Below are 71,503 nucleotides of genomic sequence, written 5' to 3' on the forward strand. Positions count from 1 at the left end.
GAACCCTGCTTAATGCCATCTCCAACCCTGCTTAATGACCCTGTATTTATTCACAATTCCCCCTTCGTAAATTACAAGCAGATCGCATTTCCCATTACAAGTATGTTAAATTCGATTTACTTACTAAACAAATGTGAATTAGGGGCCTATTCAATTCATCAACACTAAAATAACGTTTTTAAGGACATTTTCCTTAAATACCGTTATTTTAGTATTCATGAAGTATCTTAACACAGGAGACATCACTGATATCTCCTGGTTAAGTCTCCCTGCGTTAATTTCCACACTCCCCATACATTAGTACATTAGTACAGGGATGTGGAAATGATGGTATTCATCAAATTCCGAAAATTATGTATTTTCGGAATTTGATGGAGTTACTATTCGCCACTGTGAGGTGCTTTCAGCTGGTGAGGTCTCCCGAAGTCTCCCTCCGGCGCTCTGGTCCGTCCTCTGGCTCCGGTGGCTGCTTCGACACTGTGGGCCTGATTCAGACCCGCTCGCGAGCGCTATGCACTCGCAAGTGGGTCGATGGTGGCCCAGTGCGCATGCGCACGACGGAGCCGGCTCCGTCATGCGCATGCGTGAGACCTGGATAGCGGCGGGCAAACCGTCGCTCCGGGTCTCGCTCCAAAGGGGGCGTGCTGTCGATGTTGAGTGACAGCACGCCCCCTTTGGTGGGCGGGCCGGGGGATTGGCTGCCCAAACGGAGGCGTTCCCATGTGAACGCCTACGTTTGGGGGCGGCCCCACTGACATCACGAGTGATGTCAGTGGGAGAGATTTCGGCTCTGTTAGAGCCAAAATCTTTCTGGGGCTTGTGGCAACGAGACCCTACCACAAGACCATTGCGACCATCTTCCTAGCCGCTCGCTATAGCTGTGGGTGGTCACCCACAGCTATGCGAGCGGCCAGGAGGCCGTTCTAAAAAAAAAAAGACCAGCCCTGATTCAGAACGAGCGCTCTGTCAGAGCGTCCGGCTCTGAATCAGGGCCAGTGTTCTCCCAGCAGAAGCGGGCAGGTTAATGCGGGGACAGGGGGGGGGGGGGGGGGAGGTATGCGGAGGGCGGACGGGGGAAGGAGGGGTGAGGGGGACACCAAAATGACCGCAGCTATAGGCAGTGCTGCGCATGCGCTGGTTTTACGAATGTAACAGCACATGCGCAGCACAGATTACAGATGCGGTAAGTTAGTGTAGAAAGGGAAAAGTATCTATTTCCCGAAAAGTTGTCATCGCAAAAATGTCAGCTTTTCGGAATAGATAGTTATGGAGAGGAGGAATGATGAATTCCTCTAATAATTAGGTAGAACTCCATGCGAGTTCTAAACCTAATTACCTCCAGAGAATTTTAAGGTATGATGAATAGGCCCCTTAAAGAGCATGGAGTAGATTTTTATGAAAACTGCTCCAAAAGCCCTTTAATACAATTCAGTGAAGCGAAAATAAAGTGAAAAGGGTGTGAGAACACCCGTTTTCACATGATTTTAGTAAAAAAATAATAATTGATAAATAGAACCGTAAGTGAACAGGGACCATCATAGTACATGTATGTATAGCAGTATTCCTATGTAATATGTGAAAGTTTTAATGTGCGCAGTGAACATGATAAATTTATACTACATCAATACTTTAACCGATAGAATTAAAATGTTCAGTATTACAGTAATTTGGGAATATCCGGTCTTCTTTTAATTGGTTATCAGAGGCAGCATCCTAAAGGCTCTCTTTGACTTGGAAGTATAATTAGATCATTATTGTAGTTGTCGCTAAGGTAACAGGTCATCACAACAAAAAGAAAAATGGATTAGAGGTCCTTACACCTTTGGGTCTTAAAATGCCTAGCTTTTTAAGAGCCTCTAAGGAGGGTCAGGGGAGATATAAAAGCCTGGCTTCCACTGTTCTCTGGTTCTTCTCTCTGAGCTCTAAGCTGAGGATGAGCTATCCAGACTTGAAGGTTCCGGCCTCTACCTCTTCGGATATCACCACGCTGAGGAACCTGGGCCAGACCATCTTGCAGCGCACCTCGGCCCACGGCATCCCCAGCATCTTCCGCTCCCACCACTGGTTTCGCCGTCTAGTATGGCTGTCCTTCGTGAGTTTTGCCCTGTGCTGCGCTCTCTGGCAGTGCACGGAGATGGTCATGACCTACTACAATTACCCCTCACACGAGAAGATCATGCTTATCTCTAGCTCCAAGCTCAAGTTCCCAGCGGTCACCATCTGCAATTTGAACAGCGTCAAACTCTCGTCCATAAAGAACAGCTTCGCTATGGTTGCTTCACTGCAGGTGTGAACCCCTGGAATCTCTACTCCCAGTGTCCTCGGCCTTACGTAAGAGTATCCGCGTGCCCCTCTGCCACGTGAACGATCTTGGGCGTGTTGCACTCATGGGAAAATGCATGTGTTGCCACCTTTATGATTGTGTTACGTCTTGTTTTTTACTAATGGTTGTTACTGATGGTCCCATTGGTTCTGGTTAAAATATGTATCTGGCTGTTTGCAGTTGGGGACGTTTGGGTTTTTGCAGGATTGTTTTACCTAAGGAGACTGTTTTCGGGAGTAAAAGCAGAAGTAGCCGCTTATTGGAATTATAAGATGGGATAGCTCGGTGCACAAGACTTCAAAAGGATTCTCTTATAGCAAAACATATAATACGACTCTTCTGTGGTCTGATAGCCAATAGCATGTAATTCTCAGAAAGTACTACTGTAGGTTTGCGATTAATTTTTTATTATCGAGATCCCGAGATCCTAGTGTAATATTTTGTGGCCTTATCTCTGGTTCACGTGCGTGCAAGCGTCCTGGACACAGACGGTTGTGCAATGCGCTGCTTCTGCTGTAGTCTCTTGTCGCATGGCTCAGTCACCTCCTCTGTCAGGTGGCATGGCCCATCTTCTGTCACCTCTTTAAATGTTGCTATGGGCAACTTCTCCACTCTTTATTAGCAACCAATCAGCTTCTAGCTAGCACGTATCAAGTACATTCTCCAAAATGATAGGTAGGTGCTGATTGGTTGGTATGGGCAACGTCCACTTGTCCACTCGTTATTAGGCTTGGTACATCTCCCCCTTGTCACGGAGTGCTTCTCCTGATGCTTCTCGGCTTGCATTATGCTTGTCACTTTTTACAGGGTGAAGATATACTGTAGATACTGAATGATTTGTCACAAACACAGCCATTGTTAATAGGATTATTATTTACACGCTGCTGCTATCTGTGGTTTAGTCATTTCATGCTGATTCTGCAGGACTCGGGTCTAGAACTGATTCACCGGAGAAATCGTTCCCATGCTAATGTATCATCGGAGTACCCAGATGAGAGTGTGCAGTATGCCAGCGCCTTCAACAAATTTGCCTCCGAGTTTAACCAGCTGGCGGACGAGCAGAAAATCGATATGGGCCACCAGCTAGAAGACATGCTGATCTTCTGCAACTTCCATGGACAGGAATGCAACTCAAGGTAGATAACGGTGGCTGCAGCGCCACTAACGCAATCTCTCCCATAATCTCTTTAACTGCAACCCTAGCATCAAGGGTATAGCTGTAATGGGTGCAAAGCGTGCCACCTGGGCAGTGTCGGACTGGAACATGAAGAGCCCACCAGGGAAATGTAGTGGAAGGGGCCCATGGTTAAGGGGTGTGGCCAGCCACCACAAATGCTTGGTTAACCAATAAGCAAATCTTGGTGTAGTATCTATAGAAAGGAACCAATCACCCATGATCGGTGGTACTACTCCACCAGGTAACTGACCATCTAATAGAGTAACAATGTATGATTTGAGGTCTGGAACCTGTCACCTAGAGGAGTGGGTGGGCCCTCAGGCAGTGAGGCCCACCGGGGATTTCCCCTGTACCCCCGTGGGCCAGTCCAACCTTGCCCCTGGGTCACGTGGGGACCGCATCACACATCCTGCACCCCAGGGCAACGTCAGGCTGTGCCAATGCCTTCAAAAATATGGTGCAGACGCCATTTTGAAAAAATTGTTGTGTGTGCACCATAATTTTCAATGGCTGGCACCGGGTCAAGGGTCCTTGCTATCTTCTGCTCATGTGGCTGCGCCAATTGTCCAGTGGAGGGGCTCACACAGAAAATTTGCACATAGGCCCTTTCATTTGATTTAAAAGCCACTGCCCAGGATACAGATACAAATCAACACTTCATTTATTGTGTAGAGTTTTTGATGAGCATTTGCATTAATTATAGTATAAGCTGACTATAGGCAATGTGGCCGTATGGGAAGGAGGGATATCTGTTTAGCCTCGAGCAGTAAATAGTAACATAGGGCCTGATTAAGCTGACTATAGGCAATGTGGGCATATGGGGAAGGAGGGATATCTGTTTAGCCTTGAGCAGTAAATAGTAACATAGGGCCTGATTAAGCTGACTATAGGCAATGTGGCCATATGAGGAAGGAGGGATGTCCGTTTAGCCTCGAGCAGTAAATAGTAACATAGGGCCTGATTAAGCTGACTATAGGCAATGTGGCCGTATGGGAAGGAGGGATATCTGTTTAGCCTGCAGCAGTAAATAATAACATAGGGCCCGATTCATTGATGTACAGTAAAGCCACCACAGCCGTGATCCTGTACACAGCTGCTGGGCGAAAATATGCAAATGTCGCAGGCGCCGAGGATTGTATTGAGACGTCTGCCGGCGACTTTGCAAATCCAACTCTAATAACATGGAAATTCCAGGTTGTGTATATACTTGTAGTTATAGAAGTTTGCTGTGCATACTCCACTAACAGCATCGTTACGTTGTGCTTAATTGCAGGTCCCTCTAGTAATTAAGGGATTACACTAAAATGACTGAAACGAGCGTCTCCCAGCATGTTCCTTTCTCATGATCATTAGAACATACTGTATCTCAGACAACATAAGACGTTAAGGGGGAGATTAGACAAACATTCTGAAGAGGACAAGTAGAGGCGTTGCCTATAGCAACCAATCAGTAGGGATTGATTCAGAGATGCATCAAGGTACATTACTGTAGTCAGCAACTTTTTACTTGGTGCGATTGACAATCAAGGTGCCGGGAGGTAATGGGGGGGGGTGGCAAAGAACGCCAGTGTGTCACGACTATTTTGGGGGCGTCTCGCCCTGCATGCGCAAGGAATATGGCTCTGGCATTTTAATTCCCGTGGCCATTCCGCAGGACCATAGACTCACTCAGGATCTGCGACCGATGCTGCGACATTTTACGCAGATGCTGGGGTTTGCAAAGCCGCAGGTGGGCGTCTCATTACATCACCTGGCTGCTGCGACATTTGCGTATTTTCACATCGCAGCCGCATTAACGTACAGCTCTGAATCAGGCCAATAGCATATCATTTACCCAGTACAATCTATACGGTATGCAGTCGGGATGCCGACGGTCTAAATGCTGACCGTCGGCATCCCGACTGTCTAATCCTGGCTAGGGTCTAATGACAGGCATCGAAATCCCGATGCCTGTCATTTTACCTACACCGGGAGCCCGACACCTGGCATCCTGATCGAAGGTAAGCCGGGCGCGGACAGCCACAGGGGGGGAGGGTTAGGTTATGGGCTCCCGGGGGGGACTTAGGGTTAGGCACCCCCCCACGGGAGGGTTAGGTTTAGGTTAGCGGAAGGGGGGGCTGGGGCCGGGGGTAGGTTAGGGTTAGGCACCACCCCGGGAGACTTAGGTTTAGGCTGCGGGGAAGGGTGGGTTAGGCACTTGGGGGGGAGGTTAGGGTTAAGCACCCCTAAGGGAGGGTTAGGGGGGGGATAGGTTAGTCAATAAGAAAATACTTACCTATCGGGATTAGAACCGCCAGTCTTCCAGCGGATTCCGGCAGTAAGGATGATGGCGCGGGGATTCTGACAGGTGTCGGGTTTCCGGCGCCGGCATTCTAAGCGCAGGAATCCCCGCAGTCGAGATTAAGACTACATCCCATCATACATGATGAGACATTAAAGAGGAGATGTATTGAGCCTCGGAGAGCGATAAATTTGGAGAAGTTGTACAAAGCAACCAAATGGCTGCTGTAATTTATCTAGCACAGACTGTGAAATGACAGGAGCTGATTGGTTGCTCCACTTTATCTCTCTCTAAGGGTTTATACATCTCCCCCCTAAGTCATATAGCACTCCTTGGTTAAATGTTCTGCAGATACTTCTTCTTCATCATTCCGGTTCCTCAGCCTCTGTCTGTTCTGTTTCCAGTTTCTTCTCTGGTTTCATTAACTATAAGTTCGGCAACTGTTACACCTTCAACTCCCAGAAGCCCACTGACATCCGAGGGAATCCCATTCCCACACAGCTACTCAACATAACCAAAGCTGGGTTCATGTACGGTGAGTACGGAGCGGATCATCGCCGTCATGTGATGTGATTCTGGGATAAGCTGTTCAGGGAATTTGAGGGTGGAGGGGAGCGGTTAAATGTTCTAAATGTAACATCGAGGTGCAGAAATAAATAATGAAATCATGAGCGGTCATCAGCATCAACTTCCTCCCTGGGTCAAGCTGTTTTAAAGCAGCAATCAATTTAAGGGCTAAACCAAGCTGGTTTAGCCTTAAAAATGATTGCAACTTTAAAAATACTGGGAGGCTCGAATAAATCCGCGCAGCGGCTGAGGATTGCAACCTATACATGAATACCGACTGCTTCTGCATGTAGCCCACAAATGCTGGACAGCTTTACTTTTACACTGCAAATTAAGTAAGTTTGGACACCCCCTCCCACATCTATATCTCTCTTCACTATGGATGTCCATCAAGGACTGTCTATCGATGTTTCAATTGGTGATTACCATCAATGGTACAAGACCATCTAAATGGTACCATCGATGATTTGCATCCCTTGATGGCCACCTCTGCTGGGGGGTACAGCTGGCTGCGGGCAAATCAGCATCAGGGTGGATGCTTAGCAGGTGGCCGGGGAGCAGGGCAAAGGTCAGTGCCACCAGGAAGAAGAAAAAACTATCGGGTCCCAGTCTGCCATCGATGGGCAAGAACCATCGGTCATCGGCAGTTAACCATCGATGGTTGTTAAATATTATTGATGGTTAATGGCCATCCCTACTCTGCACACTTTGCATCTGACTCCCCTGCAGTGCAACATGCTTTTACCAAGGTGCAAAGGGCCTGATTCAGCAAGGAAAACACAGGAAAGAACGCACGCACTTGGCCGATGTTTCTGTACTGCACATGCGTATGCATCGCACTGCGCGTGCGCAAACTAGCCAGTGTGATCGGGTAAGCGTACGTAGACTACATGCAATGTGTACGCAGACCCTGTCTGATATTGATTGACAGGAAGTGCCGTTTGTGGGTGGTGACGGGGGGGTGGTCGGGCGAATGCAGGCGTGCCTATGCGTTGGGACGCCATTTTGGGGGCGTCCATAATTAAGCCAGTACGGCAACGCATGCAATGATGAGACTCCGTGCACACAGGAAGTTGCCAAGATCCTGCGCGAGGTCTGGTCCAACCACTATTATACAAATGTGGTCGATGGTTCTCAATCTTACCGATGTTTACGCTATCTTGCATACTGATCAGGCTTTGAGTAAAGGGAGATGGGCGGTTTAATATGGGGCTGGGCGTCTGCCTCTTGTGCTGCGGTCTCCGTGTGTGTGCATTGATTAGCATATTCTCGCAGCGGCTGGGTGCGCGCGTCTGCTAGCGTGCGTTCCTTGCTGAATCAGGCCCAAAGTTACTTGCTCTTATATTTTGCTTTATACCCAACTCTGAGGGCATCATTATTTATCATCGAGTTTTATTATACATAAAATCATCGCATATGATAAATGATGCTCCAGCCAATCAGCTCCCAACTGTCATCTGTTTGAACAGTTACAGTTAGGAGCTGATTGGCTGGAGCACCATTTACCATAAGCAACGTGTTCTATCACTCGCTGTGAATGATAACACTCGTTGACAAATAAAGCCCTGAATCAGCAATGTTTATAAATATAATATATAATATATATAATATAATATATATAGTGTATATAATAAATATATTTGTAGCACATGCGTACTGCGCCAATATTACAAATGAAATATTTCCCGCAGCTGACAGCTTGGATGTTTTATTTATCGGAATACTGTATTAATCAGTCCATGTGCCCGGCAGGTCTGCACCTCGAGCTGTTCATCCAGCAGATTGAATATGTGCGAGACATGTCCCACGCCGCTGGCATACGTCTGCTCATCCATGATCAGGTGCAAATGCCGTTCCCGGAGGACGAGGGTGTGAATGTCCCGCCAGGAGCGGAAACCGATATCGGCATGATGAAGGTAACAGTACTGATTAAGTAACTGTCCCTTCCGCAATGCATCTGATGTTGTTTACAGCATCCAGAACTCCTGTTACCTGTTCATGGGGCAGCTAAGAAATGAGTTTGTGTACTATAGGTTTTATTCCAATCGACTTTGTTTTTGCTATTTTGCGTTCACCAACCACCTATTATGCACAGTAATAATAAATGATACATTGATGTTGGGCAAAGATGCAATGGGCATTTGGGGTCTCATTCAGACCCGCTCGCGAGCGCTGTACGCTCGCAAGCGGGTCGATGGTGCCCAAGTGCGCATGCGCGAGACCCGGCGAGCGACGGGGAAGCCGTCGCTCCAGGTCTCGCACCAAAGGGGGCGTGCTGTCGATGGTGAGTGACAGCACGCCCCCTTTGGTGGGCGTGCTGGGGGCGTGGCAGCCCAGACGGAGGCGTTCCCATGGGAACGCCTACTGTCTGGGTCCGGCCCCACTGACATCACTAGTGGTGTCAGTGGGAGTGATTTTGGCTCTGATAGAGGCAAAAGCACTCCAGGGCTTGCGGCAATGAGACCCTACCGCAAGGGTCTCGTCGCAAGCCCGATGGTCGCGATGGTCTTGACCATCGCGACCACCATCATGGACGCTATGCGAGCGTCCAGGAGGACGCACAAAAAAACCCCCAAAAAACGCCCTGATTCAGAGCAGGTGCTCGTTCAGAGCGTCCGGCTCTGAATCAGGCTCTTGGAGTGCTAATGCCTGATATTGGGTGTATTCACAGACAACACCAAGTGCACCACCAACATTGAGTCAACATATAGGCTTCTATGACTTCCTCTGTCATCTATTTGCTGGTGGTAGTCCACCTCTCCCCTCCGAACTTCACTACTGTAATTACAGCCTTCCTGGCGGCCAAATACAGTAGGGATCAGCGATGCCTATCTCCTTATTCAACTGGCTCGAAAACTTAGAATGGGGATGGACCAAACATTCTGTAAACTGAGGAAAGTGGCTCCTATTCTATTTTTACGGGGAGATTTATCAATCCTTCCAAAGAGGACAAGTAGAGCTGCTCCAATCAAATTGAAGCTATCATTTTATAGAATGTACTAGATAAATGGTAGCTAGTATCTGATCGGTTGCAATTGACAACTCCCCGATTTGTCCTATGAATAATGGCCCTCATTCAGAGCCGCTCGTTAGCGGCAGTACGCTCGTTCCGAGCGATGTTTGCACATCTGCGCATGCGTACGGTTTTTAGTACGCATGCGCGAACCAGTCAGTGCGGCCGAAAATCGTTGGTACGCAATATAGCGAGTGCCTGCTATTTTGAGTGACAGAATGAGGCGTATGTGGGTGGTAACAGGGGAAGGTGCTTGAAAATGGGGAGTGGAGATCCGAACGCAGGCGTGCTTAAAGGTCAAAACGGGCGTATTATGGGTGTGCATATTTAAAACAGCAGCGTCATTGACCACGTCACTGGGTTATTTTATAGCCAGAACTGCTCGCAAATTTGTGGTAGCAAACACCAACCACAAGAATAGCGAGCAGTTCATACGCTGGTCGATGTACTCGATTAATCTAATAAATAGCGGACATGACGTAGGATGCGAGCGGCCAGGGGGCGTTTTTAACAAATAAACGAGCGTATGTTTTGCTCGCTCGTTCAGACTTAGAGGTGTGAACAGACTGCAATGTGCGTACGGATCATTTGAATAGCCACCCCTTGTTTTTAAACGAGCGACCACAAATAGCGAACGGCTCTGAATGAGGGCCAATGTTTGAAACATCTCCCCTTTAGTCTTGAATGGAAAACAACCGTTTTTGTAGTATAATTACAGCTGGTTATGAGAGAGATCACAAACTTCCTTGAAAAAATGTTAAACAGTCCTTTAAGTCGAAATCACGGTCCCCGTCACAGAGCACGGATCATGTATAATAACCGACTCACCTGTGCACATTTCTGTAATACATTGCAGCCATCTTGTGAATGGTCTATGCAACATTGAGAGGTGGAGACATCTCTTCAGCACATTAGGAATGGGAAGTATCAACCTCAGGGCCAGATTAAGGCTTGTGGGGGCCCCAGGGCAATTAAGTTGCGGGGGCCCCCTTCAAGCCACACAGAGCCGAGCCCAGCCATGCCCCCAGTAGCAGTCTGCCCCAGCAGTGCCCCCAGTAGCAGTCCCCCCTAGTAGTCCCCCCAGCAGTGCCCCTAGTTGTGCCCCCAGCAGTGCCGCTAGTGGTAGTCCGTCCACCGTCCCTCCCCCCCCCCGGCCAGACACACACAGGAAAAAAACAAAACCACCACTTACCTTAATCCCCGCTCCGTCACCTGCTCCTCCGTCCGGCATCTTCCCGGGCCGGCCCGCTCTGCATGATGGGAGAGACGTCTCCCATCAGCCACTGTGGGAGCCGGAAGACGGAGGCTCCGGCAGTGGGCGCAGCAGCCGATGAGAGTCTGACTGACTCTCATTGGCTACTAAAACAAACACACAGCTGCCGGCACCGGCGGCTGTGTGTTTGTACTGTGTAGTGTAGTGCGGACGGCACTTATGTGCCGTCAACACTACCGCCCTGCCCCAAGCCCAAGCTGATGCAGCAGCACTGACTGTGCTGCTGCATGCAGCAGAATAGCCGCAGCTGCAGAGCGCCCTCCTCCCGGGAACAGGTGCCTCTGTGTGTGGGGGCCCAGGGACGACCGCCCCTGTCGCCCCCCCCCCTTAATCAGGCCCTGATCAACCTTAAAAATGTAGCCTAGACTCCAAAAACTGATGTTTTCAGGGGTTTGCAGCAAACCCCATATGCATAGAAGTGCTCTACAGTGGGGTTGCTATGTGTTGGTATGCGGCAAGCTCTGGAAAGTAAAACTTTCTGGAGCTTGTTTCTGAGAGGCAACGTAGTCTATAGATGGTGTTGCTAATAGAAACCTAGGGGCTTCTTAACGCATAGTTTCCCTGAGAGGGACACCTTCTCCTCCCAGGAAAACCTGGAGCTCCTCACAGCACAAAGGACAGCTCTTTTTGGAAGAGCTTTTCGTGTTTTTATTAATCGCGTTAACAGTCATTTTTGGCATTACCATAACCATAGGGAACACCAATACTATGGCACTACATACCTGAATGTCAGAAATGATATTTCAGGTCCAATCAAATAAAGGCACTTAACTAATGTAAGGTTACGTCACATTTGATAGAAGTTCAATTTTCCCTGGGTTGACACTAACCACTATCACTGGCCATCTATCTAGGGGAAGCAATCGGGAAGCCGACTGCCTAAATACCGGCAGCCGGCTTCCCGACTGTCTTATCCCGGCATGGTTGAAATGCCGGGCGCCTAGATGTAGACGCCCGCATTTCCCCGATGCCGGGAGACCGGCGCCCGGCATCACGATCTTAGTGATGCTGGGCGCCGCGAGCGGACAGCCGCGGGGGGGTAGGTTAGGTTTAGGGCTCGCGGGGGGGACTTAGGGTTAGGCACCCCCCCGGGAGGGTTAGGCACCCCCGGGGGAGACTTAGGGTTAGGCACCCCCCCGGGGGACTTAGGTTTAGGCAGCGGGGAAGGGGGTGGTTAGGGTTAGGCACTTAGAGGGGGGATTAGGGTTAGGCACTTGGGGGGGAAGTTAGGGTTAGGCACCCCTAAGGAGGGTTAGGGTTAGGGGGGTTAGGTTAGGTTAGCAGATACTTACCTAGCCACGATCGGGATTTCCAGCGCTGTCAGGCTTCCGCTGCTTCGCAATCTGCTCCTGTCGGGCTGCCGCTGACGGGTATATCATACCCATTCTCTATCTAGTGAGGTACAGTACATCTCCAGTAGGCTACAAGGATAGGCGTTGCTTGCAGGCTGCCCATCAATGCTCTCCATCTAGTGAGGTACAGTACAGTACAGTACAGTACAAGGATAGACGTTGCTTGCAGGCTGCCCATCAATGCTCTCCATCTAGTGAGGTACAGTACAGTACAGTACAAGGATAGGCGTTGCTTGCAGGCTGCCCATCAATGCTCTCCATCTAGTGAGATACAGTACAGTACAGTACAGTACAAGGATAGGCGTTGCTTGCAGGCTGCCCATCAATGCTCTCCATCTAGTGAGATACAGTACAGTACAGTACAAGGATAGGCGTTGCTTGCAGGCTGCCCATCAATGCTCTCCATCTAGTGAGGTACAGTACAGTACAATACAGTACAAAGATAGGCGTTGCTTGCAGGCTGCCCATCAATGCTCTTCATCTAGTGAGGTACAGTACAGTACAGTACAGTACAATGAAAGGCGTTGCTTGCAGGCTGCCCATCAATGCTCTCCATCTAGTGAGGTACAGTACAGTACAGTACAAGGATAGGCGTTGCTTGCAGGCTGCCCATCAATGTTCTCCATCTAGTGAGGTACAGTACAGTACAATACAGTACAAGGATAGGCGTTGCTTGCAGGCTGCCCATCAATGCTCTCCATCTAGTGAAGTACAGTACAGTACAATACAGTACAAGGATAGGCGTTGCTTGCAGGCTGCCCATCAATGCTCTTCATCTAGTGAGGTACAGTACAGTACAATGAAAGGCGTTGCTTGCAGGCTGCCCATCAATGCTCTACATCTAGTGAGGTACAGTACAGTACAGTACAAGGATAGGCGTTGCTTGCAGGCTGCCCATCAATGTTCTCCATCTAGTGAGGTACAGTACAGTACAATACAGTACAAGGATAGGCGTTGCTTGCAGGCTGCCCATCAATGTTCTCCATCTAGTGAGGTACAGTACAGTACAGTACAGTACAAGGATAGACGTTGCTTGCAGGCTGCCCATCAATGCTCTCCATCTAGTGAGGTACAGTACAGTACAATACAGTACAAGGATAGACGTTGCTTGCAGGCTGCCCATCAATGCTCTTGCTTCACCTCAGGCAGGTGATGGTAGATTGGCTCCAGTGCCCTCATTGTGGTGGTGATTGAACGGGGCTTAGACACACCCCACGAAGGATATCATATTTCCAGGCAATGTTCCTATCTCATGTAATGTACAGGACAGGTAACCCCCATGGAGCCAGCAGAGATGCAGGGTAATTCACTGCATTTTATTTTTCCTATGTTAACTTAGGGCCTGATTCACTACAGAATGCAACTGCGAATGCAATAGCGATTACGCATGGACGATAGTATGCTAATCCATTGCGATCGCTATCCCGTTGCAGAACTACATAAGGACGCCCATTTTACTTAGCACACATCTGTAATGTTTAGCAAGACTGTGAAACCATCGGTACAATCACGTACCATCGGAGCCTCACGCACACTTGCACAAGCTCTGACCCTACTCACACACACACCATCAGGCCTCAGGCTCCGGAGGCCATTGCAGTGTATAATTTATGCATGCCCCTGTAACGGCGTTCAAACGCACTGGCACACCTGCGTTCAGTCAACCACCGACATTACCATCCACAAACGGTACTTCCTGTCAATCACTGCGATGGATCTGCGTAGTCACTGCAATCGCAGTCCCGATCACAATAGCGAGTTCGCTCACGCACACTGCGATGCATACGCATGCGCAGTATACAACAATTGTCCGATTGCGGGCGTATTAGTAAGTGCGTTCCTTGCTGATTCAAGCCCTCAATACTAGAATGAGAGATGTGTTTTTTTTACTTTTCACCACTAGATGGAAACCTAACAATAAATGAATATCTATAGTAATTTATAAAATATTTTGAAAAAATATATACCGTCACCATTTTTATTACCTCACAGCCGCCACTAAAAAAGTTCTTTAGGGGGCGTGGCCAGTACCAGTACCCTTATTTACCAGTGCCCGGTGTCACAAGTTAAATGTCATTGCGGCGCATTGCAATTAATTATTTTCTTTTCAATATAATTAATTAGAGCCATGCTTGCCGACATTTGGCTCCCTCCTTCCCGGAGGGAGCTGTCTGGCTTACAGGGCTGGGGGCGTGACGCGGCCCAAGGGGGGCAGGGCCCGACACATGATGCGGCGTTTGGGGCGGAGCATGGGGGCGTGACAGCGTGATTGCATCATCGTGGCTCCGCCCCCTCTTCACAATGCCGTGATTAATGGTATTGTGCAGCCGGGGGCAGAGCCACGATGAAGCGATTCAGCGAGAATCGCGTCACCGGCCCCCCTGCTGCCGGGGTTTTTACTTAAAAGCGCGGGGGGGGTGCGGACACATCGCCGGGGCCGTGAGGATTGCCTGCCTTCCCGGGAGGTCGGGAGCGGCACCCGATTTTCGGGAGGCTCCTGACCAAATCGGAAGGGTAGGCAAGTATGGTTCTAGCCATACTTACCAACTCTCCCTGATTGTCAGGGAGACTCCCTGAAATAGGAGCAATCTCCCTGACTCCCTGAAGAGCCTAGTAATCTCCCTGATTGCACCTTACCCCCATTATGTAGATGTTAAATAAAATAAAAAAACTGAGATATATTATTATTATTATCATTATTATTACATTTTATTTATAGGGCGCCACAAGTGGTCCGCAGCGCGATGTACATACATCAACAGTAGGACAGTACAGGGTGCACAGAACATTACATTACAATACAGTAACCAAAACATAAACAGAGCACAAGTAACAATTAGCAACACAATTACCCATACACAATACAGGAATGATAATGTTTGTCCATGAAAGATGACGTTTTGCCTCTTTCCGAGTCCCGATTTTTGGCGGGAAAAATCCGAATTTGGCGGGAAAATCCGAACTAATCCGAACCCGCTTATCTCTAATATATATATATATATATATATATATATATACATACTTACCTACTTTGCTGGGCAGCTTTCCGGGAGCAGCAGGAGGGGACCTGCTGCTCTCCTCTTCGGGGGACGGGGCCAGACGATAGACGGCATTAGGCCCCGCCCCCTTTACAGAAACCCCCCGTGATTCGCGGGTCCGTGAGGAGGGGGCGGGGCTAAATGACGCGATTTGCTTAATTTAGCCCCACCCCTTCCCGACGGACCCGATAATTTCAGGTAAAATCTCCCCATCCTGCCCACTTCACTAGGAAGTGGGCGGGATGCGGGAGATATGCCTACTCTTCCGGGATCGCGGGGGGTTACTCGAAAAATCGGGAGCCTCCCGCGATTCCCGGGAGAGTAGGCATGTATGTATATATATATATACAGTATATAATATGCGCAGTATGAAAACATGCATCGTATGTTCCATAAAACTGACTTGTGTTCAACTGCGCAGTCGGGTGATGCAATGACATATTTTCTTGTAGGTCCACATTGACAGGCTAAAATCACCGTATATGAGTGAGTGCACTGAAGGCGAAAACATCAAGAATTTCTATAACGATATGTATGGTGCCGGGTATACAAGAGAGGTGAGTTCAATGTCGCACTGGGGCAAGGAGGGCCTACCAGGGAATGTAGTGGTAGGGGCCCAAGCGTAAGGGGTGTGGCCAGTCACCAGAGGGGGTGTGGCCAGCCACCACAGAGGGACTTGGGCATGCAAAGAACAGGGCTCTTTTATAAAGGAGGGGACAGGGGTGTGTCAGGACCACCCACTGTGATTGGCAGGAGGGATAATCTTGTTGTAGTTTCCATAGAAACAAACTATCTATCATTTACCTAGTACATTTTATAAAATGGTAGGTACAATCTAATTGGATGCTATGGGAAACTTCTCCACCGCCTATGGCTATACTGTGTTGTGTGATTTTCTCAGGCCTGTAAGCGGACGTGTGCCCAACAGAACATCATGGAGAACTGTGGCTGCAGTCATTGGGAATTTGCTTTTCCGAAGGAGACGGAGTATCCCAAGTGTAACCTCAGCAGCACACAAGTCCGTGAGTCTCTTCCACTGAATGCGTTCACTTGTTAGTTTGGCTAATGCCAGCAACGTTCTTCTAGCATGATCTGAAAGAGTATTTGGGGGAGATGTATCAAACCTTGGAGAGAGCTAAAGTACCAGCCAATCAACTCCTCACTGTCATGTTACGGGCTGTGTTTGAAAAATGACAGTTAGGAGCTGATTGGCTGGTACTTTATCTTACTCCAAGGATTGATACATCTCCCCCTATTAAGGTGCCCATACATCAGCGAGTGTTTTTCGCAATCCGGCGATGCGATGGGAAATGCCGGCGCTTCTGGGTGGACATGCTGACTTCCCACCATCGATGTTATGAGATCCGTCGCCGGATCGCAGACATTTACCATGTTAAATGTCGGCGATTTGATGATCGCGCTAATTTTTTGATCACGATCGTCAAATCGGCAAAATCCAACATGTTGGATTTCTGCGATCCCGCGATGCGGGGTTGCAGCATCGCGGGATCGCGGCAATCCATCGCAGATGGATGGGGTCCATTAGAGTTTGGTTCTCAGACGTTCCTGGCACAGGATTTCTGTGGGACAATTAGAATAACTTATGTTGTATTTTGTTGACAATACAATTTTGTTTTTGCCCTTATCATTATCTCTATGTGCTTTCAGGTGAGTGCGTGAAGCTGTACGAATATAAATTTGCTCATGATGAGTTAAACTGTCTCTGCCCCTTACAGTGCAAGTAAGTCTGTACCCTCTGCCAATGCCAAATAACAAGGGAAATATATGCGCATGCTTCACACTTCTAGCAAGCCTAATAGCAAAACTGTGGCAGGGCATGCTGGTATGTGTAGTTCCACAACAGCAGGAGGGCCGCGGCATGTTGAATATCCCTGCAGTAGGGTTTTACCATAGTATGCTCGATTGTGTTTTTATACAAATCAGGTAAGAAGCTGTGAAAGGCTATTGGCGCCATGGGCGCCGAGAGGGGAGGGGCGGATACAGTTTGCCCGGGCTTGCTAAAAGGGCCCAGCGGGGCCTGGGTCCGGCGTCTCCCCCCCCCTCCTTCACAGCAGCTCAGCACACAGCTTGTGCTGGGCTGCTGTGTGAGTCCATTCGCGGCTGCTGCAGCAGCCGGAGCAGTCTCCTATGGCCCTGTGGGGGAGCGATCACACTGATCGCGCCCCCCCCCTTGCTTAGCAACGGGCTGTGGGGCTTACAGCGCCCCCCTCCGAGGCGCTGAAAAAGTGGTGTTTATTTTTTTTCAAGGGGGCGTGGCCACGCCTCCCGCGATTAGGCCACACAACCTCCTTTACCCGGGCCCGGCCAGGCTCTCAACGGCCCTGATTGGCACTGCGTTAGTCAGAGCTGCTGAGATGAGGCAGCAATTGGGGGAGTGGGTGGGACATGTATGAGATCACATTCTGAACAGTTTTTGACTACCGGCTAATATTAGATACACTTTTCTAGAGAGTGTGGGTCTGATTCAGAGCCGGACGCTATTTGCGCTCGCAAAGGGGGTGGCTATTTAAATTAACCGTTCGCTCTTTGCGGTCTGTTCACGCCTCTATGTCTGAACGAGCGAACAAAACATGCGGTCGTTATTTTGAAAAAAACGCCCCCTGGCCGCTCGCATCATACGTCATGTCCGCTATTTATTGGATTAATCGAGTACATCGAACAGCGTATGAACTGCTCGCTATTGTTGTGGTTGCATTTTCCAACCGCAATCATGCGAGCAGTTCTGACTATAAAACAACCAAGTGACGTGGTCGATGACGCTGCTTTATTAATTATGCACACCCTTAAAACGCCCGTTTTGACCTTTAGGCACGCCTGCGTTCTGATCTCCACTCCCCGTTTTCAAGCACCTTCCCGTTACCACCCACAAACGCCTCATCCTGTCACTCAAATTAGCAGGCATTCGCTATTTCGGCCGCACTGACTGGTTCGCGCATGCGTATTACAACCCGTACGCATGCGCAGTTGTGCGAACATCGCTGGGAACGAACGAGCGGCCGCTTACGAGCGGCTCTGAATGAAGCCCAGTATCTACTGTATGTAATGAAACAAGATATTCTGGGTATAATTAACACAAATGTTTTGTTTTGGGCTATTAAATGGATTAAGTGCCTGATTCTGAGACGCACCTAAAAACGAATGCAGCAGCGGCTATTAGCGGTCCCCCACTGAAAAAAAAAAAGTTGTGGCTCATTGCCAGGGCTGGCTGCTGTGAGATGAGGAAGCTCTGATGTAGCCACAGAGCACATGACACAGAACTAGAATTTCCATGTGGTCAGCTGACTTCAGCAGACAGAACTATTTAGTCTACGTTGCTCTGCAAGTCACATGACGGAACAGAGAGAGGAGGACAGAGCTGCGCACTGCTGCCTGGATTACATTTACACAGTAATAAACATATATTTATCAGTATATGGGGGAAGAGAGCACATAGGGCCTGATTCAGAGGTGGAGGCAGATGCCGCAGTGTTTGCATCATTTGGCGGCTGCCCGTCTGCGACTTTCTGCAAATGCTGTTACAAAGCCGTCCCTGGTGTACAGCCGTGCGCATGAATGTGCAAGGACTGATATATGCCCACTATGAACATCTTCAGACTCTGTAATACCGCTTGGTGCATCTAGGCGCCACCACGGGTTGCACCATGGAAACCAGTCCTACGGTAGGCGCAGATGCTCTGTCAGAGTACGGCCTCCTATGTAAGCAGTTAAGCCTCTGTGTAGACAACCAGTTCAGTGACACTGCCATAACACCCATAAGACGGGCCATCGCTGTTCGTCTGTGAATCCACCTCTCAGTCACCGCCCAGAAACACCCGGCACATTTCTAAGACATTACTGATACCCTGCCTCTCAACTGCAACTTGCCTTTGTGTGTACACTTTGTGTAATGCAGGCGACGAAGGAGTTTTTAGGGATCTTTGTACATGCGCAGTAGCAAAATAGTCACTCAACTTCGTGACTATCTGCATTGCGGGCGACTCTGAATGAGGCCCATAGTGTACTGGCCAAGAGGTCTTACTAAAATGTGCGCAATAGATGTGCACACTAAGGGCCTGATTCAGAGCCACTCGTAAGCGGCAGCTCGTTCGCTCCGAGCGATGTTTGCCCAACTGCGTATGCGTACGGATCGTTATACGCATGCGCGAACCAGTCAGTGCAGCCGAAATTCATGTGCTCGCAAAATAGCGAATGCCTGATAATTTGAGTGACAGGATGAGGCGTATGTGGGTGGTAACAGGGGAAGGTGCTTGAAAACGGGGAGTGGAGATCCGATCGCAGGCGTGCTTAAAGGTCAAAACGGGCGTTTTATGGGTGTGTATATTTAAAACAGCAGCGTCATTGACCACGTCACTGGGTTTTTTTTAAGCCAGAACTGCTCTCAAAATTGTGGTAGCAAAAACCAACCACAAGAATAGCGAGCAGCTCATACCCTGTTCGATGTACTCGATTAATCTAATAAATAGCGGACATGACTTAGGATGCGAGCAGCCGGGGGGCGTAGTTTCCCAAAAAACAACTGCAAGTGCTGTTCGCTCGTTCAGACCTAGAGGCGTGAATAGACCGCAAACAGCGAACGGTTCATTTGAATAGCCACCCCTATTTTCAGGACGAGCGAGCGCTAATTGCGTCCGGCTCTGAATCAGGCCCTAAATCCCTTGGTTTTGCACAGGTGCACTTGGCGTGTTGGGCTAGGTGCATGCCTACTCCCTGCGTCACGAAAACTAGAAGAACGTTTAGATTTTGTGGCGGGAACGCGGTCAGGAAGGTTCTCTGCAACACAGATTTTGGACCTGTCCGAAATCGTCTATTTAGACTGGTGTACACCAACTCCTAGCCCAAGTTACTAGCGTCACGCTCAGTGGCATCACAAGGGGTGACACCAAGGTGCTGGCTCCCCCTCAGTGACAGGAGCCGGGTGCTGCACTGTAGCATTAAGTGCAGCACTCTGCTCCTGTCACAGTGAGGGAGCCGGCATTCCGCACCCCCCACCACCTCAGTGATGACACCCATGGGCTGGGGTTCGAGGCGCGAGGTCATGCCCTGTTAGCGAGGCCACGCCCCCTATTCGGCATGGCATCCCTCCCCGTACTGGGTGTTTTAGTGGGGAGTGACGCCACTGGTCACGCTCCTCACCCCTCCCACTTACTGCTTATCACCTGGACAACCTCCAGGGTAACTGAAAACTTATCTGGCATATTGTCAATGCAGTGCGATGTCAAATTGCGCTCAACTGCAAGTCTACCATCCCGCCATCTCTGTCATCCATAAAGGAAGCTCTATGGACGGTTCACTTACAGATTGAACATTTAACTGGTGTAGTAGATAATAAAGCATATAACTTCTCAATCTTGTCACCCTGGCTGACATATCACAATGCCCCTATTCCCATGTCTCTTGGTTTATGATAAATTACCCCCACTTAGCTAGTTCTGTCTCTCTCACTAGTTCTCTTGTGCGTGCCTCTGCTGCAGACCCCCTATAATACATCCAATGGGGCAAGGGTCCCAGGGTCATATATAATTATACTTACCTCTCCGCAGTCTCCAGAGTTAAGCTCTGCAGCACCGGACTGGCGCTGAAGAGCAGCAAAAATCACAGAGTAAATGGAGGCGGCCATTTTCCCAGTGACTTCCGCATGCGCATTATACATGTCTCCGGGAATAAGGCTCTAGTGCCATTTTCCCGGAGACCTGCACATGTGCAGTAGATGCTGGCACCAAGCCAGAATCTACTGCACCGCGGCACCGCTAGAGAGAGGAGGGGGTCCGCCCTGAGTCTGCACACTGGCCCCCTCCTCTCTTAAAACGCCCCTGCAATGGGGGCTTACATTCTACAGGTGTTCGCAATATTTGTTTGATAAATATTATTTAAATTAAAGAAAAACACAGAGGCCTGGTGCTTTTTATATGGTGACGGAACATCGCTGTATCTACTGATACCCTTATAATCTGCATTAGGAGCACATTGTCCCATGTATAATGATGAAATATACCTGTTCTTCTTCCCACAGAGAGGAGATTTATGAACTAACCGTGTCGGGATCTCAGTGGCCGTCCACCGCTTTTATTGTAAGTCAGCCATAGTACTCACAGCGGGTAATATCCCGCACCATGTGCGTAACTACCATAGGTGGAAGAGGTGCAGCTGCTATGGGGCCCAGAGCTGAGGGGGACCCGTCTTCCTTGTCAAAGTTACATGTGTTCAATACATTTTTCACCGGGATGCGGTTAATATACCGACACCCGGGATGCTGGCTGCCAGGATCCCAGCGCCGGATTCCCGATCATCGTAGGAACACCAGCCACGGAATCCCGACATGGCTGGAGATGCCGACGCCAGAATCTCGACAGCCGGCATCCCGAACGTAAGTATAGCGGGGTCAGGTAGGTGTTAGCCGCGGGGGAAGAGAGTTAGGATTAGGTGCCCTGAGGGGATTTAGGCTTAGGCTGTGGGAGGCGGGAGGTTAGGCTCCAGACAGGGGGGTTAGGTTTAGGCACCACCGGGGGGAGGTTAGGATTAGGCACTAAGGTGGGAGGGTTAGGTTTAGGTACTTATCGGGAGGGTTAGGGTGCTTGGTGGGGAGGGTTAGTATCAGGGTACAGGCAACGAGGGTTAGGGGGTAAATAGGACAGGGGAACACTATTAAAGTGGGCGGGGTGTGGTGACGCTATTCGCGCTGAATTGTGGCATTGTATAGCAGGGGATGGGTCTACCTCCAAACATCATTCACAGACATCTTACAACGGACCTCCATACATCGCTCACTGACATAATACCACGGACCTCCAAACATCGCTCACTGACATCATACCACGGACCTCCAAACATTGCTCACTGACATCATACCACGGACCTCCAAACATCGCTCACTGACATCATACCACGGACCTCCAAACATCGCTCACTGACATCATACCACGGACCTCCAAACATCGCTCACTGACATCATACCACGGACCTCCAAAACATCGCTCACTGACATCATATCACGGACCTCCAAACATCGCTCACTGACATCATACCACGGACCTCCAAACATCGCTCACAGACATCTTACTATGGACCTCCAAACATCACTCACTGAAACTTATATTTTCCATTTAGGAGAACTTCTCCAAAGAGCTGAAAGAGTGGGGAGGGCAGATGCGAGACATTGCGGATAATCCAGCACTTATCAGGTAATGTCCTTCATACAGTAACTCATCTAAATGACGTGTTTGAGCTTAGAAATAGAGACAGGGCCCAAAATGGATAAGGCTCCGATCTCCTTGTCAAGAGCGATTCCAGCAAATCAAAACCAGGTTTGCCTTAAAGCTAATTGCCACTTTAAATGTAGCGGCTATATTGCCAGATTCGCCCCTGGACCAATAAATCGGAGCCTAATCCATTTGGGCCAGGGGCCTGATTTTAGGGCTAAACGTTTTTTGGGGGATTTTTTTGCACACGAGCAATAATGCGTCCATTAAGTTACGTTTTTATGACCATCTTGTGAGCTGCAGGTATATTACAGATTCATGAAAGGCAAAATCTCTATTGGGTGTGGTAGACTTGTGTTTCCATACCTCTACCATGGGAGTATGTATAATGGTGTGCAGTGCACAAGGGCCCCTAGGTCCAGGGGGGGCCCAGACCCCAAACCTTGCACCCATGTTCAATCCTTACCTCTCCAGAGTCACATGTCAGCTGCGCTGCACAAATAACCAAGAAAACGGCGCGGTGGCCATTTTACCAGCGATTTGTACATGCATAGTAGAAAAATCACGGTGGTCCCGGAGACCTACGCAGCGCCAGAGTCTACTCACTTGCGCCACCCGCTAACGTGGAGGGGGCCTGGACGGAAACTACACACGGGACGCAGGGTGCATTTTTATGTCACGCAAATGGACCTTCACCCAATTCTGAATCAGGCCCAAGGTGTCTGCGAATTTAGGACAGATTTGTACGTAGAACAGAGTAAGTTACAGAGCAGATGGCTTGAAGTTGGTAGAGGTATGCAAGTCTAGGCCGATCCATTTTAACTTCCAATACAAAAAAAAAGAAGCAAAAAAAAGAAAAAAGCATGTCTGATCTCACTTCAATCCGTATTTCCGCAGGGATAACTTTGTGAAGGTCGTGGTGTATTTCAAACAGCTAAATTTTGAGCTGATAGAAGAGGAGCCATCAATGACGGTGAGGATTTGGCAGTTCCCTCCTAGCACAATATACTGAGAGGCCTTCGTATGAAGAGTGGGCACTAGCTTCATTCATTTGCAATCATAAAATAAAAATAGTCTGAATTCTTGGAAATAGCTAAACAATGAAATCACTAGCCAATGATTATTTGTATGGGGAAAAATAAAAATATCCGCTCTAATGCTGGGTACACACTGGCCGATATACTGGCCGATCAATTGATTGACCAATATATCGGGTGCCTGTCGGCCAGTGTGTACCAGCGATATGTCTGTGAATGACGTCGTTCACAGACATATCGTGTCGGCTCTGCTGCACAGCCGATGGCAGATATATTGGTGCATCGTGCTGCGTGTACGGGCGGTCATGAGCAACCATCAGCTGCAGATATATCTGTCAGGTATGAACCGTACATTGGGCCTGATTCAGAGCCGCTCGTAAGCGGCCGCTCGTTCGCTCCGAGCGATGTTCGCACATCTGCGCATGCGTATGGGTTGTAATACGCATGCGCGAACCGGTCAGTGCGGTCGGAAATCGTGTGCTTGCAAAATAGCGAATGCCTGCTAATTTGAGTCACAGGATGAGGCGTTTGTGGGTGGTAACAGGGGAAGGTGCTTGAAAACGGGGAGTGGAGATCCGAACGCAGGCGTGCCAAACGGTCAAAACGGGCGTTTTAAGGGTGTGCATAATTAACAAAGCAGCGTCATCGGCCACGTCACTTGGTTGTCTTTTAGTCTGAACTGCTCGCAAGATTGCGGTAGGAAAATGCTACCACAAGAATAGCGAGCAGTTCATACGCCGTTCGATGTACTCGATTAATCTAATAAATAGCGGAGATGACGTATGATGCGAGCGGCCAGGGGGCGTTTTTTTCAAAATAGCAAGCGCATGTTTCGTTCGCTCATTCAGACATAGAGGCGTCAACAGACCGCAAAGAGCGAGCGCTTAATTTAAATATCCGGCCCCTTTTTCAGAACGACCATCCGCAAATAGCGTCCGGCTCTGAATCAGGCCCATACTGTATAGGCGTTTAAACCAGACATTCATTGTGCCTATTAAATACAATTGAGTTCCATGGCCGCGTATAACAATAAGTATGTGCACTATGCTGCAGGGAAATTTTCGGAACACACGGCTAACACTCTGTTAAATGCAAAGAACATTTTGGGCTCAATCCAATTAGCGCGAAGGGGGTGAGTTGCTGTTGCAATGGCGTAGATCTCACCTAGGAAACGCACATTTTTGTGCACAGCGTAAACAATAAATCCGTGAGACCAGTGGTACCGTAAGTGCGCTATACAGCCGCACTTACTCGCGCCGGAAGGGGACTCGCGGCTAATTAGATTGAGCCCTTTGTTGTAGCTTTTAACGGGCGTTTTAGCACACAAATGCTCATCATGCAGTTTTGCAGATACAAAGGGGGAGATTTGCAAATAGCAACCAATCAGCAACTAGCTTCCATTTGCAAATAGCAACCAATCATCAACTAGCTATCATTTTATACAATGTACTAGTTAAATGATAGCTACAATCTGATTGGTTGCCATGGCAACACTGCAACTTGCCTTCTTTAGAAGGTTGGATAAATCTCCCCATAAGAGAGGAAGTCAGTTCTCCGCCTATGTGTGTCGCCAAATTGCTTATTGTGCGTTCTGCTCGGGCCCAGAGCTGGATCGGTCCCCGTGAAGCTGCCATTTGACTGTTAGCCGTGTATCCATCTCTGAATCAGACTCTCTATACGATGAGATTGACGATTTCCACTCCCAGGCTACTTATAATAACTCGTATTGCGCAATTGCGGAAACAATTGCTACGATTTTACAGACTGTGCGTTTTTCATCCCTTTCCCTATAGGAAATTAACCTGATATCTAACATGGGCGGCCTGGTCGGCCTCTGGGTCGGCTTTTCCGTGTGCACCTTGGCCGAGTTCTTCGAGTTGTTCCTGGACGTCCTTCTCCTGTTTATTCGGAGGTGCTTCAGGACAGTGAACAAAGAGGGCTACTCCAACCCTTATGTGCAGAACCAGAGCCCCATCTACCTCCAGGCGACAACCAAGCTGTGAACGGCAGAAGAACGGGGGGTTGGAGACCTACTAGATGGGACCAGCAAGGCATAGATACGACTGCATTAATCTGTGCTCTTTCTAACCAATAACAAGATACAGCGGCATGCATGTAATCTACAGGACAAAATCAAATAGTGACTTTAGTCACCCTGTTGTCCGTAGGAGGACACTAAAATTAAAGCTATGTCCCTGGCCAGTTCCATACTGAACCTGCTCAGAAACCTACATGAATAATCACGTTGGATATTGACATCTCTGCCCCATTACTACGCATGGTATGACAATGACCTCACCCACTCTGGGACATATGACAAGTATCGCATGCTGCATGCCATGTCATACAAACCACACCTATTACTGGGCATGTATCTTGCATCCTACATTACACCCTTTGTTATACAGACCATATGGATGGACAGCATTCTCACAAGGGTAGCTCCAGCTCCCTAGAGGGCAGAATGTAGGTAACTTTCATCCCCGTTGTCTGCCTCATTTTTATAATCGAGGCTAATTTCTCAAGTGAGGGGACACAGGAAAGGTCATTTATGAAAGTGCAGAATGTGCTCCTCCCACAGCGTTTGTAACTATATTATTTCCATGTATGCGCCAGTTTGTGGACCAAGATGGCGGCACCTGCAGAAAATAAAAGTACAACTTCTCGTGGCCACATCATTCCATCCTGGCTATGAATGATGCACATTAATGCTCCAACTTACCAGGATAAGATTATTAAAATGAGAGGGGGGGAAGTTCTTTTCCTTTCTGCAAAAGGACTTCTATTTTACTGGTAATCAAGTGTCTCGGTAATTGGGGGTCATCCTATTCAATAATATGTATTCTGTTATCCCATACTGCCTTTTACTACATCCCTCAGGGAGATCCTGGAGGAAAGGTCCTGCGGGCAGGTGTGAGAGGGAACGGGGATACAATAGGCAATGCCGAGGGGGGAGGGCTACACTCCCAGGAGTACTGGGGAACTCACTGAAATTCAGAGGTGTGGTATGTTATGTCTACAGTCAGTCAGAATGTCGACACCAGAATGTTGACATGTCTGAATGTCGACGGTCAAAACGTTGATGTGGATGTTATGTCAACGTGTAAATGTCAACAGTCATATTTTTTTCCACTATTTTAGCCTAACCCTAAATGTGGTACTAAAATGCGACAGTCGACATGCACAATGTCGATATAATGAACATGTCGATATTATGTCCATGTCTGGATAGCGAAATTCAGCAGTCTCCTGGCTATGCAAGGAGAGAAGGAAAGTATGCTCTTCTCTACTCTGCTGGAACGTCCGGGAGATTTCCGGTTTTTGGGGACAGTATTTTTTAGGTCATCATAGCATGTTTAATACTCTCTGGAAATGCACATTAAACAATTAAATGAACTCCTGTGTGTACAATGTCTGGGGGTGTCTTTTTATAACAGCAGCAGTAGCAGCAGCAGCACGCTCTATAGATCAACAAAGACAACACATACATTTTAGCGAAACCACCTCTTCCACCTGTCCAAGGCTTGTGCTCTCATGGACGGTAAATCCAGGGAGATCTGTCTCAGCGGTAATCACAGATCGACATCGACACTGGCTTCATGTTATGGCCCGTACACACGGGACGTTCAGACAACGAAATCGTCTGATCATCCTGCATGTGCTAGATGTTCAATATCGAACATCCAGTACATGCAACAACCACCAAACTACTATAACGACCCGCGTTCAACGATCGCGGGTCCCTATAGTAAACAGGCTAACCTGGTCGATAGCGACCATCTGTGCCCGTGCATCGTTGGTTGTTGGAGGGGGCTAAAAAAAAAGGACGGTATAAACGATCAAACGATATCGTTTCTATCGTCCTTTTTATCTGACCGTGTGTATGCACCATTAGAACGAAGTTACATGGGGAACATGCCACCACAAAATGCACTTTATAAACCAAGTCTTGCAATCTGAAAGAGTCACAGTGACACGATAGCCCCTCTCTGCCTATTCACCAGACTGGGATGTATATTTAATTATTTCTAATTGTGTTACCGGATCTGGCTTTTTCTGTGTACTTTATCTTTTTGTGTCTATCTTTGTGTAATGTAACATTTGTTTAATGCTGCACAAATTGCAAATCAATAGAAATTAAGTAATGTACAAATATGTACGTATCAATGACAACCACAGTCGTCTAATGTATATTATATGTATAATAAAACGCTAGTTCAGTGAGCCAGTGCAGTCCGGGGCTGCACTGGTTACACTGTGACTGGAGCTGGATTCCTGTTGGAAGCCCCACCTGCCAGTCATGCACAGGACAAGCAGCCCCATAGCAACCAATCAGATTCTACTTAACATTTATCTAGCACCTTCTAGAAGATAATAGCTAGAATTTGAATGGTTGCTATGGGCAACATCTCAACTTCTAAAAACCTGCCCTTTAGTAAATATACCCGCTACTGCTTAATTCTCTTCTGTGTAATTGAAATTTAGACGTTATTCTATATAAACATCAGACATGACCCTCAAATATCTGTTTCCGCAGCACATACCGTCAACACCCCCTCCCCAACTTAGAAACATAGGTCTTCTCAGCAGCCAATGTCCGAATTCAAACACTTTGGGCAGATGTTGTTGATCTTGGCGCAGCCCCACTCAGCACATTCTGTACCCCAGAGCCAGATAAACAGAGATCCCTGTATTCAGTATAAAGTAACAGCCAAAACAGAACTAAATGACCAAACCTGCATTTCCACCTCAGTTATATTTTAAAAACAAGCTCAAGAAAAAAATAAGTTACAGCTGTTTTTCACACTGCACAAACAAATGTTTAATATTCTGACGAAAAATACATTTATTGAGGAAATGAACGCCAAACGCATATTATGCCTGGCAACTGGTACAACAATGCGAAAATGGCATGTAAATGTAAAGTTGTGTTGATAAAATGATCAAAATGACTTCTAAAACTAATCAGATACATCAAACTAAGGGCCTGATTCAGAGCCGGACGCTATGTGCGCTCGCTCGTTCAGAAAAAGGGGCCGGATATTTAAATAGAGCGCTCGCTCTTTGCGGTCTGTTGACGCCTCTATGTCTGAACGAGCGAACGAAACATGCGCTCGCTATTTTTTAAAAAACGCCCCCTGGCCGCTTGCATCCTACGTCATCTCCGCTATTTATTAGATTAATCGAGTACATCGAAAGGCATCTGAACTGCTCGCAGTGCTTGTGGTAGCATTTTCCTACTGCAATCATGCGAGCAGTTCAGGCTAAAAGACAACCAAGTGACGTGGTCGATGACGCTGCTTTGTTAATTATGCACACCCTTAAAACGCCCGTTTTGACCATTTGGCACACCTGCGTTCGGATCTCCACTCCCCGTTTTCACCCACAAACGCCTCATCCTGTCACTCAAATTAGCAGGCATTCGCTATTTTGCGAGCACACAATTTCCGACCGCAATGACTGGTTCGCGCATGCGTATTACAACCCATACGCAGTTGTGCGAACATCGCTCGGAACGGCACTAGCGGCCACTTACGAGCGGCTCTGAATCAGGCCCTAAGTACAGTTGAGTTGTCAGTTTAAATGAATAGTAAGGGAATATACAAATAAATGTTATTTTTTTTTATTTTTTTTTTTTATATTTCACCTTGATAGATGGTGCTAACTCCATCCAGAATTAAGATTAACCTTGGATGCCTGAGGAATAAATAATTAAAACATTTCCACAGCATTGAAAGCTTCAACAGATTTGTCCTTTTATTAGCGCATAGCGGCAGCGGGGGCACGCTGAGCCCCCGGCCTCTGGCAAGCCGGGCCTAGGACTTTGTAACGACTCAATGCCCACTGGGGACGCCTTTAAGCGCCATCATCACTTGATTTTGCCTATAAGCAGAGATGCCTGGATCATAACGTGCTATGTTCTAGGGGCCTCTGACAAGGTGAGGCCCTGGGTACGTGTAACATACTAGGCCTGGTTTTGAGTCGGCCGCATTCGGAATGCGGATGGATTTCAACACAGAAGACTGCTAATGCGACTTTAATAACGTCTCAATGAATACGCGTCTCCCAGCTCTATTCTGTGCACAAGGCATGCCGCCATCATTACTACCCCAGGCTGGGTGTAAAAGATTCGTAATCACGAGTCTTGTGGCTCTAGAGGTGGGGCAGCGGCGCAGTCCAAAATTCAAATAGGGGAGCCACACCAACTGCCAGTGAGTCCCGGCCGGCAATATTTGGTAGCGTTTGGAAGAGCAGTTGGTGTGGCTCCCCTATTTAAATTTTGGACTGTGCTGCAGGCTCACCCCTGGAGACGTCACTGGTTGGGACTCACTGGCATTTGGTATGGCCGCCCTATTTGAATTTTGGACTGAGCTGCAGCCCCAATGATCACGACTCATGATAGGATTGGTGTTCCTGGGTAGTGAATGGAGGGAGGGGGGGAGTTAAACAGACGTACGGAGGTGGTTAGTCTTGTGAGCGTGTCGCTGAAGCATATTTGCCTACCCTCCCGATTCGGCCGGGAGCTCTCCCGCCCCCCCCGGAAAGGAAGGTAAGCCTCCCGGCAGCCGCTGGCCCCTCTCGCGGAATAGCGCATTTTGGCACCGCCCCCTGCTTCACAATGCTGGTAATTTCGGCATTGTGTAGCGGGGCAGAGCCAAAATGAGGCGATCACGTGGCAACGCCCCCGCTCCACCCACAAATGCCGACCATGTCCCCGTTATTTGCAGATCTGGCTTCCCCCTCCCGGAAGGGGAGGCCAGAAAGTCGGCATCTCTGCGCTGAAGTGATTGTGTACACAGACACTTAAGGGTGGATTAAATTAGGTGCGATAAGTGCCGTTTTCGCAAAAAATTATGGCATCCGCAATATCGTTTTTGCACCGGCGATAATGGAATAGTGAGAAACAGTCAAAAAGTTTTCACCATCTCAGACTGGATTTTTGCCTAAAAATGTGGGGATTTCTTTCAGAACACTTTGAACCCCCCCCCCCCCCCAATGATAAAGTACCCCAAAAGCTTTTCGGAATTTGACGAAAACTAAAAACTTTGGGTGAAAAAAAAAAAAAAAATCTGGAACGGGTTTAACGTATTGGGTCTGGTATTTCGGGGGGCTATATGGATACGTCGAATGTTTTAAACATTGCACGTGGTTGCAGCAGGCCTTTTTGTAATGGTTTTTAAAAGTGCGCTTTTACAACACAAAAATATACTAGCGCCCATTTTATCGTACCCCCAATTTATGTGGAACAGTAATTTCCTGGAAAAAAATAAAAACAATTTCTATCATTTTTAAAGTTTTTCGTATATGCAAATTACCGATACACCGACGCAATTTAAATACCGTAAATACTTTTATTTCGGCCAATAGTACACTTCTAAATTAATTTTCGTCAGCCATTTTTGTTTGCTTGTCTTGACTTTTTCGTCTATTTTTTTTTTATCTCACCTACCTATTTTCGCCTGTTTTTTTTGGGGGGGGGGCGAAAACGGGAGCACGCGAAAATCAGCAGATTTTACCGCCGTTAATTGAATATGGTCCTTAGTCGCTGTTGATGGTCTATAGCAGTGCACCACTAACACTGCATGTTTTCCACATCTCCTATTTGGTGCACAGATATATTACTGGCTGACACATTTTAAAAGATCCACAGGTGGTGCTAATCATTTCATTTGTGATACTGAGAAGAACATGCAGCACTAGTAATATTCTATTATATTACTATTTCTATTGTGGTCATGGTTTGTGCTGGGGAGGGGGGTTTCCAGGCAGATGGAAACCCCCCCTGCGTTTTCCTATGCAGCAATAAACAATCACACAATCTCCCTTTCTCTGCCCGGCGTGCGGCTCCTGCCGGCTCAGTCACTGCTGCCTCATGCTCACAGTGTGAGCTAGACTAGCCAGGTCAGCAATTTATAAGGTGAAACCGCATCACGTGACTGACCCCCCCCCCCCCGGCTCCGCCCCCTGCCAGTCACGCGCCGGCCTGTCCCCGCCCTTACCCCCTCCCGCAGCAGCACTGTCTACAATACATGGTACCCGGACTTCTTGTCGCCATAGTTACCCGGGAGTGGAGCCGGAGCGTCCCGCCGTGGTAACTCTGATCTCCCCGGTCTCCATAGTAACGTTCAGGTGCCTGCGCGGTCCTAGCGCCGGTCGTGTGCTACTATCAGCGACTCGCTCCCCACGATGGAGGATCCCGGCCGGGAGATGCGGCGGCGCATGCAGGAAGCCGGCCAGGGGCATCTGCTGCGGTTCCTGGAGGAGCTGAGCCTCCTGGAGAGGGATGATCTGCTCCGGGAGCTGCAGCTGCTGGATCCTCGGGAACTCCGGGAGCACTGCCGCCGGGCGGAGGAGGCTTATGCCCGGGAGAGCAGCTCCCCGCAGCGCCTGGATGATCAGATGCGCCCGGTGCCTGCCGAGTTCCTGGGAAGCACTAGGAAGAGTCACCCCGAACAGCTGATCTCCTGGGAGGAGGAAGGTGAGAGCTCTGCATGTTGTTATAGTATAGGACAGGTGTATAATATAGTGTGCCCCATAATACCATGTAACAGAGTGTACCCCCTACCCACACTCAGTGTACCCCCTATCCACACTCACAGTGTGACCTGCACTCAGTGTACCCCACACTCACAGGGTCCCCCCTACCAACACTCACAGCGTAACCTACACTCAGTGTTTCCCATACTCCCGATGTACCCCACACTCGGTGTACCCTGTAATACCCTGTAACAATGTACCCCACACTCACAGGGTAACTCACACTCCCAATGTACCCCACACTTTCAATGTACCCCCTGATCTACACAGTATACCCCACTTTCACAGTGTACCCCACACTCAGTGTACCCCTGATCCACACAGTATAACCCACACTGTGTACCCCCTGATCCACACAGCGTACCCCACACTTGCAGTGACCCTGAGCCACAGTGTGCCCACACTCACAGTGTATGAGACACTCACAGTGCACCCCACTTACACTGTACCCCACATTCATTTACTGTAGCTGTAAACAACCCACATTTGAAGTGAACTTTTCGCCCACAGTGTACCCCAATAACCAAGTGTGACCCTGATCCACAGAGTGTTCTCCTGTAACTTATAATACACAACAAACTGGTATCCGCGTAGTATGTGCCATTTTGCTACCAACTCTGCCTGAGCCCCAGTGTGCACAATGTAAAGGGGGGTATCCACTTAGCGATTTTACCAAGCGATTGCACGATAACGATGTTGTTATTGTGCAATCACTTGCAAATCGCGCATGCATTGGTCATGTATTGGTTGGAAACAACCAGCGATGCATGTGCTCGCTGGTTGTTTCCGATATCTATCATCGCCCGTACATGCTGGTCAACCTGACGATCCTGTCAGGTTCAGCATGTGCGGGGATGATGGATGTGCCTAGACCAGTGGTCGGGGAACAGGGGTAAATTAGCCCACATGGGTTAAAAATGAAATTCCTGGGGGTAATGGACGGACAGCCGGGCATGCATATGAATCATTGTATAATATAGAATGATTCTTATGTATGCCCGGCTGTGCCAGAGGGAGGCTCTAAGCCGGACGCCCGCTGAGATGTTATTACCAGCGGGCGCCCGGCTCCTTCCCTGCAGCGGCGCGTTAGCCGGAGGCTGGAGTTCTCTTCTGAACTCCAGCTTCCGGCTCTCTCCATGCGCACTATGGGAGAGACGTCATGATGTCTCTCCCATAGTTCTGAGGAGCAGCCGGGCGGCCAGGACGGCGGCGGATGCAGGAGCGGGGATTAAGGTAAGTGTTTTGTTTTTTTGTTTTTTTTATATGGGGGCACTACTACAGGGGCATTGTATGGGGGCACTACTACTGGGGTATTATATGGGGGCACTACTACTGGGGTATTATATGGGGGCATTATATGGGGGCACTACTACAGGGGCAGTATATGGGGGCATTACTACAGGGGCATTATATGGGGGCACTACTACAGGGACATTATATGGGGCACTACTATATGATTTCCTTCCTTTCAAATCAAGGGGGTAACGTCGGCGTATCTAAATATATTTTGGGGTAAAAGGTAAAAAAGTACCCTGACCCCTGGCCTAGACTGAACGAGTGAACGTTCAGTTTAGGCACATCACTAGACATGGAAACGACAGCACGATTACAATGTCGTAATCGTGCTGTCGTTTCCATGTCTACTAGTGGATACGCAGCTTAACTACATGTAACAGACATTGTAATAGGCTGCATATAGTTGACATAGGGGTCTATTTACTAAGCAGTGTTAGGAGACAGAGTGAAAAGTGATAAGGTGCCAGCCAATCAGCTCCCAACTGTCATCTCACAGGCCGTGTTTGAAAAATGACAGTTGGGAGCTGATTGGCTGGCACCTTATCACTTTCTTATCACTTTTCACTCTGTCTCCTACCAATGCTTAGTAAATAGACCCCATAATAACTATGTCCATGTAACAATTCTGTGTAATAACTCTGTATTGTTCACAGAATTCACTCCATATTACAGATATATTAGTGGGTTTAAATCTTTTTCTGCAATGTTCAGCTGTTATCATGTTTCCTTCCTGTAATTGTGTTCTGTGACTTTTTACATTAAGACACGTTAGTGTAGAGTGGGCTATATAGAAATACAAGGGAACAACTGGCGGCTGTTGAATGAAATATGAATGACAACAATATAATGCATTTATAGAGTTTTCAATGAGACGTAGCTCCAGCTTGCTATAGAGCTAATTGAATTGTGCGGCTGTAATACCATTCTGTTTATTCAAGTTGTATATAGATTAACATATTACAATTTTGACACTTGTTTATTATAATGAAATATACAGTATGCAAGAACGCAAACACTGTTACTACTTAATGAGTTAAGTTGTATAAGCAAAATTAACATTGGCAACAAGGAAAATTGATTATTCAGATATTACTAAAATAGCAAAATAGGGAATAATTCATCAATATCGGTAAAATGACAGCGATATCAATTCTTTTATGTTCCAGGATTCCGCGTCATCTCACAGAACAAGGTGGCTGTATTGCTGTTAGCAGGAGGTCAAGGTACTCGGCTGGGAGTGACGTACCCCAAGGGAATGTATAGTGTTGGTCTGCCCAGCGGTAAAACATTGTACCAGATCCAGGCGGAGCGGATCCTCCGGCTGCAGCAGTTGGCTGGCGAGAAACATTGTACAAAGTGCACTGTGCCATGGTGAGTGCTACATCATAACAGGCGATGGGTTCTAGTGGTCTCTGCTATAGGCAAGCCAGTGAGCGCTGCATCGTAATAGGTGATGGGTTCTAGTGGTCTCTGCTATAGGCAAGCCAGTGAGAGCTGCATCGTAATAGGTGATGGGTTCTAGTGGTCTCTGATATAGGCAGGTCAGTGAGAGCTGCAGTGTAACATGCTACGGGTCCTAGTGGTCTCTGATATAGGCAGGTCAGTGAGAGCTGCAGTGTAACATGCTACGGGTCCTAGTGGTCTCTGATATAGGCAGGTCAGTGAGAGCTGCAGTATAACATGCTACGGGTCCTAGTGGTCTCTGATATAGGCAGGTCAGTGAGAGCTACAGTGTAACATGCTACTGGTCCTAGTGGTCTCTGATATAGGCAGGTCAGTGAGAGCTACAGTGTAACATGCTACGGGTCCTAGTGGTCTCTAATATAGGCAGGTCAGTGAGAGCTACAGTCTAACATGCTATGGGTCCTAGTGGTCTCTGATATAGGCAGGTCAGTGAGAGCTGCAGTGTAACATGCTACGGGTCCTAGTGGTCTCTGATATAGGCAGGTTAGTGAGAGCTGCAGTGTAACATGCTACGGGTCCTAGTGGTCTCTGATATAGGCAGGTCAGTGAGAGCTACAGTGTAACATGCTACGGGTCCTAGTGGTCTCTGATATAGGCAGGTCAGTGAGAGCTGCAGTGTAACATGCTACGGGTCCTAGTGGTCTCTGATATAGGCAGGTCGGTGAGAGCTGCAGTGTAACATGCTACGGGTCCTAGTGGTCTCTGATATAGGCAGGTCAGTGAGAGCTGCATCACAAGTGACAGGAAAATGTAGAACTAAATGAGAACAATAGCCAGTCCATGCACGGGCATCCGGTTTACGTTGCCTTTTGTCTGTCTAGGTACATAATGACCAGCGAGTTCACACTGAACCCCACTCAGCAGTTTTTTGAGGAACACAACTATTTCGGCGTTGATCACTCAGACGTAGTCATGTTTGAGCAGAGGATGCTGCCTGCAGTTGGTTTTGATGGAAAGGCCATTTTGGAGCGCAAGAACAAAGTAGCGATGGCTCCAGGTATTTGTGCTTATGACGTAGATTGGGTCGCTCCTGCGGGGGAAATTAGCCAGTATTACCCGTTCTGGTCTGATGTCATGATTGAGCCTAAGCAGGGATGATATTTGGCAAATAGTATTACTATGGTCATTGCTCCATAGCTCCCAGGATCAGATATAAGGCTCTGAAGATTTGTATTCTTTCCAGATGGCAATGGAGGACTGTATAGAGCTCTCGCTGAGAACCGTATATTGGAGGACATGGAGGCACGAGGCATCTCTTATGTACATGTGTACTGTGTCGACAATATACTGGTGAAGATGGCTGATCCTGTCTTTGTGGGGTTCTGTGTGTCCAAAGGCGCTGATTGCGGAGCTAAGGTTGGTGGAGTATCGTAGACTATTTATCTATCCATTTCTCAGTAGCGCAGACTATAGCGCAGGGGTAGATACAGGGCCTGATTTAGAGGGTGGGCGCTAATGCCTCCGCGGCTGCGTTTTTTTTTTTGCGGAGTTGCAGCGGCCGTAAAATGCAACTTACGCTGTTCTTCTTCTGGTTGTCAAGGTGGTAGAGAAGGCATACCCAGCCGAACCTGTCGGGGTGGTGTGCCAAGTAGATGGTATCTACCAGGTGGTGGAATATAGTGAGATCAGCCCAGACACTGCCGAGAAACGTAACCATGACGGCAGCCTGACGTACAATGCCGGCAACATCTGCAATCACTTCTTCACCCTAGACTTCCTGAGGAACGTGGCCAGGTCAGTGAACCGCCGGTCTAGCAGTGAAAGTTCCCCTGTAATTGTAGAAGTGTCACATGGTGCTGTTACTACAGTATTACAGAAATGTATACCCTGACACCACAACCAAAGTGCTGTACATGTGCTCATCGGGGCTGATTCTGGTCACACGGAAAGTGGCTGTAGATGGCGGCAACCGCGGAAGCCGCTAATGCGAGTATTCGTACAACTAATGCTGGGGTTCGCGCGCCTGCAAGTGGAAGCCCCTGCCGCGCACTGATTTTACACCGACCGCTGCCACCATCATCATTATCAGTATCTGCACTTGCACCAGCCCCTATGCTAGGTGCAAGAGATCCATCAGAAGCAGGCCTCCCTTCCCGGTACACACGACCCGAAATTGCATGGAGCATTAGATACACGCCCACGACACACTCACACGTCAGGGCGGTGTGCTCGCATTGTCACCGCCTAGTTCCTGCCATGAAACGACCAATTTCACTGACTGACAGATCCACCAAAATTCCGTCCAACTCGGATTAGGACGGACATGCGCAAAAATGCGTAAATTTGCATCGCCATTTACGTCCTTGCACAGAGACCCGTCTGACCCAGAATCAGCCCCGTCGTGTGCTATGGTAGTGTCGATGTAAAATAGTTCACAGGACGCCACCAGCTGGTATGCGCCACTAAGTTTATTTCTTTCTCCCCCTTAGGACATTTGAGCCACGTCTGGGTTACCACGTAGCCATAAAGAAAGTTCCGTATGTGGACGAACAAGGAAACTTGGTGAAACCGGAGCGACCAAATGGAATAAAATTAGAAAAGTTCGTGTTTGATGTCTTCCAGTTCACCAAGTGAGTGACCCTCTCTTTCCCTGAGTGTACAACGTGCCTGTAAGGCTGGAAGCACGTGGGCAGATCCAGCCAGGCAGTCTGAGCATCAAGCAATCAGCACGGATCGGTGGCTTTGTCCACGTTTGGCAGACAGCAGAAGTGACAGGTGGTCTCAGTAGTTTGTAGTTCAGTAAGTAAATCACATCCGGCATATCGGGCCTGATTCAGAGAAGAACGCAGCTGCTATGCAAATGTCGCAGACACCGGGAGATGTATTGAGACGCTCACCGTTGGCTTTTCAAATCCAATCAAATACAGTCCTGAGTGAGCCTATGGTCCCGCGAATGGCCGCGGGAACTGAGGCGCCAGATTCTTTGCGTCCGGAGTCACAGGATGAGACGCCACCGAAATGGTTGCTGCACGCTGCTGTTCGTTGCAGCCACTCCCCGTTACCTCCCTCCAAACGCTCCCTGACTGCCAATCACACTGCAAATAAATAGTCGCGGAGATCGACTACCTAAAGGTCCTTGATGCATGTTGGACACTTGGACATATGCGCGGTTTACTGATAATCATTCAATCAACTCTGAATGAGGCCCATAGGCATTTATGTAATAGCCTGCGAGTTGAAGGCACAGGTGCAGTTCTGGCACGTTTAGCCTGTGGATTTAAAGCGGCAATCATTTAAAAGGCAAAACCAACCTGTTTTTTATTTTGAATTATTGCCGCTTTAAATATATTGGCTACCTCCCTGGAATGGCCTGCAACCTTACATAAGGGCCATAGATTGTGTATATAGATCAATAGAGTGCCGATTATAGATCAATAGAATCAATAGAGTCCTGATCAGAATTTAATCAAGTCAGCAAGTCCTCCAGGTTAATTCTGCTCAGTTCACCAACATCTCATTCATACAATACATACAGGGGGAGATGTATCAAAGCTTAGAGAGAGATAAAGTACCAACCAAGCAGCTTCTAGCTGTCATTTTTGAAACACAACCTGTAAAGTGACAGTTAGATGGATGGTATTTTATCTCTCCTCTAGGCTTAGTACATCTCCCCACAGCATTTTGAATACTCCCATACCAGGTACCTATGAGCCGTGCGGAGCTATGCACAGACAGGTTGTGAACCTGAATCCTCACCACTATCCCGTCACTTAGCCCTTCCCCTTTTGTTGTGGATGAAACGAGACCATTCTGTTTTGTGTCTCAGAAACTTTGTGGCCTTCGAAGTTGTAAGGGAAGAAGAGTTCTCCCCCTTGAAAAACGCGGACACGGCCGAGAAAGACACCCCGACTACAGCAACACGCGCACTCCTATGGCAGCACTATCGATGGGCACGGAGAGCCGGTGCCAAGTTCACAGATGCCAGCGGCCGTGAGATAGCAGAAAACTCGGGGTTAGTATTTAACGAAACGCGTAGGGTATCAGAACCTGTCTGAATGCAGAAGCGATATTGCGTGTCACATGTCCGCAGCCCCTCTGATCGATGTATCTCTGTTAATCGCTATTTGCAGTGTTCCAGAAGCGGCAGACCCGCCAGCGGTGTGCGAGATCTCCCCATTAATCTCGTATTTTGGAGAGGTGAGTATTGCCTCCTATTGTATATTCCTTTTATATGAGAGCTAAGCATTCCTTCATTCAAGAGGAGTTATCGGGGCTGGATGAGTGGTCCCTGATTATCCTTTTCCCCAATTTTACACCCTTCATGGTCTGATTAACGTTCAGTCACCTCATTGGGCATTTTGTGTTATACAAGAACGGGACTGAAATACTGACGCAGACCCATCACCCGCCATTCCTTGTACTCCCAGTGAATGACTGACTGTTGAATGCTGTAGGTATGATGTAATGTGTGTGAGAGTGATCATTTAGAAACGTGGGTGTTTTATCATGAAAAGCAGGGATTAAAGGTTGTTAGGACTGAACTCCCATTAGCTGCCCATTCCCTCTGCGGAAGTCTAGGGTTACATTACCGTGCACTATGTGGCCTATTTCCCACAAATTGCGCAATTCACTTGTTAAAGCCTATTCACGGCAATAATGTGTGGTGCGACCTGGGTGGAAGTACATTCAAAAAGGGGTGAAATTAACCTGACCCCTGAAAAAGTGCCAAATAAGATTGATAACAGTTAAGAAGGCTAATAGTGGCCATCAGCAAAGTGTTTGAGGTTCTTAAAAGGTGTCATACACGGAAAATGATGGTAAGCAATTACATTTCACCAAATTAAATCATCTAGATTGTTTTGGGGGGATGGGTATGAAATCCTGGCTGTCGGGATGCTGCTGGTCAGAATACCGACAGCCAGAACCCTGACACGTATAGAGAACAGCGGTGAGTATTTTTCAAACCCTAACTTCCCCCCCACCCCAGTGCCTAAGCCTAACCTCCCCCTCCCTGATCCCTAATCCTAACACCCCCTCCCCGGTGCCTAAACCTAACCTCACCCCTAGTGCCTAAACCTAACCTCCCATCCCCGCACCCTAATCCTAACACCCCCTCCCCGGTGCCTAAACCTAACCTCACCCCCAGTCCCTAAACCTAACCTCTCATCCCCGTACCCTAATTCTAACACTCCCTACCTGGTGCCTAACCCTAACCCCGCTACCTAACTCTAACTTCCCCCTAACACCCCGATACTTACCTTTGGGATGCCGGCGGTCGGGATACTAATGCCGGGATCCCGACCTGTCAGGATTTTGGCGCCGGTATTCAGACCGTCAGCATCCTGCAAGCCGGGATGCCGACTACATCCCGTTTTGAGGTACTCAAAAATGTCTGTAATGTGTTTTATGTTTGAAACACTAAGGGCCTCATTCAGACCCGCTCGCAAGTGGGTCGATGGTGGGGCACTGCGCACGCGTGGCGTGTGCAATGCGTGTGCGCAAGCCCCGGAGAGAGTTGATCGACAGCTCGCCCCGTTTTGTAGGCGGTGGTGGGTGGCTGGACAAACGGAGGTGTTCCTGAAGGAACGCCTGCCGTTTGTGGGCGGCCCTACTGACATCACTCGTGATGTCAGTAGTGAGCTTCCTGTTCTATTAGAGCAGGAAGCTCACTGGGGCTTGCGGCAGACGAGACCCTACCACATTGGTCTCGTCGCAAGCCCGATGGTCATGACCATCACCTGGCCGCTCGCAAAAGCTGTAGGTGGTCACCCACAGCTTAGCAAGCGGCCAGGAGGCTGGCTAAAAAAAAACAAAAAAAAAACGGCCGCCCTCATTCAGAGTGAGTGCTCGCTCTTTGCGAGCGGCTCTGGATGAGGTCCAAAGTCCCATGTACAAGTTCAAAAACTAATTTTCCATCCCTCACAATTCAACCTTTTTTTTTAACAGAAAATTACCTGTAAAATGGCGTCTGTATTGACCAGATTATGCAATTTAAATGCCTTTATTCATTTGGGGAGGGGGGATTGGGGGTTTGTAAAATAGTTCTATAACAAGTCCTAACATTTTTACCTTAAAATAAAGATTTTTTCACCTACTCAGGTGCTGCAAACTAAAAGCTGCGTTAACTCCCATTGACGACCGTGTTAACTCAACAAAGCTTTCGCAGCCACACTAAGCAATTCACGGCAAAGTCAGGGCTAATTGAATTTGATCCTTAAACTGTTTGTATTATTATCAATCCCCTGCCTTCCCTTTAATTACACTTTTCTGTGTCTCCCTTACCCCTGCGATGCCGCCATTTGCGGAATAGAGCAGGGTCCCAGCCAGGACCTCTGGCGCACACCTTCCGTAACCTTCAGGTCCTTCCACAGCAGCGGATGTAAATGGGAGAATTTGAAGAAACAAAATGGCTTTCTGCGTTCATGAACTTTTGCATCTGTATTATTAAATAACAGTTTATCAGTTCCTCCCACAAATAGATCATTTATTGCTGGCTGAGTTGTACTTAAATGGTGACGTCTCCCATATTCCCTCTATAAACCTCTCCATGAGATATGAGCGCAGAGTAGGGGGCGTACATTATGGAAGTGTCGGCTTGCTCTTTAATCAGAGTGACCTCGTACAAGTCTGTTTCTTGTTATAGGCTACTCTTATAAAGGAGACTGAAAAACTTTTATCTCCCAACTTGCAGGGCCTCAATGTGCATCTGAGTAATCAGGACATCTCGTCCCCCTTCCAACTGGACGGCCGTAGACTGTTGGGGAAGTGAAGGCTTGAAGAGGAGACCTGCTGCTATCTCCGTGCGAATCTCCCGCTTATAAAACAGTGATTTCAGGGTTGACAACCAAAACATGTGCCTTAAAGTCCAAGTCTGGGACCATTTGCACAAGACTGTACATTTCTAAAGTGCTGCCTTGTTCATGAGACATTCTGCACTTGGTGTTATAAATGGGATTATGCACACCCTACTCTATATTATATGGGTATTAGAAGTTACTGAGGCTGTAGGCCTAGTGCTTCTATACAGGTTACACCAACTGAGTAGGCGGTGTGTTATTTCTTATAATAAGACTTGATGACATCAGACCTCATCAGTTCTAAGCAATGACATCAGAGCTCACTTTTTATACAAATCTTATTTGGATGAGTTTATACCTATATTAATTATTTGTGTATTATAAAGGAATAATTTAAAAATAGAAGGTGTGACTGCTCTATGTCCGGCACTGCAGATAAGCACTACATGCCACCTCACTAAATAAATACTATACCTAGTGTCTTATTTACACACGGGCCTAATTCTGAGGTAAAGAAAAACAAGCAAGTAAGTTTACACCTGGACAAACCACGATGCAATGCAAGGGGTGCAAATACATTTATTATTTTGCATGTGGGGTAAATACTGGCTGCTTTTACATGTAGCCCACAAATGCTGGACAACTTTATTGTTACACTGTCTGCAATTTAAGTTTTGACACACCCCTCCCAAATCTAAATCTCTCTGCACAGCTTACATCTGCTCCACCTGCAGTCCAGCATGGTGTGACCAAGGTACAAAGTTCGTTTTTGTTATTACTGTACTCCTAACTCAGAATCGGGCACACAGTGTTTAGATATTCACTTAATTACTTCTGCTGTTTTAGAGTTTCTTGCTGTGTGACAGCCATTTTGTTTATCTATCTGTGCGACACAGTGAACTAATGAGCAGATACCTGAAGGCAGGGGCAAATTAATAGAGGAGGGGGAGCAGACTACTCGGTGCTGGCCCCCTCCTCTCTGTGGTGCACTGTGCTAGAGTATACTGCTCATGTGCAGGTCTCAGTCAACCTGGTGCTCGTTCTATGGTGCCAGGGTCATCTCTACTGTGCATGTGCAAATCTCCGGAAAATGGCCGCCTCTCCATTTTCCCGGTGATTTGCGCTGCTGCTGTAGCTCCATTGTGAGACCTCGGAGTGGTCTGGGCTTGCCTGCCCACAGGGGCTGGTGTGTACCGCACATCCTCCACCCATCGTAGATACGCCAACGCCTGAAGGAGAGATAATCTCCTCTCCTTTGATGCATTCTCATTTGTCAGTCATTGTATGGCCAATATGTAAATATTACATGCCTTTATAATTTCTCAGCACACTTCTTAAGGTGTAGCTTTGAATAATATAACATTTTAACTATCTGTAATGTATCCAGTCAGCGCTCCATAGGCACTTAAAGGAGATTGCATTATTAAAATGCATCTTACGCCTATATAAAGTGGAAGCGGCCATTTTGTGTGTAAAACCACAAGTTACAGGAATGCAGCTGATCAATCCACTAGGACAGGAATGGCCAACCTGTGGCTCTCCAGCTGTTGTAAAACTACAAGTCCCAGCATGCACTGCTTCAGTTTTGCTATTAGGGAATGTTAAAACTGTCAGGGCATGCTGGGATGTGTAGTTTCATAACAGCTGGAGAGCCACAGGTTGGCCAGGCCTGCACTAGGAGGTAGTGAGATCACTGAGGTACTTTATCTGCTTACCAAATACCATGTGTGTCTATGCTGGGCTCACTTCAAGAAAAATAGGAGACGTTCTATTCCAATATTTATAGTGTGCTGCCACTGACAGCAAATATAAAGAATAGAGCTTATTATATCCTTATAGGAGACTCCTGAATTTAGGATAGTTCTGTCAGACTCCAGGGAAAATAGACCAGTCTCCTAGATCCTGTACATTTACCCCAGTGACGTGGATCCCAGGGAGAGTGGGAGCAGTCTGGTGAACAAACAAATGGTACTTCCACAAACTAATCTGTGACCAGCGTTGTGGGTTGGCGGATGATACTGACAACACCCAACAGCTCCTATTGGCTGCACCACTACACAAGGCCACCATCTTGTCTCTGAAATCTAGGAGCGTCCCTGTAAAACCGGATGAAGTCACACAAAGGTGGTCACGCACCAACACAAAAGAGCATTTTCTCTGGACATTTAAGCTTTTATGGATCATAAATGAGACAGAAATACTGATACATACATCCAGTGACGCACGTACATACGTACTGTACTTCTAATATCTGTGATGGAGAATGCCCCCCATCTCAGAGGGAAATTGATCTCCACAGACTCCCCGTCTTCTGTAAGAAAGAGTTAAGGTGCGTACACACTGGGCGATTAAAGTGGACGACTGAACGATAACATCGTTAAGTCGTCCACTTCATCGTTTTGATGTAAAAAATGGACGATAAACTATGACGACACGCGTTCCCGAGGGTTGTTCATCATTATCGTTCATCGAGTAAACATGCAGGCCAACCTGACGATGTCGTCAGGTTGCTGCATGTTGGGGAATGGGGGAGAGAGCCCGGCGCTGAACGATATCGTTAATGATATCGTTCAGCGGGTGTGCTCAATGTCATGAACGACATTGAGCACACCCTGCCGGGGACACACTAGACGATATCCCTCAGGGAGCATATCGTCTAGTGCACAGGTTCTCAAACTCTGTCCTCAGGACCCCAAACGGTGCATGTTTTGTAGGTCTCCTCACAGAATCACAAGTGACATAATTAGCTCCACCTGTGGATCTTTTAAAATGTGTCAGTGAGTAATGAATACACCTGTGCACTTGCTGGGTGACCTGGAAATCGTGAACCGTGTGGGGTCCTGAGGACCGAGTTTGAGAACCCCTGGTCTAGTGTGTACGCTCCGGTAGGCAACCTACGGCGTACCAGCTGTGCCAAAGTCTTATAGGGCTTGCTGTGACTTGTAGTTCTACAACATTTGGCAAACCCTGCTGTAGTAAATTGGTATAACAGAATATGAATGCAACTAACAACTTCTTTTAGACAGAGGTATCCAAGTGGTTTTGTGTTTGTCAGAATTGGCCCCTTTGGGCTTTTCTGTGCTCCCCAGGACACTACAGCCTTTGTCATGTCAGTTCATTTTCTTTTTTTATGGCACTTGGCACACTAGTATATATTTCTAATACCTTCTGTAATCTTCCTCAAGAGAACCCTGCTCTAGGGTAATCTATATATATTTAATAGCGAGAGCATTTCACAATGGCTGTAATTACTTTTAAAGAACAGATATTTGCAATCCCCTTCACTATAATGCATATTTATAAGTATAATGTGTTCTATTAAACCGAAAGCCGATTATAGAACAAGGAATTTCGAGTGCAAAAGAGAACAAACTGGTCTATCTGGTGTAAGAGTAAACCCCAGCAAAAAAAAAAAAATAGGTTTAAAAATAAATATCATATCTGGCTCTTGACTAAGAGTAAATAAAATTGTCCAGCAGGCTTGTAAGAGAATTCTATTGTTTGCTATAGTGTAGCTCCCTTCCCTATGCTGATGGTGAAATCATTTATCCTTCATTGGAAGTGGATGTCCTTAGGACCATAGCAAGGCACAACTACACCCTGCGCTGCCCCTGCCCGTACCCAGAACATATGACTCAGCCGGAGAAGGGTGACACTGGGGCAGCGACGGCGCTGACCTCTCGGCCTTGCACACTTGGCGGTGACATCGGTGGCACACTCCACCTTACGACCCTGGAAGTCCCCCTGCATAATTCGGAATGTGGTTAGATTATTAGTGGTATATTTACTAAAGTCAGAGTTTTTAGAAGTGGAGATGTTGCCCATAGCAACCAATCAGATTCTACTTAACATTTATTCAGCACCTTATAGAAGATAATAGCTAGAATCTGGTTGCTATAGGCAACATCTCTTCTAAAAAGCCGCACTTTAGTAAGTGTACCTCTTAGCATACACACATAACGATTTTGTTACCAACGATTTTATGAATGATTTTCTGTCAGATTTTTTAAAATGTAATGAACGATTTTTGTAACTTCCCTTAATGAAAATCGTTCAGTTGGTCAGTCAGAATGAACTACAAACGGGAACGTGCATGAACAATAATCGTTCTCAGAAACTGAATGATTTTTTCAACGATTGAACGATAACGACGTCGTTTTAGTTAAATCGCTCAAAAAATCGTTACGTGTGTACGCACCTTTATATGTAGTAAACGGCTCAGTTCACTATGAGCGGCAAAATGGTTAATTTGACGTTCAAGCTTCTGACCCACCTCTATCATGAGAATGTTTGATAGAGGACAATGGAAATATTTTGCACATAAACTTGTTTTGTGTTTATGGAAACAGGGACATTTCATTGGGCTAAAGTGGAAAATGGTTTAGGCTGACTGCTGCTTCACTCCATGAGGTAAATTTACTAAAGTGAGAGGATTTAGAAGAGATGTGGCCCATAGCAACCAATCAGATTCTACTGAACATTTAACTAGCACCTCCTAGAAGATAATGGCTAGAATCTGATTGGTTGCTATGGGCAACATCACTTTTAAAACTCGCTTCTAAAAACTCTCACTTTAGTATATTTACCCCCATGTGTGCATACCTCCCAACATTGGGGACTTTGTAATCGAGTAGTGGGGCCATGATTTGCTGATGGATACGTTACGTGAAAAGTATGGAGAAGTGCACCAGTGGAGAAGTTGCCCATAGCAACCGATCAGCTCCTATTATTTTATAGGCTGTACTTGATAAATGCTACTTCAATGCTGATTGGTTGCTAGGGGCAACTTCTCCACTGGGACTTCTCCACACTTTTCACTGCTTGATAGATAGACTCCTAAGAGTTTCCAGACACCAGTTCAACATCAAGTCTCGTAAGAAGTGGTGAGGGAGTGGATGGGTAGGGGGGAGATTTGTTGATGGAGCAGATCCTCTAAAAGCCCCCACCCTCCCAGTAATTGATCTTTGCTCACAATAATTTAAAGTTGCAGCTTGTTTGATTTGAGGCACTCTCTATCCCGAGGGGACACATGTAGCAGCTGACATTGAGTAATTAATTTTGTAACCTGAGATCTTATAGTAACGTTGCATATTTCTGTACGGAATAGGTAGGGCGATTCTTGGTTGAGTTAAAGACAGTTGTCTGCAAACCATGAAATCTTGAAGCATAGTTGCCTACTGTCCCACCTCCTGGATCCGTCCACTTCCCCAGGGGGCTTGATGACTCAGTTACCGGTGAATTGCGTTATTGTGATTCTTCTGCACAGCGATGCAAAGCAATGGGGAGATTAATACCCCTTTTACACTGCTGCAATAAGCCGGGTTATTGCTGGGTCTACCTGGGTCGCAGCTCAGTGTAAAAGGGTTTGTGAAAAATAACCCGGGTCATGTGACCCGGCAATCCATCCCAGGTAGCTACCAGGGTCGGACCCAGGATGGACCTGGGTATTGGTGCACTGTAAACGGCGCAACCCGGGTTATCCGACCTGGGTCATGCCTCAAATGAGCTCATTGGTGGTTGTGGAGCAGTCACCTCCCACTTTTTATGACCTCACAAGTTTAGCAGGGCAGATCCAGGTTGAGTGTGAACGGGGCTGACCTGAGAATAACCCAGATCCATGGTGCTGTGTAAATGGTGTCTGACCTGGGTTTGAACCATGTCTGAAAATCCAGGTTGGACTCGGGTTCAGGGGCGTATCTACCCATTGGCCAGGATGGCACTCGCCAGGGGTGCTGGCCAAAGGGGGGGCATCATCTGGCAGTGCCACCAGCAGCCAATGGGTGGACTACCCCAGGGGCTTGAACTAGCCCCGCTAGTCCCCCGAGCCCCACAAGTGTAGGGCAGACTGCAGTGAGAGCGGTCTGCCCTACACAGTAACAAACAGACAGCGCCAGCGGCTGTGTGTTTGTTATAGCAGCCAGCCAATGAGAGTCAGACAGACTCTCATTGGCTGCTGCGTCATTGGAGGGAGCCAGCTGGAGCTAACTCATGAGCTCCGTCTTCCAGCTCCCCCCGCAGCAGGTAATGGGAGAGACGTCATGACATCTCTCCCATCCCATAGTGCAGTGCGAGAGTGGGCCTGGAGGAGGGGACAGCGGCGGTCGTCGGCAGGAGCGGGGATCAGGTAAGTTGCTTTTTTTTCCTTTGTGTTTTTTTTTGTCTGACACAGCACAGGGGGAGGGGGGGCGAGTGTGGCTACTAGAGGGCACTGAATAGGGGGTGGCTGCTACTGGGGGCACTTTATGGATTGTTGCTGCTACTGGGGGCACTGTATAGGGGGGCTACTACTAGGGCACTACTACTGGGGGCACTGTATAGGGGGGACTACTACTTGGGGCAATGCATAGGGTGGATTACTGTGGGCACTGCATAGGAGGACTACTACTTGGGGGCACTTCCTGAAATTATGGGGGTAGGGGGGTGCCAGTCCTTTTCCTTGCCAGGGGTGCTCGGATCCCTAGATACACCACTGCTCTGGTTTTTGGTGGAAAAGAGGTTATGTGCTGCCCCCCACCAGAACTCCTCAGATGTCATATTTGGTTCTGATGATATAAGCAGGGGCTGGTACAGGTGACATTGAAAGAGTGTTTTTAGGGGCCAGAACTTGGGCGTGCTACCAATATGATTCTGCAAGACTAGAGCTTGAAATGTTAACTTGCTGAAAGAAACCAAAGAAGTGTGAAGTCTTTTCATATGTATGATATACTTTTCATACAAGTGATTCTTGTTTGCATAAAAAAAAACTACCTGTGATTTATATGATATACATGTTTTATAATGCGAAGCCTGTCCATTTGAAATCCTTAAAAATGACAGTATATACATATATTACTGTGTGTATATATACCCTTTACGGCGCTTTGGAAATTTTGTGGCGCCTTAAAAAGAAAGAAGAATATTTAGTAATTTTGCTTATTAGTTATGTATATTTAGGGCTAATGGCAGATGTTTAATAATTTATGTTACAGTATTGTCACACAGGGCGATGTCACTAGTCAGCTCAGGTACATTATCTCCACCCAAGTGTCAGGTATGAATAAAATGCAGCAACAACCTAGACACACAATAACATTACTGGGGAACAGATCATTATTATAACCAGGGACTGTATACATACAATAATGATTACCAGAGACATATCTCTTGCAGCTGTGTCACTCTTATTGTAACCACTGAACATACTATGAGTGAATGATAACAATTACAGGCACCGTTATGGGAATGTGCCCTCATCAAAGATGGCGCCGCGGGGATCGCAGCTATAGGCCGGAGCCCCGGGCGCAGGCGCAGTGTCCTCGCATGGCCGCCGGCCGCTTGTTTACAGGGAGAGCTGGGTCGCAGCCTTGGCCTGCACTTGCCGCTCCGCCCTCCCATCGCTCCTCCTTTCCCAGGGAGGCCTGGCCGGGCATGGGGACTACTGGATAGACCGCTGCTGCGGCCATGTACAACCCACAGCGCCGGGACTTCATGTCCGTCACCCTCATCCAGCCGGACGGGGGAGGAGGGGGCGGCTACAACAACAGCAAGAGCTGGAGGAGGAGGTCGTGCTGGCGGGTAAGACCCACGGGCAGCCTACCTGTTCCTGCACTGGGGAGCAGCAGACTGGCAGAGGTGCCCACAGACTGGCATTAGGTATTGAGAGACAGCCGAGCCCCCTCCTCCCTGTGGATCTCTAGGCTGCATGCAGTTAATAGCACCTTCCCTCCCTTACCTGAAAATGAAAAGAGTTAAGAGCACCTGTTTGATCCCCCCCCCCTCAGAATGCAATAGTTAAGAGCACCTGTTTGATCCCCCCCTCAGAATGCAAAGAGTTAAGAGCACCTGTTTGATCCCCCCCCCCTCAGAATGCAAAGAGTTAATAGTACCTGTTTGATCCCCCCCTAAGAATGCAAAGAGTTAATAGCACCTGTACTAGACAGGTCACCCCCTCCCAGTCCTGCAGGGTGTGGAGTTAATAACCTGTCAGATCCCACCCCTATAATGCATGGAGTTAATAACAGCCATTAGCCTGAAGTTGCATAATGATAACCTGGAAGATAATCTCAGAATGCAGCACATAGCATGTAGCCTAGACCCCCTGCCTCAGAATGCAAAGAGTTACCATCTGTCTGATTCCCCCCCCCTTCTCAGAATGCAAGAGTTAATAACACCTGTCTTAGGTCCTCCCTCAGAATGCAATGTGTTAATAGCCCCCCACCCCCCAGGATGCGAAGATTTAATAACTCCTGTCCAAAAAGTTAACTCCCTCTGTCTTAGACCCCCCCACCCCACGAATGCATAATATCACCTGTCTTAGAACACCCCTGTAAAAGCAGAGTTAAATGTAACTTGTGCCCCCCACTCCCTCAGGATGTGGTGTTAATAACCTGTCTTAGATCCCACCCTCATAATGCAAGGAGTTAATAACAGAGGGAGATGCCAGAGAGATAATTACGCTTGTTCTAGACCACCCTTCAGACTGGCCCTGGGTAATGATGCACACTGGTGGGCCCCCAGGTTGTGCGAGTTACCCCTGTCTCTCAGACCAGTGACCCAGTGTTGGTAGCTGTGGAATGTGAGCGCCCTGTAACGTCTTACTGCTGTCCTGGCCTTGGGGGAATTATTCCATATGTTGCTCACAGGTCGCGGTGCACAGACCTATTGTAACACGTGTACATGAGGATCTGAGGTGTCATTTATCTCTCCAGTACACACAGGCTGGGTATTTGCAATGGGGGGGGGGGACATAGTGTATAATTGTTAGTGCAGGGGTTCCCAGTTGGTAGGGAGCTGCATTGTGTATGTTTAATTCATAGGGCTCAGATGGAGCCAGACACAAAGACTGAGACAATCACTGAGCTGTCTGACGGCCAGAGATGGACTATGCCCGGCCGTGGGTTGTGGCACAGGTAATATGAGAATGCCCCCTTGTGTATTGCAGGTGAAAGACATATCAATGTAATTCTGTATGCACCAAGCTTTAACACGCTCCAATGCAAAATCCTGCTGATTTATCAGCGGACTAGAGCTACGTTCTTTAATATGTATAATACATTTCTTGCAAATTAGAGCTGACAGCTGATGTATAATAGTCAGTATTTTCTTATAGGGCCACGTCGTTACTCTGGTCCACTGTCTCCACCCCAGTATGGATTGTGTGTACTGTACGACCGTTGAGGCTTCTCCCCCTTTCTGTGACCCATGTGTCAAACTTTTATTTCCTGTATTATCTCCTAGAAATGGAAACAGCTGTCCCGGCTGCAACGTAGCCTCATCCTGTTCCTGTGTGCTGTGCTCACTGTCTGCGGGGTGGTCTCTTTCTCCAACCTGGGCGAGCATTGGAAAAGTGCGTAACTCATTTTATATATTCTTCCCTTCGTTTTGATTGCAGCTTTCATTAGGTACACGTATAACGCAATCAATAGTCCACTGCCGGACACGTTCTACAAGATTCATTAGGCTGAGGCACAGGAAATACATTATTGAGATCCAAAACTTTGTTCCACTGTCTTTCTTACTGCAAATTAATCCAGTTCATTGTATTATGGACAGGGGGAGGGGGGCAGTTAATTTAGAATTCTATAGTTAGTTATAGTTTAATTTAGAATTCTATAATTCACTTATGTTACGGCCACAGTTTTCCGCTATTTTTGGCTGTGACTGTATTTGGATTACAAGCAGCTGTTGGGTTCATGCTGTATTGCAGGAATTGACACCCTACTGATGCAGTGTATAGTACAGTGGTGGCTAACCTTGACACTCCAGATGTTGTGGAACTACATATCCCAGCATGCCTTGCCACAGTTTTAGCATGCCCTAATAGCAAAATGGTAGCAGTGCATGCTGGGATGTGTAGTTCCACAACATCTGGAGTGTCAAGGTTAGCCACCAAGGGTATAGTATGTACTAATTAAAGCCCAAAAGCCCTCCTCACATTCTTAACTCAAACTCGCACCCTCTTCCCACCTTTTCCCAGTTCGCTTCCGTTTTACACCCCCAGATCTCATAGGGAGGAATCCAATTGTTTTATGCGACACGCTAATTAGTGGGCGCCCGACGGAGCAGTTCTATTGTTCGGGTGCGAATGCCGCGGGAGGACCTTAGTCGAGTGTAGCCGTTTTACGCTGCTAAACCCAGTCTATTTGGGGCGCGACATGTGCGATAACTAATGGACTCCCAGAACAATTGAACCGCTACGTCGCGAGCTCATTGATTATCGTGGCACAGAAAACCGTTGAATTCTCCGCATAGGCTGTAAGCTGTAATGAGCAGGGCCCTCCTGCTCTATCCCTGTCTCCAGTCTGTTACCACTCACTGGAACTGATTCTTTCAATCCGTCCTCCCTGGAATCTGGGTCATTGGGCGGAATTCAATTGATTCCTGCCCCCATCGCGCCCAAGCTATTCAATTCTTGCTCCTGTCGGGCACGATCAGCTGCCAGTGCTACATTTCAGCTCGCAGCCCCTGGGGGATGAGAGCTGAAATGTGCGAAAAGTGACATGTTTGGGCGCCCAAACATCACTTTTCACGATCACGCCCAGCACTTTGGTCGGGTTCAGCTGCTTTACGCGGCTAAACCCAACCACTTTGGGCGCGATCAGCACGAAAATTTGGAACAATTGCATAGCGGCCCGCGATCTATCACTTTAGACGGGAGATGCGGGCCGCAAAAACAATTGTATTCCGCCCATTGAATGCTACTGTTATTAACAGTTAGGGCGGCCATACACGGTGCAATTATCGGCTGATCAGGCTGATAATTGCAGCGTATTGCTGTGACCGAGCAGCAATTATCGCTTAGTCGGGCATGCCTAACAAATACGATAAGTGCTTCTTGGAGCTGAGAGCGGATATAATCACCACCAGGCAGACAGATTATCTGACAGTATATAGCTTTATCGGATAATCGGTCTGCCTGTCCGACGGTGAGTTATATCTCCGTGTATGGCTAGCATGAAGTTTAAATAGACGAGTACCAAGTTCTGTTTAATATTCTATCTGTGCGATATCACATGACGGTAACTAATAAGATATAGCGCCAGTCAATCAAGAAATGTACTTTGGGAGGTGCCAGGATTCCATCCCCCGATCCCGCTAATTGCTTAGTTGTGTATGTTTGTCTAGATTTAACAAGCCAGACGGAAGGGAATTACGAGGGCCAAGACTTGCCCGGAGTTAATCCAGCTCATCCAGTCCTGTTACCGCCTCCCAAACCAGCACAAGATGCAGATCCCAAACTACCGAAGCCGCCGACGCCGCAGGTACCGGGCTATATCCGGGGTGGGGGGTTTACAGTATTTTAATTTTTTTATTTTTTTTTAAATGGAGCTGTCCTAAACTACATCAAAATGTTCTAACTTTGTTTTATCATCTAGAAATCCAGGAGACCAAACAAACGTGGGCCCCCAAATTTACACCCGCCGGCCACCAAGATCCCAAAAATAGAAGACAATGAGCTGAGACCGGAGGAGGTGGAGAACAATCAACCCGTCATTAGGTGGGTGCTGTGATCGGAAGCCCGGGGGGCAACCTGGAATTCGTAACACGTGGATTCCTGGCAGGTGTTATGTAATAGCCTTGGCACTGCAGAATGCCACGATGTGGAAAAAGGTCGGTGACGATGTGCTGCAATCTCTCATGAAAGTTTAATTTATGAAAGGAAGTGCCTGATTGGTTATTGTGCTCTTATACTAAATAAGCCCAGCTTGATGTTGGCTGTAAATGAGCCGTTAGAGCAGCTGGTATAATGGGTTCTGGACAATCCTTTTCCTTTCAGAACAATTAACATTCATTGAAAATTAAAAGGATGTTTGTGTTTCATCCAATTATTATTTAATTAAATTGTGCTGAAAATTTTAAAGGGTATTAGTGAAGATTGATCTCTTTATAAATTTTTATTCCTGAAAAAAAAAAAAAAAAAAAGTGTGAATATTTTTTATGTTAAATCGGCAATCAATTTTGTCTGTTCTTTAACATCTTTAAACATTATTAATGGGATGCGGTTATAATCCTGGCACATGGGATGCCGGCGATTAGAATACTGGCGCCATAATTCCGACACCTGTCAGAATTCACGGTACTGATATCACGACCGCCGGCATCCCAAAGGTAAGTAGTGGGGTTATGGGAAGGGTTAGGCTGTGGGGGGTTAGGGCGAGGTAAGGGGGGTTAGGTTCAGGCTGCGGGGAGGGAGGGTTAGGTTTACGCTGCAGGGAGGGAGGTTTATGATACCTACTGACAGGTGTTGGTATCCTAACCCTGTCGGGATGCTGACGTCATGATTTTGACCATTTGCATGGTGTGTTTCTTCAGGCTGCTATATAGTATTGCACAATATCATGTGACTTTCATGGCAATTGCAGTCACATGACACGTGATGTAAGCGGCTTTTCAATGTCCTTTTTGAGTTCCGTCAGCACTGTAAAAAAACAAAAACTGAGGATGGCACCTGATGGGCCTCTAAATTGGAGTCCAGAGTACCTGTGGGCCCTTTTAGTGGGCTGAATGATCAGATTATTATTATTTTTTTTTTTTTAAAGCAAAGTACAGATGACTTCATCAGAGAGCAATCTGGTATATTGAGTTCCCTTGCTATTTCATGATGTCTATCCCCGAGTTTGCAAAGCAAAGGCTCAATAACTATTCAAAGAAATACTGACTTGCATTTATCATTTTTAATCTTTAGCTTAGTTTGTAGAAAGACTTGTGTGCAGCACATGTTAATATCAGCACGGCCAATACAAAGAGGCGGCATTTAAAAAAAAAAAAAGCCGAATACGTAGAGAACTATGGGTCTGTTTTCTGCTTGTAACATACAACATACATACAGTCAGGTGCATAAATATTGGGACATTGACAGAATTCTCATATTTTGGCCTCTATTCACCACCACAATGGCTTTGAAATGAAACAAACAAGATGTGCTTTAACTGCAGACTTTCAGATTTAATTTGAGGGTAATTACAGCCAAATCAGGTGAACGGTGTAGGAATTACAACGGTTTCTATATGTGCCTCCCACTTTTTAAGGGGCCAAAAGTAATGGGACAAACTAAACAATCCTAAATCTAACTTTCACTTTTTAATACTTTGTTGCAAATCCTTTGCAGGCAATTACAGCCTGAAGTCTGGAACGCATAGACATCCCCAGATGCTGGGTTTCATCCCTGGTGATGCTCTGCCAGGCCTCTACTGCAAATGTCTTTAGTTCCTGCTTGTTCTTGGGGCATTTTCCCTTCAGTTTTGTTCTCATCAAGTGAAATGCATGCTCAATCGGATTCAGGTCAGGGGATTGACTTGGCCATTGCATAACATTCCACTTTTTAGCCTTAAAAAATTCTTTGGTTGCTTTTGCAGTATGCTTCGGGTCATTGTCCAGCTGCACTGTGAAGCGCCGTCCAATGAGTTCTGAAGCATTTGACTGAATATGAGCATATAATATTGCCCGAAGCACTTCAGAATTCATTCTGCTGCTTTTGCCAGCAGTCACATAATCAATAAATGCAAGGGAACCAGTTCCATTGGCAGCCATACATGCCCACGCCATGACACTACCACCACCATGCTTCACTGATGAGGTGGTATGTTTTGGATCATGAGCAGTTCCTTTCCTTCTCCATACTCTTCTCTTCCCATCACTCTGGTACAAGTTGATCTTTGTCTCATCTGTCCATAGGATGTTGTTCCAGAACTGTAATGGCTTTTTTAGATGTTGTTTGGCAAACTCTAATCTGGTCTTCCTGTGTTTGAGGCTCACCAATGGTTTGCATCTTGTGGTGAACCCTCTATATAGACTCTTGTGAAGTCTTCTCTTGATTGTTGACTTTGACACATATACACCTACCTCCTGGAGAGTGTTCTTGATTTGGCCAACTGTTGTGAAGGGGTTTTCCTTCACCAGGGAAATAATTCTTCTGTCATCCACCACAGTTGTTTTCCGTGGTCTTCTGGGTCTTTTGGTGTTGCTGAGCTCTCCGGTGCGTTCTTTCTTTTTAAGAATGTTCCAAACAGTTGATTTGGCCACACCTAATGTTTTTGCTATCTCTCTGATGGGTTTGTTTTGATTTTTCAGCCTAATGATGGCTTGCTTCACTGATAGTGACAGCTCTTTGGATCTCATATTGAGAGTTGACAGCAACTGATTCCAAATGCAAATGTCACACCTAGAATCAACTCCAGACCTTTTACCTGCTTAATTGATAATGAAATAATGAGGGAATAGCCCACACCTGTCATTGAAATAGCTTTTGAGTTGATAGTGCCATTACGTTTGGCCCCTTAAAAAGTGGGAGGCACATATAGAAACTGTTGTAATTCCTACACCGTTCACCTGATTTGGATGTAATTACCCTCAAATTAAATCTGAAAGTCTGCAGTTAAATCACATCTTGTTTGTTTCATTTCAAAGCCATTGTGGTGGTGAATAGAGGCCAAAATATGAGAATTCTGTCAATGTCCCAATATTTATGCACCTGACTGTATGGTCGCTTGAGATCCAAGGTCACGCTAATGCATTTCTTACATATTTACATTCCTCTTACTATTCTACTCTTAACAGAAAGTCTTTGATCAGATTTTACGCTTAGGATGTGCAGGAGCCGCACTGCACATGTGCATATTGGTCCTGTGACAGTGGGCGCAGTGCCCCAAATGCCACAGTGTGATTGACATGCGGCTGACTATTGGGGGCGGAGACTCGGAGCGTTTCAGAAAACAGGGGTGTCTTTGCCCCATTCTCTGGGCGTGCCAAAGCGAGTGGCTGCGTCTTTGGATACAAATTCACTGGCCCGGCTGTGTGCCTTTGCTGGACATTCTGAGTAACCCTGAGGATCACAGAAGCCGGCAGTGGGTGTCTCTTTTACCGCTATGTACACAGACACAGCGGCGGAGCCATTAATGTAAATCTGTGAATTAGGCCGTATGGACTGTGCCACTATGATGCTGTATGTGTGTGTATAGCTGGAGGAGAGCAGTGACTGAACCTGGCCAAACCTCTGTACTATGGACTGTGCCACTGTAATGCTGTATGTTTGTGTATAGCTGGAGGAGAGCAGTGACTGATCCTGCCAGACCTCCGTACTATGGACTGTGCCACTGTGATGCTGTATGTTTGTGTATAGCTGGAGGAGAGCAGTGACTGATCCTGCCAGACCTCCGTACTATGGACTGTGCCACTTTGATACTGCATCTTGCTGTATGTGTGTGTATAGCTGGAGGAGAGCAGTGACTGATCCTGCCCAGACCTCTGTACTATGGACTGTGCCACTGTGATGCTGCATCTTGCTGTGGGATTGTGTGTTTATATAGATTGCTACGAGATTGGTAGAACCTGTGTAGACCTCAGTACTATGGACTGTGCCACTGTGATGCTGTATGTGTGTATAGCTGGAGGAGAGCAGTGACTGATCCTGCCCAGACCTCCGTACTATGGACTGTGATGCTGTATGTGTGTGTATAGCTGGAGGAGAGCAGTGACTGATCCTGCCCAGACCTCCGTACTATGGACTGTGCCACTGTGATGCTGTATGTGTGTGTATAGCTGGAGGAGAGCAGTGACTGATCCTGCCCAGACCTCCGTACTATGGACTGTGATGCTGTATGTGTGTGTATAGCTGGATGAGAGCAGTGACTGATCCTGCCCAGGCCCCAGTACTATGGACTGTGCCACTGTGATGCTGCATCTTGCTGTGGGATTGTGTGTGTATATAGATTGATACGAGATTGGTAGAACCTGTGTAGACCTCAGTACTATGGACTGTGTAGACGCATTTGGTTGTGTATGTACAGCTGTAGAGTGGTGATCAGACCACGGTACTATAGACTGTGATGCTGCGTCTTTCTTTATGACTGCCTTTGTGCACAGCTGGAGAAGAGTAACCTAATAGAACCCATCCAGACCCGATATCGGTGCTGTCACTGTGATATAGCATCACTGATGAGTAGTGTAGCCTAGCTGGAGAAGATCGGTGATAGGACCTGTACGTACCCTTGATATTTTTGGCTTTGGTACTGTAACACGATCCCACTCATGTATGTGTATGTATACAGCTGGAGAGGAGCAGTGATAGAACCTGTCCAGACCTCGGCACCGTCTCCAGGCAGAGTCCAGGAACCCTCCAAAGCTCCCCCACAAGAGGTCGCAGAGCAGAAAGACCCAGGTATTGGGGACGTTTTCATTCCTCTCCATTAATAGCTTCTTTATTGTGACCATCATAGTGTAAGCGGGTTCTTTCCATGAAATGATTATACTCTCCTATCGTTAGACGCCTCTCTGTGATAAGGGCCTTATGCTGTCTGCTGATTAGTCCTCTGGCCGCTGTGTAACGTGTTTGCTGTACTGCTCCCTTCTCACTCACCCCCGTGTGCACTGTCTCTCCTCGCCCTCTAGTCCCCATCACGGAGCGGCAGGAGGCGGTGAAGGAGGCCTTCCTACACGCGTGGAACGGTTACAAGCGGTTTGCCTGGGGTTACGATGAGCTGAAGCCGATCTCCAAGTCGTACGGCGAGTGGTTTGGCCTCGGTCTTACTCTCATAGACGCCCTGGACACCATGTGGATCATGGGACTGAAAGAGGGTGATTTTCTGTCTCTTATCTCTCTGGAGGGGATGAGCCTGCTGTGATATCACTGGGGATCTGCGGTGTCTACTTACTTGTGGGAACTGATAATGATAAAGAACCTAGTTCTGTGCTGGGAGTTCAGCAAAAGAAAAGAGCCAGTAACTGTGCACCTTGGTAACACCATGCTGCACTGCAGGGGGGGCAGATGTACAATGTGCAGAGAGGTTTAGATCTGGGAGGGGGGCGTGTCCAAACAGAAATGTAAATTGCATTGTACGAATAAAGCTGTCCAGTGTTTGTAGGCTACATGCAGCAGCAGCCAGTATTTACCCTGCATGCAAACACAATAACTTTATTCACACCCCTTACAGTGCAGCGTGCTTTGTACAGGTGTAAGGTTACCTGTTTCTTTTGCTTTGCTCTCATCTCAGAATGAGAGGCCGAAGTGTTTTTTATTTCAGTTTACAAAGATGCCCAGTAGGAATAGGTCCAGGCCTGGCCAACCTGTGGCTCTCCAGCTGTTGTGAAACTACATGTCCCAGCATGCCCTGCAAAAGTTTTGCTAATAGGGAATGCTAAAACTGTGGCAGGGCATGCTGGAATGTGTAGTTTCACAACAGGTGGAGTGCCACGGGTTGGCCAGGCCTTGTATAGGTTATCAGAACATACTAAGTTTTATTGAAGTCATGCACCTTCCTGCAACTTTTACACATCCATAGATGTCACCTAATGGCGTGTAGCCGCTTTTGACCATGACATTCACAAGATTGTAATGAAAGACAAGTGGCTGCGCTGCACCAGGTTGTAACAGATTTATTATAATCCTGTGTCAATAACACTTGCAAGCAGCTGGATTATTATATACTCTATAACGCATTATATGCCTGATGCAGAGATGTACGCTTAACGCTTGTTAGAGGACTGCACATGCGCAGGATATGTATGCGCAGCCCTCTATCTGCCAGTTCGCTCGCAGTGCCTCCCAGCCGCAGCCTGATTTGATTGGGCTGCAGCGTTTGAGGGGCGGAGCAGGTGCGTTCCTGGGCAGAGGCCCCAGGAACCGGTGTGTCACCCCCCTGGGTGCGCGAGGCCAAGAACTGCACCAGTGGACACAGATTTCCTGGCCTCGCCAGCTGCCAGGACTTGGTCAGGCTGCGGTAAGCTTCAGCCATCGCAACCTGACCAAAGGGGCAGCCATCGCGACCGTTGATGCGATGGTGGTCGCAACGCTGAGATCTCAGATGTAGCATTTGCATATTTGCCGCTTGTATGCGGCTCTGCAATTCCGTCCATGGGCCGCATTCAATTAGCGGCGATATCGCACCCGCGATAATTTATCACCGATTTTTCATGTATAAATGGAGAAAACTTGTCTCCATTTTAAATAAAGGGGGATAATGTGCAAAATCCCTATTTTTGTGTAAAAATGTTGGGTTTTCTTACAGAACTCTTTGGACAGCTCCTCTAATGATACTTTAGCTCATTTTTTTTTTCCCCGTAAATTGTGTACTTAGGCGGAAAAAAAATTTTTTCCCCCCAAAATAAATGCGTTTAGCATATTGGGGCTGGTATTTTGGAGGGACATAAAGATGCACCAAGTGTTTTAAACATCGCACGTGGCTTTTTTTTTTTATTTTTTTTAGCGGTTTTAAAAAACCGCCTGTGCCAGCCAAGTGCGATGTGTAAAACACTTGGCGCATCCTTATGGCCTCCGAAATACCAGATCGAATACGTTAAACGCATTTTTCACGCGAAAAAAAATTTGACCAAAATTTCAGCGGACGTTTTTCGCAAAAGTACGCATCTTACAAAAACAAAAAATTGCTAAAGTATCATTATGGGGGCTGTCCCAAAGGTTCTGTAAGAAATCCCCACATTTTTACCCAAAAATGGGGATTTTGCTAATTTTTTCGCTTGCCTTAGGCTCGAGAAAAGTGTTTTTTTTTTCTTCAGTTTATAGGTGAAAAACGGTAGTTTTTCGTTGGCGAAGTCGGCCGCAAATCGGCTGATCGCGGCCGATATACCGGCTGATCGCGGCCGATATACCGACTGATCGCGGCCGATTCGCAAACGACGACGAAGACACCCATTTTCGCCTCTAATTGAATGCGACCCCATATCTGAATCATGTTCTTTGTCCCTGTCTATACAAAGCCTCAAATATGTGAGAGAAATAATGAGCCCCATCCTATAGCAATGTATGTTTTATATATGGGATAATTCACACTTTACTCTACGTTAAATGGATATTCGAAGTCACAGAGGAGATCTGACCGTATAAATGTACAAGGCTGCAGACAGTGACTTCTGGACCTCATTCAGAGCCGAGCGCTCTGACCAGAGCGCTCGCTCTGAATCAGGGCCCTCCTCCCTAAAAATGGAGCGGCCTCTTGGACGCTCGCATAGCTGTGGGTTACCACCCACAGCTTATGCGAGCGTCCATGATGATGGTCGCGATGGTCAAGACCATCGCGACCATCGTGCTTGCGACGAGACCCTGCGGTAGGGTCTCGCTGCCGCAAGCCCTGGAGTGATTTTGGCTCTATCAGAGCCAAAATCACTCCCACTGACATCACTAGTGATGTCAGTGGGGCCGGACCCAGATGGTAGGCGTTCACATGGGAACGCCTCCGTCTGGCAGCCACGCCCCCGGCACGCCCACCAAAGGGGGCATGCTGTCACTCACCATCGACAGCACGCCCCCTTTGGTGCGAGACCCCGAGCCGGGTCTCGCGCATGCGCACGGCGGAGCTCCCTCCGTCATGCGCATTCGGCCAACATCGACCCGCTTGCGAGCGTCCGCTCGCGAGCGGGTCTGAATCTGGCCCTCTGTTCATAGAATTTACAGTAGGGGGCGTTATAGGCACTATCGGAACACACTGATCTACAAGCGCCGATATTAGAACTCTTTATACAGATCTTTACAGGATTATTTTGAACATGTGTATTATAAAATCGTATCAGCAACCGAGTGAAGACTGATAGAACAAACATTGCAGATGTTTGGCTGTTAGTCAGACCTGTGTGTGAGTAGCTCTTTTGTAAAAAGCAAATTCCATTATAGGTTTAAAATCAGATATTTAGGTGCCGGTTCCACTAGCTTGGAGGCACCAGTGAAACCTCTGCCTCTAATTCATTGCGGGATTCCCGGCCAGGGAATTTCGCTTGTTTCTGCTCGCACAAACTAAAATAAGCGAGATTTCCAGCCATAATGGTCGTAAATTTGCGCATTTATTACATAGCGTGAGGTTCCTAGAACACCACATCAGTGCAGGAACTGGGTTGTCCATTGCTGTGCGATTGAAACCATTAATGCACCCTTTAAAGCTTACTAAGTTTGTATTAAATCTCGCACCGTACAGTGTGAGGTGCGACAGACCTGGAAGAGTCATGGTCTAACAACTCCGTCTCCTACCTCCCAGAGTTTCAGGAAGCCAAGGAATGGGTGGCCACCAAGCTGACCTTTGACAAGAACGTCGATGTCAACCTCTTCGAAAGCACCATCCGCATATTGGGCGGGCTGCTGAGCACCTACCACCTGACCCAGGACCCCCTGTTCCTCGACAAAGCAGTACGTTCCACCCCAGTGCTTATACACGGTATTAGGGGGCAACGCGCTGTGATTATTTCTTCTCGCTGGCGAGCGTTGCTTCAGGCCTAGAGGGATGTGGAGCCTTAGGTACAGCGAGATGTTTTTGCAGGGAGAGTCGGGAGTTTTTGGACTTTGATGGATATTGTTCCTCAGGTAACTGGAGCAAAGCGGGTTTTGTCTACAGCAACCAATCGCACGTCTTTGCTTTCATGTTGTAATCTGTGCTATAAAAAATGATTGGTAGCTTCTGGGTGCAGTAAGCAAAACAGATACCAGTGGGATGTTTTTGTTTTTTTTAATAGATGTCCATATAGAATCACTCCCCACCTGTATTTTTCTAAATGAGTTTACCCTTTCTTACCAAATGCTAAGACATTGTACTTGTGTATTGAAAGCGTTGTCCTCAGAGACCATTTCCCCTGTATCCTCAGAAAGACATTGGCACTCGCCTGCTCCCAGCCTTTAAAACACCGTCCAAGGTGCCTTACTCTGACGTAAACATCGGTAGTGGCGTCGCCCACCCGCCGCGATGGACATCTGACAGCACCGTAGCTGAAGTGACCAGCGTCCAGCTGGAGTTCCGAGAGCTGTCTCGGGTGACGGGAGATGACCAGTTTAAGGTAGGCGCCCCCCCATCCTGCTCATTGCTGTTCTTTCCGGTCTCTGGGTTAGAGTGGTGTCTGATGTCCCTTCTCTTCTTCAGCAAGTGGTGGATCAGGTCACGCAGCACGTCCACGGCCTCTCTGGGAAACGGGACGGCCTGGTGCCCATGTTTATCAACACCAACAGTGGACAGTTCAGCCATCTTGGAGTCTTCACCCTGGGTGCCCGAGCGGACAGCTACTACGAGTATTTGCTCAAGCAGTGGATTCAGAGCGGAAAGAAAGAGATCTCGTAAGTTTTCTTGTTCAATGAGATGCTGTTCTAGAGCCCCCCGCGCACTCAACTAAAACAAGTCCAGTACTACACCATGTTTCCATCCCTGTGACACTGGCCTCCTCTCTCCCTGGACGCCCCAGTGTGTGCCTCAAGCAGTTCCCCATATTGTGTCCCAATCAACTTCGGGTCGGGATCGGCAAATCAGGGAAATCCACATCTCCTCACCTACTAGTAATCTATTGTGATTGCTGACTGCTCACTTAAGGCCCTCATACATCAGCGATGGTTTGGGGCAATTCCCCGATCCACCGATGTTTGATTTCACCGATGCCGACATGTTGGATTTCCCTGATTTTGCTGATCATGATAAAAATATCGTTATCAGCAAATTGGGGATTTTTTAACATGAAGGATTTCAGATTCCCCGACGGATCGGCGATCATTGATGGCCTCCATTTCCGACTGGCGTTTCCGGTCCGATCAGGGGATCAGTGAAACGGCCGCCTAGTGTAAGGGTCCCTTTTTACTCTTTTGTGACCAATATCAGAAGACCATGGTCCTTTTATGTGTCCATCAGCTTTATGACAAAACTATCATCTAATGCTATGTCTCTGGTTTCCACAGGTTCTTAGAAGATTATATTCAGGCCATTGAAGGCGTCAAGAAGAACTTGCTGCGGAAATCGCAGCCAAGCAGTCTGGCGTTCGTGGGGGAACTATCTCATGGTCATTTCAGTCCCAAAATGGTGAGTTTTTCGGCTTTTTTAAAATTGGTCAATTACTTTATTACATCTTCATTGTTTTAAATGTGAACCTGTTCCTTAAAATAACTTGTTCTTTGAGTTGGAACAGATTAAATAGGAAATATTTAAATGTAAAGCTCTACCACCATCTTGTGGAAGATCAAAGGTACTGCAGTCTTTTTAACAAAATTATAGGTTTTAATTAAAATAAATAAAATAAATTGATGTACAAATAGGGTTGACATATTTTAAGACCATTTTTTATAAATGGGCACTTGTTCGAGTGCGCTGGTCACCCTGCCCGCCTCTATTTATACCATTTCTATCAGGCTCCCACAGCGAGGAACCTGGTTTTCTAGTAATCCGCAAACAAACCTCTATGACTGCCCAACCTCCTATTCTTATCATAATGCTGCTTCAGTCCTTAGATGGTCACAGTCCCCAGCACTGGCAGTATACACATTGGGACCTTTGCTTCTGTGACTTACTGTGATGACCTAGCTGGTCCTCCCAGACCTGCCTACTGCTTTAGTCACTGCTTGTACCTAGCTTGCAATTTGTGCCCTGCGAGGACCTGATATAATCGTTCACTATAATACAATAGATAACAGCGTTAAAACTACTTTGCTAGATTGCACTGATCAATTTGATGTGCAAAATTTGTAATATGCGCGAATGAGTCTGAATCTGTATACAAAGTGCCACGATGCATCGGCCGCGGTGTTTTCTCACTCCAAATTCCTGTGCTCTTAGTCACAGCCCAGCTTCTGTAATACATTTTGGGGTTTTGCTGCGTCTGCGATGCAAATAAGACGCCTCTTGGCGCAGATCGGTCGTGCTGGTCAAAGGAGCGGCTTCAGGGCAACTCTGTGAATGTCCCTGAGTGGCCCAGCCAGAGCCCAGACTTGAATGCGATTGAACATCTCTGGAGAGATCTGAACATGGCTGTGCACCGACACTTCCCATCCAACCTGATGGAGCTTGCGAGGCGCTGCAAAGAGGAATGGGCGAAACTGCCCAAAGATAGGTGTGCCAAGCTTGTGGCATCATATTCAAAAAGACTTTAGGCTGTAATTGCTGCCAAAGGTGCATCAACACAGTATTGAGCAAAGGCTGTGACTACTTGCGTACATGTGATTTCTTGGTGTTTTTTTTTTTTTCTTTTTTTTCTTTTTAAATTACATTTGCAAAAATCTAAAAAAAAACAACAAACAACTTTTTACACGTGGTCATTATGGGGTATTGTGTGTAGAATTTTGAGGACAAAAATGAATTTATTCCATTTTGGAATAAGGCTGTAACATAACAAAATGTGGAAAAAGTGAAGCGTTGTGAATACTTTCCGTATGCACTGTATATTGTAGACTGCTTCTAAACTATATTTCCTTAAAACAGGACATACACTGAGCAGCCCCTTATTGTGGCCATCTACCTAATACTGGGCAGTTCCGCCACTGTTTTGGGCACCAAACCGCAGAGCGGACGGTTGTTTGGTTACTCGAACTCTGTTTTATGAATATAATTTAGTTTTTGTAATGTCCTCTATTTATGCAGCACTAATCTCTTCTGATCTATATACCCACTCTGCGCCCCACAGGATCACCTGGTGTGTTTCCTCCCGGGTACGCTGGCATTGGGGGCACACAATGGGCTAACCAATGATCACATGGAGATTGCAGTAGCGCTGATGGAGACTTGTTACCAGATGTATAAGCAGATGGAGACGGGTCTGAGCCCGGAGATCTCTCACTTCTCCCTGCACGCTGGCAAGGGGAGCAAGGACATCGACGTCAAGGTAAGCAGCCGCCATCAGTAGTCGGTGACCACTGGATCTGTATATTCTGTCACTGTTGGCTGGATCAGCTATTATATAAATTAAAGTGCAGCTCTGAGCGGTCCGCTTGTCTGACAAATGTCTGGTGTGGTCCCTGACTATGGTCCTATCAGCAGAGTTCCATATGTACTTGTCAGAGGGGGCCCTCTTCTGGTCAGATGTGGTATAGCTGTAGGGGAGCTGGCATATCTCAAACACAGGAAGAAATGCCTAGCTGTCATTACCCCTGTGTCAGACCCTCTCCCCGATGATCCCGCATGTTACACTTGCTGTTCAGGAGAGGTCCCTAGTTAGTTTTCAGAGCCTTTTGAATTGAGTAAGTAGCTGGATTCCTTAAGGAAGGGCATTTTCTTGAAGGGTATAACCCGCTACATTTATAGCAGCAGTTTTTTTTTTTTTGGTTTGTTTGTTTTTTAATGCAATGCCAGGATAGTTTTGCCTTTTAAACTCGCAGGTTATTACATTTGGGACAATGTGTCATATTGTTGTAACTGGTTATTTTCTTCTTTATCTATAATATGTCTGGAGCAGGAAGGTTACTCTGACCTGTCTGTGTTTACCGTGTCTTGTAACAGGAGATACACGTTCCTCTAAATGTCACTCAGCCTTGCCGTGTACTGTGCCAGGTGGCCCTCTGTCTTTCCCTGTAGCGTACCGGATGGCGCACAGGTCTTGCTGTGTAGCATACCGGATGGCGCACAGGTCTTGCTGTGTAGCATACCGGATGGCGCACAGGTCTTGCTGTGTAGCATACCGGATGGCGCACAGGTCTTGCTGTGTAGCATACCGGATGGCGCACAGGTCTTGCTGTGTAGCATACCGGATGGCGCACAGGTCTTGCTGTGTAGCATACCGGATGGCGCACGGTCTTGCTGTGTAGAGTTCCAGGTGGCTCTTATTCTTGCGGTTTTGCGTTCTGGATAATGCGCAGTCTTTTCTTTTAGCTTTCCGTATGACGCGCAGCCGTGCCGTGTAGCATTTTGTGTCGTCTTCCTGTATGTCCTTAATTGCTAAGTTTTGTCTTTTACTTGAAATTTGCAGACCGCGGACAGACACAACCTCCTGCGCCCGGAGACCGTTGAAAGCCTGTTTTATCTGTATCGGTTCACCGGCGACACCAAGTACCAAGACTGGGGCTGGGAGATACTTCAGAGCTTCAACACGTACACCCGGGTAATCCATCCACAAAGAGAGCGGATTCACTCATGAGGCTTCTGTAATAACCCGGTGCTTCATGCGCTGTCAGATGATTGCTGCGTCACAAGCTGCTCAATGTAGTTGTTGGGGCTTATTAAGTAGCGCTGTGTAAGTGCCAGTGATGTAGTGTGAACAGTTATTGGCTGTCTCATCTTGGTCGCACTAATGAAGGCAATATCGAACTGTTTGCTGTTGGTTACGGCACTTATTAGAGCACAGAGAGATTGCTCCCGGGAGCCTGGAACAATACGGATCAATAACCATTTGTAGAAGCAGATGTTTGCTATTTCTTTATAGCTTTGGGTTACATAATGTTCCTGAGCACTGCTCTATGTTCTAACCTATGTTACTTTTGTTTGCGTCTTCCTAGTTGCAGTAACGCTTGATGTACAATAGCGCTTCATATAGATGGTTCCTGCCACTGCGTTGAATGATAACCGTTCCGTGTTCAAAGTGGACATTGTGGCATCACTTGTTTAATTAGGAGGTGATGCCAAATGGCGTATGTGGGCAGCGCTATTGCTCGACCGCTGCCACCGCCGCCATGCTCTCCCCAACTAGTAAGAATGTGGGAGGTTGGCGCTGAAGTGACCATTTTACTTTTTAGGATGTAAATAGAGGTGACAGGTTGGTATCTTGCCTGGGTAGATGGCACTGCCATCATTAGCCCAGAACGATCCCTTCCGATAATATATACCCCCTTCCTGATGACTGGTCCACTTCAGTTGCCGTCTGATCACTCCCATATTTGATGTGGTGTCCTCTAATATTTATTCTGTTTTACCAGGTCCCAACCGGCGGCTACACCTCCATCAACAATGTGCAAAGTGCAAGCAACCCGGAGCCTCGGGACAAGATGGAGAGCTTCTTCCTGGGGGAGACGCTGAAGTATCTGTTCCTGCTGTTTTCCGATGACGTAGATCTGTTGAACTTGGACAAATTTGTTTTCAACACAGAGGCCCATCCGCTTCCAATCTGGGCATCTTAGCGGGATATCGCTGCCAGATCTTTTGGTATCCGATCGTGCAAGTGGCTCTTCCCCGCCCCTGCTGGCCATTGAACGTCTGCATCGGTTAATACTACTGTACTTTAAATACATTGTGCTGTTCCTTTCTAGGGTTTTCATGTCTCCTGTACCATGCAGAACATTAGATCTACAGTCGGGTGCAGGGCAGGTACAGAGGAGCCTAGAACCCACAAAAAACACCCATCTCAGGACCAGAAGACCCGACCTTTCTAGATGTCTGGCCAGTAGAGCGACGGCCAAGGGGAAGGACTTCAGAAACCTTGTAATGTGATCTTTTATAACTCAGGAATGAAGCCGATTAATCTGAGCCTTCGACACACACGTTTTCCCAGAGGAGACCAGAACTGTACCGTTATCAGGCCAGAAAGCCGTCCCACTTGTTTTACTTGGGAACACTGTGACTGAATAGCTGCAACGACTACATATCCCACCGCTCAGTGTGTAAATATCGCTGCCTTCATCCCTCCCGTTTCTCAGTTTATTACAGTAATCAAGTCATTCCATAATAGGACGTACCAAGAGACGCAGCCATGATCGGTCTGCTCAGCTGCAGATCCGTAACCAGGCGGCGCGCTGCTCATTTTACTCTGTTCAGAAATACGTTACATACTTTCTCAAGTTTATAGTTATTGCTGGCATTTTAATTATTATTATTTTTTTATAACCTTTTAATGCCCTTAATTGGATGTTTGTGCTGCTTGCAGGCCTTAAAGTGTCCACAGTCTGCCTATTTCTCCCCCTATTCCCTCTCTCATAGGGGTAGGGGCTAATAGAGGAGGGGGGGTGGTATTAGGGGTAGGGGGTGATAGAGGAGGGGGGGTGGTATTAAGGGTAGGGGGTGATAGAGGAGGGGGGGGTGGTATTAAGGGTAGGTGGTGATAGAGGAGGGGGGGTGGTATTAGGGGTAGGTGGTGATAGAGGAGGGGCGGTGGTATTAGGGGTAGGTGGTGATAGAGGAGGGGGGGCGGTATTAGGGGTAGGTGGTGATAGAGGAGGGGGGCGGTATTAGGGGTAGGTGGTGATAGAGGAGGGGGGGTGGTATTAGGGGTAGGTGGTGATAGAGGAGGGGGGGTGGTATTAGGAGTAGGGGCTAATAGAGGAGGGGGGTGGTATTAGGGGTAGGGGGTAATAGAGGAGCGGGGGTGGTATTAGGGGTAGGGGGTAATAGAGGAGGGGCGGTGGTATTAGGGGTAGGTGGTGATAGAGGAGGGGGGGCGGTATTAGGGGTAGGTGGTGATAGAGGAGGGGGGCGGTATTAGGGGTAGGTGGTGATAGAGGAGGGGGGGTGGTATTAGGGGTAGGTGGTGATAGAGGAGGGGGGGTGGTATTAGGGGTAGGTGGTGATAGAGGAGGAGGGGTGGTATTAGGGGTAGGGGCTAATAGAGGAGGGGGGGTGGTATTAGGAGTAGGGGCTAATAGAGGAGTGGGGTGATAATAGGGGTAGAGGGTATAAGGATCCAGGGCTACATAGCACAATCGGCCCGTCTCTCTTGAATAGAACTGGATAGAAGTTCTATAATCTGAAGTGCAATCTCTCTCCTTTCAGTTTGTGGTTTTAGATGAGGACAGACCCCCACAGGTGTCACAGACATGACCCTTTATAAATCCGTGATTAGGTAAGAACACCAGGCCCTGCTAGACTAAATATTTTATTTTTATTAAAGGGCTGTAGGCTGGTGCGGCAGCGCTGTAATACCTTTAGCACTCATAGGAGTCTATTCAGTAAGCCTTGGAGAGAGAAAAAGCACCAACCAATCGGCTCCTAACTAACACTCTACAGGCTGTGTTTGAAAAATGGCAGAGGCTGATTGGTTGGTCCTTGATCTCTCTCCAAGGCTTAGTGAATAGGCCCCATAGACCTTGTTGCATGATATAATCTCATATGATACATGTTCCCAATATGCGTGTGGGGGGGGTGGGATCAAACCCAAATGTATTGCTGTAATGTGGACCCTTCATTGCTGCCGGGTTTGTGTAATGTGTGACGCATACGCCAATAGTAATATAAGGGGGGCCCTTGTGTCAGGGAAGCGCTAATAATTTCTTTGTTATATATTACAGAAAATGGTGGAAAATAATATATACTTCTTTATAATATATAAAGTTTTTATTTGATATGATTTGAAGGGTTACATGTGTTGGTTGTGTGTGGCTGTATATATGTGTAAATATATATCTATATATTGATCTTCTGATCTCTGGGACCATTAATGGGTATCAATGACTTACACTTTATACCGTGTCCTGTGATTTATGGACCAGTAAAACATTGGGGAACCTGCGCTAGGACTATGATTTGTGGTGTGCTATATAATGGACACTTCCCAAGTTGACAGCCAGGGGGCGGTATTAATAGTGAATTGTGGCCATTGAATGGTTGTCGGTAAAGCTGAATAGACATCTCGTGACGCTTTCATCGCTTTTTTCATCAGCCATCTTACAATGGAGAGGGGGTCTCCTAGTCGGAGGGAGGAGGGTTTATATAAAACTATTATGTTTACATAACCTTTAGGTACACTCAATAGGCCATGTTTTGGGGCCTTCCCTCTTTAATGACTGGTCTAGCCTAATAAGGGAATTCACTGGTATATGATGACGTCCTGGAAACAGGTACTTGAGTAACTGACCAGACAAATGCTGTTGTAGACCTCATGTCCAGGTTGGATGCTTGTTAAACCAATAACGCCTGACTCTACCATAGACGAAGACTAAACTCCAGCATCTTGTACAGAGATAATTCAATGTAACTAAAGAGAGTTTGCCTGATGTAAGCTGTACTCTTCAGGTGATGACAGGAACAGTTTGAGCATCTGGAGTTTGGTGTATGCAAAGTTCTGGTTTGCTCGCTAGTGACACCATGTGGAGAATCCAGTTATTGCACGCGCGGATTCTGTACTTTACAATCCCGTTCGTTTCCATGTGTAAATACAGCGATGGGCACAGACACATGACTTCCGTGAATTAATTATTTATGTAAAAAAAAAAAAATCTTTAAGGAGCTCTTTATTTGGGGTGGCAGAAAATGACCAGTGTCGTGTTAATGTGCCAGACTGTTCACTGTTGTCTGGTTTGGTCACCTGTGTCTGGTACAGATTGTGACACAGCTGAAGTGTAATGCTGGTAACCCTTATTTTCATGGGTTATATCTGTAGGACAAGATCATTCTACTAAAGAGTGTTGTTATGGTTTGATATTTATTTATTTGACATCTTTCAATAAAACCAATTGTAGACTAAACATAATTAAAACATGTAAAAACACTTTTTTTCAGAGAAACACACAATAAGACTAGGTAAGTATTAGAAGTGGAAATATCACTGGCATTAAACATTCTGAATAAAAACAAGTTTAGAGGCCTTTTCTGTTCCCAGTCTGTTTCGAAGCTTTGAATGAACTAAACTGAACGAAGAAACAATTCTTTCTACACCAGCTGCAGATGCTGAGGCGTCAGAAGTTGTTCAATAATGGGAAATACATTAGGGGTTAATGTTTTTTCAATTGGCCTTTTTTTTTTCTGCTCGTCCCCCATTCATAAGATGACTCTTGTGACACCACAGAGACTTAAGGGGGTGTTTCAGACCCGGACGCTAAGCTGCGATCGCTTGCATCCAAAAGGGGCCGGTTGTGCAAATTTCGCGATCGCACTGTTTGGTGTAAGGACGCCCTCTATGTCTTAGAGAGCGACGGCAGAGTGAACGCACGCCGTTATAAAGACGCCCACTTTTCTTACTTGGCACACGTCATCTCCAGGAAGTGTATGATTAATCAGAACCATCGAGAGCCATCGGAGCAGCACGCAGCGCTTGAGGTAGACCCTACCCCACCGCAAGCACTTTGACCACTGCAGTCTAAAATGCAACCAAGTGACGTGTAAAATGACGCATCCATGCTAATTATGCACACCTATAAAATTCCTGTTTGACGCCCAGACGTCTGCGTTCACACATCCACTCCCCCGTTCACAAGCACCTTCCCCTGTTTCCACCCACAAATGGCGCTATCTGTCACTCAAAGTAGCGTCCAGTGCACGATTCCCGGCCGCAGTGACTGGTTCGCGCATAGGTATTTTTCCGCATGTGCAGATGGGTGACAATCTCCCATAGTGAGCGATTGCAGCTTAGCGTCCGGGTCTGAATCAGGCCCTAAGTCTTTCTTTCTAGCATTTATCTCAATAGGACTGAAGGTTTTCAATTGAAATACAAAGGTAAACATAGAGATTAAACCATGAGGAGTCTCTGGGCCTGATTCAGACCCGGACCCTATTTGTGGACGGTCGTTCCAAAAAAGGGGCCAGCTTTTTAAATTGAGCGTCGCCCTTTGCGGTTTGTTGACGCCTCTATGTCTGAGCGAGTTAACGAAAAATGCGGTCGCTATTTTGTAAAG

General features: G+C 47.4%; 3 protein-coding genes across 3 annotated transcripts; all 3 read left to right on the forward strand.

Annotated features, from left to right (window-relative positions):
* The first annotated feature begins 1,933 nt into the window (after positions 1-1,933).
* Positions 1,934-25,443, forward strand: LOC148474068 (epithelial sodium channel subunit gamma-2-like). The gene is made up of 11 exons (XM_088459201.1): positions 1,934-2,287; positions 3,248-3,459; positions 6,186-6,316; positions 8,101-8,264; positions 15,477-15,581; positions 15,926-16,046; positions 16,693-16,765; positions 21,056-21,113; positions 22,150-22,223; positions 23,139-23,214; positions 25,072-25,443. The coding sequence occupies exons 1-11, from the start codon at positions 1,934-1,936 to the stop codon at positions 25,279-25,281; spliced, it is 1,578 nt and encodes a 525-aa protein (XP_088315327.1). The 3' UTR covers positions 25,282-25,443.
* Positions 25,444-31,261: 5,818 nt separating this feature from the next.
* On the forward strand, positions 31,262-41,718 carry UAP1L1 (UDP-N-acetylglucosamine pyrophosphorylase 1 like 1). Its single transcript, XM_088459199.1, has 9 exons — positions 31,262-31,757; positions 34,279-34,483; positions 35,398-35,573; positions 35,760-35,932; positions 36,117-36,310; positions 37,006-37,146; positions 38,343-38,528; positions 38,647-38,713; positions 41,208-41,718. The coding sequence occupies exons 1-9, from the start codon at positions 31,466-31,468 to the stop codon at positions 41,283-41,285; spliced, it is 1,512 nt and encodes a 503-aa protein (XP_088315325.1). The 5' UTR covers positions 31,262-31,465; the 3' UTR covers positions 41,286-41,718.
* A 6,894-nt stretch (positions 41,719-48,612) lies between these two features.
* On the forward strand, positions 48,613-67,897 carry MAN1B1 (mannosidase alpha class 1B member 1). The gene is made up of 13 exons (XM_088459137.1): positions 48,613-48,867; positions 50,530-50,638; positions 52,417-52,553; positions 52,668-52,789; positions 57,339-57,448; positions 57,679-57,864; positions 61,272-61,420; positions 61,873-62,061; positions 62,145-62,335; positions 62,945-63,065; positions 64,660-64,857; positions 65,938-66,069; positions 66,881-67,897. The coding sequence occupies exons 1-13, from the start codon at positions 48,754-48,756 to the stop codon at positions 67,079-67,081; spliced, it is 1,959 nt and encodes a 652-aa protein (XP_088315263.1). The 5' UTR covers positions 48,613-48,753; the 3' UTR covers positions 67,082-67,897.
* The last annotated feature ends 3,606 nt before the right edge of the window (positions 67,898-71,503 follow it).

The sequence above is a fragment of the Taudactylus pleione genome, unplaced genomic scaffold (assembly GCF_031769625.1).
Source record: "Taudactylus pleione unplaced genomic scaffold, aTauple2 ptg000897l, whole genome shotgun sequence".
NCBI lineage: Eukaryota > Metazoa > Chordata > Amphibia > Anura > Myobatrachidae > Taudactylus > Taudactylus pleione.

Excerpts from the sequence above, each read along its gene's own strand:
- LOC148474068 (XM_088459201.1), top strand. The coding sequence starts at position 1,934 with ATGAGCTATCCAGACTTGAAGGTTCCGGCCTCTACCTCTTCGGATATC. Across the intron at positions 21,114-22,149 it reads GGCCGTCCACCGCTTTTATT|GAGAACTTCTCCAAAGAGCT; the intron begins GTAAGTCAGCCA and ends TTTTCCATTTAG. Across the intron at positions 23,215-25,071 it reads AAGAGGAGCCATCAATGACG|GAAATTAACCTGATATCTAA; the intron begins GTGAGGATTTGG and ends CTTTCCCTATAG.
- UAP1L1 (XM_088459199.1), top strand. The coding sequence starts at position 31,466 with ATGGAGGATCCCGGCCGGGAGATGCGGCGGCGCATGCAGGAAGCCGGC. Across the intron at positions 35,574-35,759 it reads CAAAGTAGCGATGGCTCCAG|ATGGCAATGGAGGACTGTAT; the intron begins GTATTTGTGCTT and ends TATTCTTTCCAG. Across the intron at positions 38,529-38,646 it reads GAGATAGCAGAAAACTCGGG|TGTTCCAGAAGCGGCAGACC; the intron begins GTTAGTATTTAA and ends CGCTATTTGCAG.
- MAN1B1 (XM_088459137.1), top strand. The coding sequence starts at position 48,754 with ATGTACAACCCACAGCGCCGGGACTTCATGTCCGTCACCCTCATCCAG. Across the intron at positions 52,554-52,667 it reads CGAAGCCGCCGACGCCGCAG|AAATCCAGGAGACCAAACAA; the intron begins GTACCGGGCTAT and ends TTTATCATCTAG. Across the intron at positions 62,062-62,144 it reads CGGGAGATGACCAGTTTAAG|CAAGTGGTGGATCAGGTCAC; the intron begins GTAGGCGCCCCC and ends TCTCTTCTTCAG.